The following is a 53,223-nucleotide window of genomic DNA, read 5'->3' as shown; positions in this document are numbered from 1 at the left end:
ACTTATATTTAGAATTTAAAATAATATTAGTAATTTTCGTGTACACTTTCCTGTTTATTCAATAACATTTATAATTAATTAATTTACTTTAACTCGCATCCTGCGAAAAATACTGTTTTTATTCTAAGGTACACATGCAGTAACAAGAAAAAATGGATATGAACATATTCAGTTTCCGGGATATATTGATTTTACATTATTTTCAATTATTATGAATAAATTTAAATAACAATTATTTATTCAGCTTATATAGTAAGTTAAAGCCTTTATCGTCAATAGTGTAATTTTCGCTATCTTTAGTCAAATTTGATTATGAATTTTTTATGCATTTATAAGACAAAGTCGAGTCTTCTAATATAACTTTTTCATTTAATATTTAGAATATTTCATTCTCCTTCCATTTACATGTACTACTATTACAAATATTATAATTTTAAATTAATAAAATATTATCTAATGAAAGACAATACTTTTTCAATATAGTAGATTATATTTTAATTATTTAGATAAAGGAAGAAGAGAAAAACGAAAATATTGATGCGTTAATATGAGGCTTTAGTTTATTTAAAGTATAAATTATAATTGTGAAACATATTTGATTACAATTAGAAAATTCATGTTTATTAAAAAATTACAAAATTTTTTATTATTTTTACGCATTGATTTATATTATGTGTAGATGGTTCAATGCATTTCTGTAAATATTATCGACAGTTTTTATTTTATTTTCCGTTTTAAATTATACATTATCAATATTGATTTACTTTAAAACGAATAACATTAATTACTATCTCTGCTCAATTTTGTTTGATCGTTTAAATATGGTAACAAACTTGTAATTGACATTCTAAATAAAGATAAACAAACACTATACGTTGCAAAAAGCAGAGTTTGCAACGCCTTTGAAACGTGCGTAATGCAGGTTTAAGCTTATTGAGTTATTTTAACGATATGTTAATTATAAAATTTAAGTTTTTAAATTAAAAAAATAGTAATTCTATTGGCTACTTGGCTTATAAAGGAGTAAAAATGTAACAGACTGTATTAAGTCTCTTGAATAAATTGCCTTTGATTATGTTGGAATTACTGCAGGATAAAAAATGTTGATTTAATAGTGTATGTGGTAGATAATAAGAGATCAATTTATCAATTAACTAACTGCATAAGTGCAATATATTTTGATATCTGACTAATCCAATAATAATTAAATATCTATTATACATAAATAATCTGAAGTCACTAATCCTTTGACGGGACGACATCTAGACGAAATTTACTTGGTCTCAGTTTAATGTTTTTGTTCCGTTGTACTGATATTTTATAATTCTATTTATAAATAAGATAAATTAGTACAAATTTAGTTAAAATTGCTTTTACAAGTAAAGTATTATTGGTATGTTACACGACTTAATTCATGTACTGAAAATATTTTATTTATTCGTATTATGATTAGCGATGTACAAGACTTACAAAACTAATTGAAACATAAGTGGTGTAGCAACGGTTCTTAAACAATGAATTTATTATGGCTTGGTTTGTCAATATAACTTAAAATGAAATTACTATATTGAACCCATAATTCCAATTCAAATACTAAATTTTTTTTAGTCATAGCATTACAAATTGAAAAATTTGATAATATAAAAACTAAAATGATCTATTAATATTTGTAAAATTTTGTGTTTAAAATGTTTTGAAAAATTAATTTTACTTGAATAAATGACTACAAAATTTCTAATAAAAATAATATTTAAAATATTTACAGTACACTCATTTATCTATTAACAATATATTCAGATAATTTACTTGTTTATATAAAATAGTAAATTGAAAAATTAATAAAAAAAGTAGACTAGTATACTTAAATCAAATTTATAGTTTATGGAGTTAAGAATTTTTCAAAAATAATAATGCTTATAATTTTTTGCAATTTTATTCATCTTTACCCTTTATAACTAATTGGCAATCCAATAGTATATATGTTTATACTAGGCGCAGCTGCAGTAAGTGCCTGTTATTATTATCTTTCATCACGACCCTCTTCAAAAGTTTCGATATTCCAGACTAATACTTCAAACAAGGTTAATGGAAAGTAAGAATATACAAATCAAAATAGATATTACTGCATTCCATTGCAATTAAAAGTCATTCAAATTTTATGTTTTATATATTTTTTTTATATTTCAAATAAATCATTCTATTCAATAATAAATATATAAAAATGATTATTGTTACTATTATTTAAAAATTTGGCACTATTTCATTTATTCACTCTAACTTGGTAGATAATATTATTTTTTTATACTTTGCCACTATTAATTAAACGTATAATTTTAAATTGTATCAAATCCTTATAAAATATAATATTTATTTTAAAATGTTAATTATATATTATGTTTTTTGTTATAATTAATTTAGTAATGCTTCAATGATCTGCATAATTTGTAATGCAATGCCACCTCGACAATCTTCAGTTACATTATTGTGTGGGCACAGTTTTTGTAGAAGATGTATAGTGGGTTGGATGACTGATAATATGGTAAATAACAATTATATATTTTATTTACATATATATTCGACAAATTTATAAAAAATATTAATATTTAATGAATATTTCTTACAGACAACTACTAGGATATGTCCAGTATGAAGAGGAAAGATCAGAAGATAGATTATTTATATGACGAATGATAATAATTTATAAAAATGATTAAAAAACCTTAAAAATCTAAGCATTTATATATATTATAAGAGAATAATTTTACAAGCAATAACAAAACGTTGTTTAAACAAATTAAAATTTTTATATTGTAAAAAAAGTATTATGTGATAAAGATATCTCGCAAAAGATAATTCATTCATTTAAATAAATAATTATTTGTAGAATATATTTATTTTTACTACTGTACAAAAGATTAGCCTCTGTCATTGGTTTGTAATAAAACTATTAACATTTAAAGTGTTCTCCAAGAATATTAATCATTATAGGTCCCAATAGAGATAGGAAAATGGAGAATAACAAAATGCGAATCCTTTGTCTTTGCATGCTTATCCTTCAAGCGTTGTTTGCAAATTTTAGTCAGTTGGGTTAGCATTGTCGATTAAAAGACAGATGATATATGTTTTATAATACTGTTTCAGTAATAATAAAATATCTATTCTAGATAAATAATGTGAAAAGTCACTGATCCTTTGACGGGACGACATCTAGACGAAGTTTATTTGCTAGCAGTTTTATGTTTTTGTTTCCATTTACTTTGTTTTATAATTATATTCATAAATTAGTAATTTATTAGTTATTTATAAATATTTGCTATTTTGAATAAACCAAATCGATATCTAATCTAAACCGATCGACAACCAATCCATTGTTTAATTGATCATAAGATGTGTTATTAAAACCAATAAAATGCAATGTTCCTTTCTTTCTGTAGCGTATTTGCTACTGTTAATATTTTGTTTATCATACAGACTAGTTATTATTCTATTTATTATCTAAATAATTATCTTATAAATTCAAGTTTGTAAAGAGAAAGTATACGCTAACAAAAATCGTGTTCGATAAATCAATAGGTACGTTATACATTTCTCTTGTGTCAAATGAACTGAAGTTGCGTGGAATGACTGATTCAATTGACTTACTTACTTTTTGATAATACATTTTGATAAAAGTCATATTTTTATTATTTAGGAATGACAAACACTAAGGAGTTGAAAATTAATTGATTATTGGTGTATTAAATTTATAAGACGAAGATGTATAATTTATTAAGAATGTGTTTATCCGATTTTCATTAATCAATTTGAAATCAATATACGACTGTCTAAAAATAGAGTACCGGGCTAGGAGGGTCAAATATCTAGAGTTTGGTGTAAACTCCCAGATGATGGAAGGGAGGATTGCGGGCAAGTGGACTGGATAGTGCACGTATCCAATAATAAATAGATTTGGTATTTGTTTTAGTTTATTGCGATAATTGCATTGGTTATATCATAATGATTTTTAGTTTATGTTTGAATGCCTTCGTTTCTTGAGTTTTGTATTGCTATTGCCACAGAGCGGTGATGTGCGTTGCATGTACAGGTAGAAGGGTGTAGTAACCTTCTGGTCCTCTATATGTAATGCACGTGGTGGTGGTGTTATATACGTAGAAGAACAAGGTCGTAAACCCCTGTGCTTCCTTGTGCAGTGGCACGTGGCAGTAGCTTGAGTTTGCCTTATTATTGTCTTATTGCTAACTTTGTAGGCTCTGCAGGAGTGCTCTTCGTGGCACTTCTTCTTAGTCTGCAGATATTGCTGCATACGGCGCCTCGTAAGTCTATCTTGTGGGAACTAAACTTGCCCCTTGTGTGTTTGCAGATTGTGTGAGCTTGGTCGATCTACAGTTCTCTACCTTGTGTAGCATATTGTGTATTATTATCGTTAATAAGGAATGGAACTTTTACCTCCTGATTTCTGCAGATTTTGTGCTCTTGATGGCAGCTAGTGATGTCTGCAGGTTGTGCCTCGTGCGGCAGCTTGTGGTTTATGTTTTGTGTTTTTCTGGCTATGCCTCGTATTGTTTGCTGACTTTGCCTCGAGCGGCTCCTTATAGGTTATGATTATGTTGTGCCTTGTGCACCACTGTTTACTTGCACTGCGGCGAGTGTATGATTTGATTTGCACTTATCTTGCACTTGTTGCGAGTTGGATATGACTAAACTTTGCCTCTTAATCGGCCTTTACTGTATATGTCTACATTCTTGTTATTTGGCGTTCCCTTGGAGAATCATCCTTGCCGGCTTCTCTGATGACAAGAGACTCCCCCCGTACGCCTTGCTGGCGTCTTTCTTGAAGGCATTCTCTCGGCCACCGTGTGGCCCTTATGAATTTTCTGCTTCTTGGCGTTTCCAATCAGAGCGCCTCTTTTTGGGTGTCTCCAATCGAATTGATCCTTTCATTATCGACGGCTCCGATTAGAGCGCTTCTTACTTTCATTCCCACCATGAGAGGGGAACTTCTTTGGCACGTTCTCGCTTCACTATCCGAGCCACATGTAGCTTTGGGTTGACAACAGCCTATGCGTGCAGTCTTGCCTTTAATATCCCTTTTTTCGGATGTCGAACGACGTGATTTTTTTTGCTTATTATATTTTTATGACTTGATTATGCCAGAAGTATTATGACTTGTTTTGCTGGACACTTGGACACACTTGTTCTCGCCAGATGTGTTTATGAATTGTATTTTCTTTAGATATTCAAAGTTTTACTGAATTGTTTAGATTTAGTTAATCCGAGGCGCGTTTTGAATGTTATTTCTCGAGTAGTTGAGAGTTCGCCTTTTCCAGATGCTTAATGAGCTGGGAGTTTTCTTACATTCTTGAACAATGACTATGTATAAATAGAGTTTTCAACATAATAAATGCATCGAAGAATGATTCTTTTCAAACATTGTAACCAACACTTTGAAAGTCATAAAAAGTATAAGTTTCAAAGCTAACAGTCATATATATCACACAAAACATTACATGAGGCATTTTTTGGCTTGCAAATTGAAATTAAAATCGGTGTTTTGTCTTAGACAGAAAGTATTACCATATATAGAAGCTATGATATCACAATGGAACAAATTATCAGCTGCAGTTGTTGAGGTATCATGCATTGCTGGACGTAAATGTACAGAATACTTGTATTTGTAAATAAATTTATTAGACTAATTTTTTTGAAATTATAATACATCATGATTGCAATAATTTATGGAAGTGGAAAAGTCAAACTTACTTTTTTTTAAATAATTAGATTTATTGATCGATTGATTACTTGTAATTAATTATCGATTATTTAATAGTTTTAAACTGCATTCTATCGGTATACATTACATTTATACATATATGTAAGTATTTTTTGTAAGATAAATTTACTAAATTTTTTATTATATGCACAAATTAAAATATTATTTAAGCTATTACTAAGCTTTATTTATTCGATAATGAAGTATGATCTTATAACTAATACACGATTGTTTTTGTTATTATTTTGCATGATTACTTCAATTTCATTTTGATGACAAATGTAATCTTGTGTCTAGTGTGGATCATTTTTGTACCTGCCGGCTGTCCATTTTCCTTGAACACTTTCATGAATTTCGTATCATAACCAGGACCGGTTTTCTCGGTTGGGAGAACTTCAAATGCCTCTTACCTTGAGTTATTCGCCAATTTGTACTTTAAACATATTTCATTAAATTTCTCATAAGTATATAATTAAAGATATATACTTAGTAAAATTTTAAAATTATTTTAAGAAAACTGAATGCAACTACAATATATAAATTTATTATAATTAATTATTATTATAATTAATATAATATAAATTTATTTTATTAAAACTATTTTTAGTTAATGCACTCTAATAATTTGTTCATAAATGTCCTTGTTTACTTGATTTTAATTTATCATTAATTGTATACTAATGATAAAAGCATTAAAATATCAATTTCACTTTTAAATGAGTTGATAGAAATTTGAAAAGACAGTTACATATAGAAAATTAGATTAAAGATAATCAATTTTTTAATTTTATAATTTTATATAATTTGATTTATACTATTGCATTTAAACAAACTTTTTAAAAACTTAGAGTTTATAAATTTAATTGATAAATTATTAGTAACCAATAAGGATTGCATAAAACATGAAGGATTATATAAAATTACAATAATTAATTTACTACTGTGATTTATCACTACTGCACTAATCACTACATACTTATTAATTCATTATATTATTTACATCTGATAATATCAGCTAATGCGAATAAGATTAGATAATACATATATGAATATGACTTGTTGCAAATAACGGTAAATTTGAAGGCAATGATAACTAATCGTTTCGTATTCCCCTTTGGTTATAATGATAAAAGTTTTCCGTTAATCGCATATTAATATGTTATTTTTTTAATACAATATGAAAGACATAAATATAAATAAATATATATATATATATATATATACGTATATAAAGATATTTACAACACTTCGTTTAATAACTTTAATATGTGAAATAAAGAATAAAACAAATAGGTAAATAACAACACAAACTTTTCATTTAGAATATAAGTTTATTGTTAAATATACTCTGAATAGAAATTTGAATTTTTCCGTAAATTATATAATTCAGAACATAATATATTTTGAACAAATAATTTTTACTATCTGATTCTAATATTCAAGACTTCGCGGTTTTAAATAATTAGTAAGATCAAGAAGGCATTATTTAACTTTAAACAAGGTAATTGTAGGAGCTATTTCAATTTATTTATTGACTCTTATTGAAAGATACCTCTTGATTGAATATTAAATTAAATAAATATTAGACTTTATCGGTGATCATTACATAATGATTGATAGATATAAGATTTTGAATCTTTATTATTCCAAGTAATATATATATATATACATAAGTAATACAATACTTCTGCTTTAAAATTTATATCAATTAAATGCAAATGTGTGTTTCTTCAATGTTGATCACTAATACAATTATCTCATTATTTTATACTATTATATTGTTACACTACATTATACTACTATATTATATATTTTTATTATATTAAATTATATTACTACAGTACATTATATTATTACAATATTTTCACGAATCATAGGCACAGCGGCTGAAAGGATTCGCATATTTCTTTCATTAGGTTTTATTTTTTTGCAATGGACTTGTATTTTTCTTTTTACCATTATTATTTGATATTATTGTTTCTATTTGATAACATTAATGTCTATAGATAATATGGTCTTTTTTTAATCTTAATATTGAGAATTATATTTTCATTATACATTATATTATTATTGTTATATGTTTTCAAGTTCTTTGTTCAAAAGGTATCTTCTATTATATTCTAATTGTAATCATACTATATCATATTATGATTCCTTAGGGCTAAAAATTAGAAAATTCATTTTAAAAAGCAATAAAATTTCATAAGTTATTATTATCATATCATGGATGAATATTAAATAATATTCTTTAAATGTTTATTAATGAAACAATTGATTTAATTCTTAATTACAATTTGAATGTTACGTAATATTATTACTATTAATAAATTATTATATAAAATAATTACCTAAATGCCATATCATATACAAATATACTATCTTCATTATTTTTTTTTAATATAGCGTTCATTATTTTAACGTTTGATTAGTTATTACAAAATCAAATTTTTATTAAATAAATTTTAAGTAAAAAATATATGATAATAGATTGTTCAAGCCAGTAAAATATCTTTTTACTTTGTGAATTTTCTAGTTTATATTTGAAGATAATAGTGGAATTAATTCGTTGTAAAGTTGTAAAAATAATTTAGATTGAACTTTTCAATTTTCAATTTAATCTGCTTATTTACATACTGATAATTTTTTTCAATATTGAAAATTGGATCCCTCTCGAGGGAATGGATTAAATGCTTTGGAATTATGAAAAATAAGATTTTTTCCATCTATATTTTTTATTTTTACTTATCTAATTCACAATGAACGAAATTTCATGGCTTATGGATTTAATAAAAATATTATATGTGTTTTAATAAAAATGTAATGTATTAATTTCATTATGATTAGTATATAATATATTTTTAATTTGCTATTTTGACCTTATTTTTAACTCTTCATTCATACTTTCACTTTAATATTACGTTCTCTTTTTCGTATCTTTTACATTTTCTTTTTTCATTCGCGTATTTTCATTCTTTTGTATTTCCTTTATCTTATCATCTCTAATTATTTATATTTTATCAAGTATTTCTCCAATTTCATTTTACAAACCAATCTTTAATATAAGTAAATAAAATAAGAAATAGTATTAAAACAAGAATACTGATATTTAACTAGTATAGGATGTTGCTGTATCTCTGTAATTATACAATAATAAGATATGATATCATTATTTGATTGTGATGCTCAAACATTGTACATTTAAACAGTACTGAGTCTGTTGAAAATTGAAGAAATAATATAAATGGTCAGTTTTTTGTTTCTTGCACATTCTTATGTTGGAGTAAAATGCATGGAAGCTACGCGACAAATTTTAAGCAAAACGGCGAGCGCGCGATTTCCCCCACTGTAGCGAAAGCTGATTCCAATATAATATTTAGGAAAGTGCTCATTTATTGCACAGAATCAGTGCCGGAGACATTGCTTTCCGTTCGTAGCTTTAATTCCGCAGATGTGCTTTAGAAATAATAAAATTTTGATTTCTGTACACGCTATTTGCATCATGCATTTTATTTTGTGTTCCGTATCGGGGAATCAACTAAAGTGAAAGTGTAATCAGATTCAACATTGAAAGCATTAAGTAAATAGCACTCGGCCTCCTATGTATTTATTAAATTAAACGGGAATATAAACAATTTGTATAAATTAAATACAGCTATGAAAGTTTTGTGGATATTTATTGTATGTTTTAGTTTTCATCTGTGGCAGCATGCAGTTTCTGCTGGTGCTCGTACGTAGTTTTCATGTTCTAATACAGATGAAAGCAAATCTTAAATGGAAATTTTTAAAAGAGAAAATATTTAATTCTAGTCATTTCAATTATACACATGTTATAAGTATCATTAACTTAATTTAATCAAATTTTGCATATCGAAAAAATCATCATTCTGTTTTTTTTAAATATTTAAAACTTAAAAATATTTAATTTATTAATTATTCTTTTTAAGAAATTCTATTTGTATTAAATGTATACAAAATAATTCTTCATTATTAAATGTACAGAATAAATATTTTATTTCTTAAGGTAATATTTAAATATAAATTCTTACATTCTATAAAAGTAATTAAATTGTTGTATTAAAAATATCGTTTAGTATTTTAAGTATGAAAAATACTTTATTCATGGAAACCTTTTTTAGGTTTATAAAATTTAAATAAATATTGTTTACAATTGCACTGAGCCCGTGTAATTATTTCTGTTTTTAACATTGTCGCTCTGACTTTAATTCGACATGTATCGAATCGCTCAACCATCATTTTCTAATAAAATTAATTTCAAAAAGAGTAAACTAATTTTGATAATCATGTTGATGTAAATATTTTAATATATTAAACGTAAGTTCAGGAAGAAAGTTACCATATAATGCGAAACACAGTAATAAATGTGTTATAATATAAATTGTTAGATAGTATTTTTTAATGAAATTTTGTTTTATTATTTTCAATTGAAGATACACATTAAATTAAAGTTAAAGAAAAATAAATTATTTGATACTTTGTTTATTCAGTATGATTATCGTAATTAGATAAAATTAATAATTATAAAAAAATATATTATTACTTTTGCTTAAATTATTAGAAAGTTTTAAATTTATGTCATATATATAAGATTTCATAAAAATTTGAAACGATACAATAAGATGTTAGATAATTTATGTAATAACTATGATTATCTTTTATATTTTCATACAGAATAATCTCAATAAATATATCAAATTATTGTCTTAATTTTGCTTTATTATAAAAGATATATTTTGCGATATAATATTGAATTTCCATTTGAATGAAAAAATTCGATTTAGAATTTAATAATCTATGTAATAAAATTATATTAAATTCATTATAATATAGTTAACAATATTTTTTATATTATCAGAATAATTTGCTTTTATTCATTAAAGACTATTGTAAACAAAGACACAAATAAAACATCTCTTTATCAATGGTAGATTAATTGTATTTTAATCTTTTTATGTATTGAAATCTGAAATATACCTTATAATAAAATAAATATTAAATAATCAAATGTTTCATTTTAAATCAATGCATTAAATATTTTTCTAAATTTAATACATTAATTTATTTAATACATTTCTTTAATAATTTAATACACTGGGTAAAATAATGAAATAAAAATAATAACATTTAAATATTATCGTTATTATTATATGTAAACGCAATAATAAAATTGAGAATGTTTCGATTTAAGAAATTGAGGGCAATCACAGTATTCAAGCGGATAATGATTAAAATATTAAGTTATTAAAGTTTGTTATACGAATCTAATGGAAATATATCCATAAAAATCTTAAACAGAATAAAAAAATTATCATTTGTTATCCTTAATTTATTTTTTATTTATAACTAAGTAAAAATTATTAAAAATATGAATCTTAATATACTATTTACTCGAATAGATTGTTATTATTATGTTTATCTCTTGTATAGGCTTCATACACTTGAAGCAAAAAAAGCAAAGAACATAAAATTTTTACGAAATTTAATATGTACTTATATTCATAAAAATAATTCCCTTATATAATAATTTTATATTATTTGTATATATATACAATTGTTGAAAATTTATTTAACATTTAAATGATTAAATATTTTGTCCATAATATTATGTATAATTATATGTCAGTTTTCATTCAACATAAATATTTAATAGTAAAATTTTGTACAACGACCAAAAGACAATCTAGAACCAATGATGTATTATTAAGAAAATGTAAAGAATTAAATGACAATTTTAATGAAATTGTGTGCCAAATTGCGATCGACCGGTAAATATATTTCATTTAATTGATATAATTTGCTATTTTATCTACAATTTTTTACTTTATAATTTATTAATTTAAATATAATTGCAGTCTTACATGCTTAAAGATGTTATCTGCAGGATTAGCAGATTTTACCATATTAGAACCTGAAGATTTATCTATTACAACTATGAGTATTATTGACAGCAGTAACATTTTAGTAACACATGAATTAAAAATGTTTTCTGAAAGTTAGTTTAATAATTTAATTCAGATTAAAATATAATAGTTTTTATTAAATCTTAATGTCAAGTGATATATATTTTTATTTAAACTTTTTATTACCGTTAATATTTAAAGAATTTTATTTTAGATAAGCCACAATATGATTTGGAAATGATCGCAATTGTTAAAAATAATTTTGACAATACGTGGGTCACCAAAGACAAAAAATTATGTTATATTGGTTTTGAAACTGGTTACAAGCCAAATTATCAATATCATTATACATCTGCAAGTATCATATTCGTTTAGGATTTATTTAATTGCATTTAAATATAATAAAAAATGCTCTTATTTTTAATTCTTTTAGTACTTTGAAAAATGGCTTATAAACAAAAACTGTGATCCAAAAAAAACATTAATTGAGAATCGAATTGCAGATATTTCTTATCACTTCGAATCGGCATGTATTGCTGGACCGTGGACACTCGATGCTGCATACGATGGCATTTTAAGTAAGTTCGAGTATTAATATTTAGATTAATAACAGATGCCGTAGTGAGTGAATGGCAAATATAAATACGAGTACAATATTTTTTTAGAGTCCAAGTATAAAAATCTGTGCGCACTTTGCGGTAGTCCATCTGGTTGTTACGAAGGCGATAGATTCTATGGGATGCAGGGTGCAATATCCTGTTTATTGGAAAATGTTGGTGAAATTGCATGGCTTAGTAGAAGTATCGCAGTGCCATATTTTGCGGTACGATGTAGAAATGTGTAAATTCACAATAATTTTATTTTAGAGTATTTTAGTGTAGACCATTTAAGAGGATAAACTTTATATCTAATTATAAACAGAAATATATTATTTTTTGAAGAAATAATCTGCTTGCATATACTTATTCAAATACTGTGTGTAATAATAATCAGCAATCGATATTTTTAGATGAACGCGAATGCATGATTTCAATTTTTAGAGATACTTTTTCAATATTCCGTAATAAATTAAGGTTGTTGTTTCTTATTTAATACCAGTGAGAAAATAAGTTTTTTTTTTTTTTGTTAAAATTTTACTGATAATACGTTATTTTTAAACTAATTTACAAAATTTTTTTTTAAAAATTATTAGCAATTGAAACTAATGATAGAAAGTTTCTTTTTAAATTTAAAATTTTTTATTTAATGAATTTTGGAATTTCTTGATTAACGAATATTTTCATTTTTGTTAAAGAAAGTATTACAATGCAAAATTTAAATTTAATTATTATTATACGAAAAGCCAATTTTAAAAAAATAACTCTTTTAAATTTGGCTATAGAATAAATACTGAATTATTTAGCAATTTTTGTTTAAAATTAAAAATAGTTAAATAGTACTTTCTTTTATAGAAAATATTTTTGAATGTATAATTTAATTTTGAAATTATTATAATAAAAAAACTATTTACGCTTAAATTAAATGCAAATCAATTTTATATAAATGTATTTATAGAATGTAAATATTTCTTGTTAAGAACTATCTTACAGAAAACTACATAGAATCTATGTACTACAATATATGATTTTAATATAAATTTCAATTTCAATTTTAATCTCTATAAATGGTAGAGAAAATAATAAACCATAATAGCTCGAAAAAGTTTATAAAACATAAATAAGTACATAAAAATAAAATTGTTACTATTTTTAAATATTTTAAAAAATTTTTGTTTTATCCGTGGTTTTTATGCTATTTTTTTTTTATCATTTGTATTATACATTTGTTATTTCGTAAACTGTTAATATTTTGTATTTAATTATTTAAAAATTGACCGTACTTTTAAAATACTGTTAGAAAAATTATTTTATAAATAATAAAATTATTTTAAAAATTTGTAGACGATAAAATTGTTAAGTCTTTTATTCGTGGTAAAGTAACCGTAGCGAATAATATTGAAGATATTTTCTCTTTCGCGTCTTAAATAATCATAAAAGATAATATTCTACCTTGAGAAAAGCTAAATTTTGCATATCACGACGTGTTTTCTTTTTCTTGTAGAGCTGCTCTTGGTTGAATTAACGTTGAACTTGAATTAACGTACTGTTTGTCTTTTTACATTTAGTAACTTCAATACCAGTCCGGCAACAACTTTTACTTTAGAAGTATGATTTTAAAGAAAATAATAATACATTTACATGTATATAATATTGATATATACAAATATTACCTCATTTATTTAAATTTGTATTTACTAATTAAATTTTTGAGTTAAATAAAAATTTACTTCTTTCCGTAATATAAATTACAATTTATTTTGTTCAAATTATTGTGTTTTTCTTTTAGGAAATGTCATCTTATGGTTTTAGTCTTCTTTGTCCCGATGGAATGTTTATTCCACTTTCTGTAAATAAAACTTGTACTTGGATTACTGAACCCCGACCAACCATAGTAGCAAGAAGGTAAAATAGTACTATTGTAATATTATCATAGAATAGTATTGTATAAATACATGTAAATATTATGTAAATATGTGTAGTAATTTTTAATTACTTTATGACTTTATATTACTTTATAGGTAAGTTAAATAGGTATATTTATAATATTAAAAATTAACAGTCATTGTTAGGAGAAAGGAACTTTATAATTGCCAATTACCTTATAATTTCTATATATCCGTATATAATTCTATATTTCTTGCGTTTTCAAATTTTATTGAAAAATTATACAAAGAATTAATATATATGAGCCATAAATATTAATTCATTAATTCTATAATTTGAAATACTTTTTATAATACATTTGCAATTATATTTTTAGTAAATTAATACATCGTCGTATATTTAAACAGTGCGTCAATTTTTATCGATTTATTTATTATAGTGAAGTCGCCGATCGTGTTTTAAAAAGTATAACAGATATGGAAAGAAGTGGCAAAGCATTTTATTCAATTGTTCATGCTTCGTACAAGTTTTCACATTTGAAAAATGTTGTACCAGCATTAATACCTGAAGAATATATGAGAAGTTGTAAGCATCATTTTACATATTTTTCATTCAGATTAAGAACATAATAAATTAAATATTGATCAATGCTTTACTTTATTCTTCGTTAATAATGATAATCTCTTGTTACTCACGTTATTATAAAAATTAAAAATAGCAGATAATACTTTGTTAATGTAATTAGTGAATTAAAATAATTTAATGTACTTTTCCTGATTTTACTATAAACAAGAGAGTTTATACAAAGGCATAAATTAATTAGACGTTTAGAAAATAAAATTTATATCAACGAATTAGTTATTTTTATATTATCATTAGATTTATTAGATTTTACAAGCGACTCGTATTATATATATATATATATATATATATATATAATCCTAATGAAATTATAATAATAGATAATTGATTATAAATCTATTTTACATCAAATAAGTTTAAAATTAAAATAAACTTATCTATAACGTTTTATAACACTTATGCTCTATACAAATTTTATAATTCTGTTCAAAGTCCAAGGTTACTTAAGCTCGAAAGTGCATTCGTACTGTCCACCAGATAGAACAGTTCGATGGTGTGTTTCCTCGAATATTGAGGCCAGTAAATGTGGTTGGATCCAGGCAGCAGCATTAGCAGTTGATATACAACCAAAAATTTCTTGCATTCAGCAAAAAGATAAAAAATCTGCAATTCAAGCAATCGTAGATGATCGATGCGATGTTTATATTGCTAAACCGGAGGAGGAATTAAATGCAAGAAGGTCTTTAAATTTTATTCTATTAGTCATCGTCTTTGTAATAATGGCATTTTTAGCTTACAAGAAATGAATTTGTAGAAAATTAAATTTTTTATTTTCTGTGTTAATTGGCAATATGTCAATGGTGAACAATATTTATATTTTTGTTTTAATCAATATGATAAATACTATTTGATTTAAAATTTTAACAGATATTATAATTTTATTTAATTATGAAAAATTTAATACATCTTTTCAATATTGCAGTATGAATTTAACTCCAATAGCTCACTTAATTTCGAATAAAGATTTGGAAGCGAATAGATTTGCTGCTATTGTAAAGAAAGATGCTAAATTTAAAAATTTAAATGATTTGAAGGGTTCAAACGCTTGCTTTACAGGATACAAAAGCGTAGGTAAGCATGAAAAATTTACACAAAATTGCTTTTATCTTTCTATTTCTTATTATCGATTTGCATCATCTTACATGCGTCATGGTCACTGGAATACATATAATTGATTCCAGAGTATATAATTTGTAATTGAACAAGTATTAGCATATTAATAATGTAAATTAATAAAAATTCATGTTTACATTAATATTTGTCTTATATTTATAAAATTGCATCTAATATTTAATAATAAAAATTGAATTAATTTTTTATCTTATGATGTCTAACTAAAATTTTTCTATGAATTTTCAGATTCTTATAAGCAAAAATAAAATTTTAAATTATATAAATAAAAATTAATTGTACTGTCATTTTATGTAATAGGTTGGAATTCTTTTTTCACTATATTAAGAAATAGTTCTTCTCGTTGGGATTGTTCGGATGCCAAAGCAATGTCGCAGTTTTTCAATAGAAGCTGCGTTTATGGTCTTAGTGAAATGAACACCACAATTCCGAAAAATTTGTATTCTCTGTGCAATTCCAGTTTTATAGATAAGAGTTTGGGACCTGAGGAAAATACTTTCAAGTGTTTAATGAATGGAGGCGATGTTGCTTTTGTCAATGTGAGCGCAGCAAAGAAGTATTACTCCGGTACAATACTAATAATACTTTAATATCATATCCTACTTTAATATCATTAATTACATTTTATAGTTTTATTTGCTTATATATTTATATTACACCAAAATTAATTAAAAGTATTTAATCATTGTTCGGTATTCAAATGCTTTTCTAATATTTTCGAATATTTCTAATGATATTATTATTAATTATTGTATTATAACAAGTAAACATTTTGTAATTTTAAAATGATAATTTAGTTAATTTAAATTTAATTTTAATTTGGTTATATGAATGTAACATGATGGCTTTGTTTTACAAAAACAAGAAAATAAATATAATTTCATAAATGATTCCATGTATGAAGTATTAAGGATGAAATATTAAATTCTATTTATATGCATGTAATATTATTTTTGATAACAACTGTTAAGAAAATATTGTTTAGTTTGTATAAAAAAAAAATACTTAAAAATACTAGTCTAAAAATATAAATACTTAACGAAATTACTTTTATAATAAATATATTTTGTATAGAATTTCTATATAAAATGTTTTCTTAAATTCAGTAAAGTTAAAAAAATTGGATGATTTTTTAAAACTAGAGACTTTCTTTTTGTTTGCCAAGGTCCTTTTTAAGAAATCGATTAATTTTAACTGATCTACATTATTTCAAAATTGAAAAAGTTTTTCACTATGACTTTCATTTTTATTTTCCCGTTTATTTTGCCTATTGAGCGTTATATAGTTATAGTTGTTATTAACTAAATCAATTAAATTATTAAATTTATAAACATTCAATACATCAACTAAATTGAAACCAGGGATATTAATTTTTAATATAGTTTCTTCAGTTTCTTTAGCATTACACTTTTTACATTACATAACATTTCTTTGACACTTACAAATAATATATTTTTCAAAGAATTTAATTTTAATTTAAAATATGATTTTTTATTTATTAAATTATCTATTATTTCACTATACATTTTTATGATACATTTTCACGAACTCAGCAGAATAACATTAATAACAGTAATTATAATTTCGTCGACGGTATTTTAGAAAATGTCAGAGGAAAATCATACAATAGCGTAAAATTAAAACTAATGAATATTTATTCAGCTAATATTCAATTATTAATTTTAATTATTTTAAATACTTATATCCTTAAAAAGATTTAGCAATTTTTTTTATTAAATGTTTAATGTTTTTCTACTAGAATTTTCAATTTTCTATATGAACTATAAAATTCTTTGTCAAGATGAAACGAATAAAAGTGAAGAGCCATGTTTTCTAGTTGAAACTACTTTAGGATCGGTAAAATATTGTTTAATATATTTATAAATTCTTTTAAATATTTTTATCTGATAAACACATCTAAAATAACTCAAATTATGTACAGATCTTAGCAAGTAAGAATATTACACAAGTAAGAAGAGAAGAAATTTACTTGTTGTTTTTGTCTCTTGATCGATTTTTTGGAAATATTTATGATCGTGAAACTGCTATGTTCACATTATATGGTCCTTACGAAGGGCATTCAGATATTATATTTCCAGTAAGTATGAACTACACATTATTATTATTTTTCTTTTTTTAAAAATTATTTTCATTTAGTAGTAGCTTCGATTGGCTATATAAAAAATATAGATTTTTTGTTGAAACTTGATCAAGTATTATTTTAATAATTATTAATTATGCATATTATAATAGTTATTTTTATATTCATTTAATAAATAAAATAAAAGAAAACGTTTATATTAATATATGTAGGATAAAACACAGCATCTTCAAAAACACGTTGACGATCGTCGTCGAGGTCAAACATATGAAGAAATCTTGGAAAACCTTCAGGATAAAGTTATTTGTGGTTTATCCAGTAATTCATCCTTGAAAAGCAGCATATCCTTCTTAACATTTATGATTTTTCATGCGATATGGACTTTATCTGCCTAGTCATCCAATGGTATTATAATGTTATTTATTGTTGATGTACTTTTCAAAGTTAGAAGAGTAAATAAAAATTAAAAACATGATAACACTAATGTTTAGGTAATCTATATTTTATCGTAAATATCGATTAAGATGGATAAATTTATATTTCAAACACATTTTTATTTATAAATTGTTTATTTTAATTTTTGTGATTTAAAAAGCTATTATTTACATACATATCAGTGCATTCCAATTATGATATTATTAAAATATTTCCTGTAATAAAAATAATAAATATTTCTTTTTATATTAAATACATTAAATTAAAATAAATACTTAGTCATATATTCATAACATAAAATAGAATTTACATCATACATTCTTAAATATAATAAAATATCTTTATTTTATATTAATACATAAAGATAATATCTACTATTATCTATATTAGAAGAAAATTATTGTTTGAATATATAAATGTGATTTATTTTGAATTTATTTCATAAATTCAAATGTTGCCGACATGAAAGTCCATTTTTAACACGTACTTATAATTAATTATTTTCTAAGTTTTTTCAAAATTAAATGATCTATATTATGTAAAAACCATGAACATATAACTAACTGCATCTTGATATTTTTGCTTATTTTTCAAAGGTTTTTGAAAAACAATAATAGTTTTATTTTCATAGGTTTCTTTAATTTAATTATCAATGTAATTTGTTTTATTAAATATTTTTTTATATAATTGTATGTAAATTTAAGGTACGAGTTTGGACGGATTGTTATTATAAGTTACTAGATTGTTATACTAGGTTTTGGTAACATTATATATTTTAAATGAAATTGTACTTTGGCCATTTGATAATTGTAATATGTTCCCTTTCGAGCTTAGTGATATTACTTCTTATTACCTTTTCTTTCAATACAAACCTAAACTGAAATATATTATATTTAAATTTAATACTAAAATGGAGTATTTAATAAAAAAAATTTTTTTTTTTAAACAATTCTTAAACATTATTATAGTTATATTTAAAGTTAATAAAATAAAAAGTTCTAACTATTCTATATTTATATATTATATCTTGTGTAAGATTATAAGTTTTTTTAATATGAAGTTAAATTAAAACTAAATTAAAAAAGATTGCCATTTAACTATCTATAATAAGGAACTATAAACTATAAACCGGAAGAAAAATGCAATTTAGAATTATAAAAATGAAACGTAATTTAAAAAGGTTTTCATTTCTTGAAGAAAATCATCTTGTTTTGAATAAAAATTTTTTTTGAGTTTATGAACCTCTACATTTCCTGTGTCAGTTCCGAGAGCCTGTAAATAAAATTTAGATACAATTATTATTATTTAAATCAAGAGTAGTTGAAATTTACCTTATAAAATTGTTATCAATGTTGCTTACCAAATATTGATTTAACATATCACGATTTGTATGACATGGTGATAGTTTCATGCACTTGACGTAACCCCAACTTTTAGTTGAAACTGTACGTGTTGGATAAATGTCGCTATTACTTAGATCCCACATAATAATTCTGAAAATTATTTTATTTTAATAATCAACATAGACCAAATATTACTGATAAATTTTATTAAAATGTACAAACCTTGAATAATTATCTAGAACATATATAGTCATTGGTTTGGATTTCGACCATTGAATGCATTTTATTCCTGCAGGACAATTGTCTTCTTTTAATTTCAAAATTGGTTTTTCTACATTTAAGGCATGTAGTCTAATACTACCATCTGTACATCCAGCCTATGTAAGAATTCAAAAGTATTTATATAAATTTCTTTGTAACAATATTTTTTATTTTATAAGAATTACGTATACGCACAAAGAAATAAGACTGTTTAAATGGACAAACTTCTATACATGTTGTGTTACCACAAGAATCTTTAAAAAAAAAAGAATATTATTGTTAAAATTCTAATAAGTATTATAATATTAAAAACATTTAAAATAAATTACCCATTTCATTTATTCCATAGTAGGGTATATTATTTTTTCCACCCATATAATTGGTGTATAAAATATTGATGTCATTAGTTGCTAAGTATAAATTATTACTATCTACGTTATCAACATTCATGTCGATAAATTCTTTTTCAATATTATTTGATTCATTTCTTTTTACAAACAAAGACAGTTCTTGACTTTTGATTAATTTCACTTTTCCCCATTGTGCTAAGCCATTATCATTGGAGTTGGCATTGAGATTGCGTAAGACACTCCAAATAATTAAATGTCCTTCCTCATCTAAACTGCAAATTTGAATCGAGACGAATTTCTCGTTTAAATTTTCTATCTCATCTTCTTCCATTTTAGATATAATTCGAATCGAAACTATAGGAGCCAAATGAGATCCAATTTCCCAATTTCCTGCTGTAGTATATGTTGGATTTCGAATAATCCAATTCAATTCATTAATTTTATCGAATATTTTTGGATGATGTATTTCTTCTTCTTGTAAATCCCAAAGACTAATCGAACTACAAGAATTTAAACTTAATTATTCAATACAATATCAATATAATAATGTTTTTTTTTATTTTTTTAAATTTTATTCATTTGTCGATATAATATTACTTTTATTATTAATTATATTACAAATAAAAATGTATAATGAATTGAGATTGAAAAATTTATAAGTTGTTTACAATTTAATCAAGTATGGAAATAATAAATATTTTAATCGTTACAATAATTGAAAATTTTCCATAGTTATTGATTATGTATTTTAATATCGCATAAAAATCTAATTTTATTTTTCTTAAAAATCGAAATTATTAGCTTTATTGGAAAATGAAAAAGAACAATAACTTACCCATCTTGAAGTCCTGCAAATACAATATTATTATTTGTATAATGAAAGCAACAAGCCGTTATTGGACTTTGCGAGTAAAAAAGTTTTGTAGGCCTTGATGGCTCATTTATATTCCATACACAACCAATGCAGCAGTTCATTATGTATTCATGTTTACTTAAAGGATCTATTGCCTGTTATTTTTAAAAAAAGTAAAATTAATTTTCATATATCATTAATTTAATATTTATACACTAAATACGAGTTTTTATTTTACTTCATTGACTGCAGCATGGACACTCATAAGAATTTTATTATTTATTTCTGAATAATGCAGCATCGTAACTTGCCTACCACATAGAAAAGATAATGAACTAACTGAAAGCTTAATAAATCCTTCACTGAAAGGAAATTCATGAGTTTCGCGTTGAAGAATATTTCCTCCCATTTCCCTTTCTTCCAAAAGAGCTAACATAAGTTTTCCTACTTTATTTAAAAATTCATTAAGACTTAATAAATCATACGATGTACTAATTAATGATATATTATTAGATTTATCTCCACCAACTCCAAAATGTTCCATTTTAAATAGTTTTACATCTTCAATTGTTTCTAATTTATTTCTACATTTAACTGGATATTGTGTCCATTTATTTTCCAATTCATTTTCATCAGTTTGAGTTTCTACATCAAGATTATCTTCATTTGTTTGTGTAGATATCTAAAATCATGTAAACATTTCAAAAATATTTTCAGGTATAATTGTTAAATTAAAACTAGAAAATTAAACCTGTCGAGTATTAAATTTGCCATAATTCTGGATAAATTCATCATACGATATTGGTTTTGATTCATATAATGACCATTCAACTGTATCTAATTTGATCATATTCATTAATACTTCACCTCTACTAAGGACTTTTTTTAATGGTTCCTAATTTAATTTTGAAGTAAAGTTAAAAAATTAAATCTTTAATAAATAAATACATCTAATAAAAAGAAATATATATATATATATATATATATATGAACATAAAATTATAGTATTTACAATGGAATTATAATTTAAATATTTAATTGTTATTTAATTTTAAAATAATCAGTAGTCACTGATTATTCATAATAATATATTATTATTATGTTCTATTATTATTATATTATATTATTCATAATAATGAATAATATAATAATGAATAATATAATCATAGATGATAGTAGTGTTATTTCTTATTATACCTTAACTACTTTTTCTTGATTGGAATTTTTAAGATTTTTATGATTAATTTGTGACATTGGTGGAGACTTTATGAAATCACCCGAGCGAGCATCCTCAAAACCTTCATCAGTTGATGATGGTAAAGATTTATTTCCTGACTGTTTTTCTTCCCTGATATATAAAAAAATAGATTTTAATGTTTTTTATATTTAGTGCTATTTATAACATACCTATAAGATTGATTAATTGTTTGTTTCAGTTCTGAACCAGATGGTGGACTTTTCAAATGATTTGCCATTAACATATCTACTATCGCAGCTCGTCGTTTTGCCTCAGCTAATTCATAATGGCCAGAATCTAACATATGTTCTTCTTCGCCTTTGCGTATATCTGCACTATTAATTGCTGTTTCCTAAAAATAAAGATTAATTTTGTATTGCTTATTATTTATTTAAAATAATAATTGATTTAACCTTTTTTTTACTATGCAATTCAATAGGTTCTAATTGAATAATAGAGGTACTGTTATCTGACGTTTCACTGATTTGGGAAGCACTGCAATATTCTTCAAAATCAGATTCATAATCCTAAATAATAAATACTCATTATAATATTTCATATTTAAAGTACAAAAGAAATATAAATACAATTTATTTATAACAATAAATTTTGTAAATTTATCCAATATACAATATTTAATTTTATAATTAATAAAATAAATGAATTTCTATTCTTCAATCTTCAGCTTATATTTAAGATTTACCTAATATAAAATAATTAACAGCTCTTTGATTAAATTTATTTTATATATCATCCTCATATTTATATATAAATTTATTATTTAATTATTATTTGACATTATTAATTATTATAATTTAATATATTATATACCTCAAAATCATCTTCATAATTATATCTACTATCGGGATCATCTTCATAATTATATTTATCATTAGGATCGTCTTCAATATGCTTTTTCTCTTCTTTTTCATTTTTAGTTGAATTTTTTGTCTCTAATGTGTCGTCTGTTATATGTAAAACTTTTACTTCGCTTGGACTTAAGACTCTAGATCTTTTTCGCTCTCTTGAAGAATGCCTTGGCAATGGTTTTTCAACATTTTGAAGAGTAGGTTTGTCTTTGGCTTGTTTAGAACTAGATGACTTAGATGTACGATTTAATTTATTAGTAATATTTTCTGGATTATAAATATAACTTGTTCCTCTCTTTTCATTATATTGTGATTCAATTTTTTCTTTAACACTTTTTTGAACATGAACTTTTTTAATATCATTAATAACCAATTTAGTATTACCATCAGTTTTTTTTCTAGATGTAAGTAACCTTTTTGTACTAGATGACGTATTTGAAGATACTTCAGAATTTGATTTTGCTTTTAACAGGACATTTTCCTTCTCTTGTTTTGATTTTGATGGATTTTTATTCAGCAAAATATTTTTGTCGACTAAAACACTTCTAGTTTTTAATTTATCTTTAGTAGTTTTTAAATCTATCATTTGTGGTACTTCTTTCTTTTCCCTTTTCAATGTTTTTTCATTCGACTGATCAATATTCTGATTTACGGTATGCGTTTTGGATTTTAGTGTAGTTTGACTTTTGAGTTGATTGCCACTTGCTATTGTCTTTTTTATTGCGCCCTAAACATTAAATAAAATGCGATTAATATTTAAAATTGAACATTTTTGGAAAATATATAGGAATGAGTGCCATTGACTTAATATAAACTAGGTTACTCGTGATTTAAATATTATAATTTAAATATTATTTTAACATAATTATCGCGAATTTAGGAATTTTAAAAATATCTTATTATAATTTATTTAAAAAATTATTTTTTGAATACCTTATTCGACATTATGTATTTAATCGATTTATTGTTTTAGCAGTTGTGAGGGACGCCATGACGTTAAAAAAAATAGAAAACACAACACAGCAGTTATATATTACACACAAATGCACATATATGCACTTGCGTATGTGAGCAAATGCGCTACCGCGACGCAATTAATCAAGCACTGCTATTGAAACTTTGTAATATTAACAATCACACAATGTAATTTAATGTAACAAATGCATAGCCTCATTATTAAAATCAATGAATTTCATTCACAATCATTTTATAAAAAATAATTACATCAATACATTTTTTAATCGAGATAATTAAACTTCTTATCCTATAATAAAAAGTGTATCCAAATGGAATGTATTTAATTTGTTTTACTACAAATATACGTATGTGTGTGTATATGTATGCAATTTTTAATATAAAATTTAATTAAATTTAAATCAATATATTTTATTAATCCAAAATTAAAGCTATATTTTTATGTTCTATTGCTACATTATTGTTTCATTATCTTATTTAAATATAATAGAATAAGTTCATTCGATAGAATTTATCTTCAATATAAAGCATTTTAAAATCTAAATTACGATTCAAAAACAAAATTTTGACATTCCATGTTGTGCTGTTTTATTTATGTATCAAGAAAACTTCACACTTGTTTTTGTATACGTTAAATCGTTACGTCAAAATTAATAAGTGATAAAGTTTATTTTTGAATAGGACATATTATTACGTATTTTAGTATAAAAAATTTAAATTGTACAGTGTATAGTGATCGATATAATGAAAACGACTTCGCATTATCGTGGTCCAAAACGTGTTCGAATTCAAACTGGTCATGAAGCAAGGTTTATTGAAAAACGAAATCCATATCAAAGTTGTGCGAAAAAATTCAAAGTAAATGTATTAAAAACAATTATAAACGATTTATATATTTTTTGCGTTAATTGCTTAAGACATACTTATTTTTAAGCAGAAGTATTTATTTTGAAAACTAATATCTCTGTTGTAATATCTCATTTAATTTTATATTCACTCACTAGTATTGTGTATAAAAGGTATTACAGTTAATGTATATAATATAAAATAATTTTACGTTTTTTTTTTCTTAATATGACTTACAGTTTTATATTCATAATTTGTATTCTCATTAGATAGGGTCTAATTAGACATATATTTCAATTGCAGTAAGTATAGATTTAGCTGTAATCATATATCTGATTGAAATATAAATATAAATATAAATAGTTTATAGATAAATTTCGAAATAGGAAATTGAATAAAATAAATTTTGAATTGAATAAATAAATTTTTCAAGCATCAGCTAAATATTGTTATTTATAATTATTAATATGAACTATAATTTGTATATATATATATATATATATATATATATATATAAATAATGTTATAAAGTAACACGTTAAATTCCCTTATAATTCGAAGAAAATACAAAAATTACTATTTTAATACATAAAATATTTCAACTCTTAATAATTTTTAATGAATATTTGATAAAATTTTAGGGAACGCATAAAATTCTTCAAAAAGACCGAGCGGGAAAGATCGCGTGGGATAAAACACACAGACCATCAATTTCTGAATTGGTATACCGATACCTAGAAAAAGAATCGAATCGTGAAGTCATTGATATGCAAAAGAATAATGCGACCAAACAATTTCGTAAATTTCATCGGCGTAAGTACCTCAAGAAATTAGCCTCAAATGTTCGTAAATCGCCACATAAAACAATGAAGAATGAATCATTTAATTCCATACCCTGGAAGCCAGAAATGTTTTCCCAATGGAAGAAATGGCCCAAAAAAGGTTAGTATATACGTAACATATTATTTACATTTACATTCCAAATTTACACAGTAAAATGATGATTTATTGGATAATTCTATGGATATATTTTATGTGAAAATACATAAATATGACTGCTATTATTAATATAATCATATTATAGTAAAATACTTGCAAAATCAAATTTATAAGTAATATTATATTTCTAAATGTTTTAAAAATATCTCCTAATTACTGGTGCAATTGTGTCAATAAATACTAAAAATCTGATTTTAAGTGCGGCAGTTATAAATTATTATAAGAAAATGAATAAACATTTGAAATAAAACACTTTTTCAATACATTATTTTAATATATAGTTCAGATTATTATTTTACAAATAAAATAACATGTTGACAATTAATTATATTATTACTTGTTATAATTCAATATAAATTGTAGTTTAATTTTAATTATACAATAGCTATGTAATCATATTGTTTTTGTATTACAAAATTGAGAAAGTTAAATATTTAAATAAAAATATTTTTATATTTTCAAATTTCTAATATTTTATTTTTTAGTTGTACCAATTTCAATAATATAGTATTTTATATTAAAATGGAAACACATTAAAACATGTTGTTATGCTGTATTAAATATATTTCAAATACTCATATTAAAATTATATTTTGATATATATATATATGTATATCTTATTTTAAAATATTCGAATTCAAATGTTAGAATTTATTTGATGTCAAATATGTTTAAATCATAAACAATGTGTTAATAATATTTTTAAAATGCATTTTCTGAATAAAGTATTTTAAAAAATTTTGTATAGAGAATCGTTTTATATATTCATTAAAATAAGTTTAAATAACACAAACTAATATAAAATTCTCCAAAAAATTTATAATTTATACAGGTCATGATAAGATAACATCATGTATCTTAGAGTTTTTGTATTTTGCAACTGTTTTCGGACTCTTAGAACCAAAGGATGAAAAAGGAGTTATATTTCGTATCAATTCAAATATTAATCTTTCTAACAAAAAATAAAATGAAAGGTGAGTAACAGAATACCTGAGTATTGTCAATAAAATACAATAAATTTTTAAGTTAATTTTATAAGCATATAAAGTATTTTGCTATTACTTTCTTCTAGTAATCTGTGAAATATGTTTCGATTATGTAAAACATATTTGGATGATACGTCTTCAATAAGAAATTTTTACGCGTAAGACTTGATTATTAATCAAAAATTTAATTAAATCCTATTAAATATATAATAACCGATATAACTTTATAATTTACATATATTTTTTTATAATTCTCTGTTTAGCATTAAATGTATTAAAATTACATGTTCATCAAATAATTTATATCGCTAATCTGCATAAGCATAGTCAATCGAATACTACATAAAAATAATTATAAAGTATAGTTTAGCGTGGAAAAAATTTATAAGCAATACAGTAATGCTTTTAAATTGGGAGACAGTAGGATCAATGTTTTATTTGAAGATATAGTCAAATATAATAAATAAGTTATGTTTTGGTATTTAAAATTAAAAAAATGTTTATTATTGTATGTATAATTATTATTTTAGCGACATTGATATTTTTTAAAAGTAACTTTCTTCAAAATAAATAGATTATTATATTTAAAAGAAATAATGTAAAAAAATCAATATTATTGTATGTGTAATTAATTTTTATAATATTTCCATATATAAGTTTTTAAACATATATTTTAAAGACACGTCACTCATGTATAAGTAATTTTTCAATATCCTGCCGCAAATTACTCTTGATTATAATGACGTCACAATAATGCTTTCGAAAAACTGTGAAAGTTAATTTAAGCTACAAGTTGAAACAATCACTTTTGACTATTTTTCTCAGCAGTATTGCAAGTTTGTTGTGCATATTCGCGCCTACAGTGACGAATCCATTTTTTGAGATCACGATCACGCGTTTGGTCATTAGGACGTTGAGATTTCTTCTTCATTTCCTGTAAGATACTGTCGTCAGAGGTGTCAATTATTTCTTGATTTGATTCTGTGCATAAATCGGCTTTAATACTGTCGTCGCAGAGTTCAATCGTTTCCGGTCTGTGGATGTCTGTTTCTATTTCTGACGTAGGATTATTAATATAACCCACGATATCGCTATCTTCCTTTGCCGAACTGTGTGAAATTGGTATATCGTTTAATGTATTTCAAAAAACTATTAGGGATTAAAATTAAAAAATTTTTTTTTTCATAAACTACGATAGTAATTCAATTTAGAATAAATTTATATATAAAGCGAATAGATGATTAATTAAGCCGTTCGCGCATTTTCAATTTTTAATCGTCTTTCATAATTCAATTATTGCATAGTTTTGTCAAAATTAATTTTTATATAATAATACAAGAAAATTTGCTATAACAATATACAAAATAATTAGTCTTAAAACTAAGATGTATTTCAAAAATTATAATGGTTTAATTGATTGTAATTTTTAATCTATCAGATATTTTTTTAGTGACAATATTTTTTTTCTGTATACCTATATTTCCTTGGACTACTACAACTTCGGTATTTATTTTTCTGTCCCAAACTTTGCTTATGTTTGTCGAGATTCAAATTCATTGTTTGTTTCATATTATTATCGCATGGACGTATAGTGTGGTTTATATTTTTAATTTTACTATTAATATCATGGCAGAATGAATCTTCTTCAAAACTTGATATTGCTGAAAGATTGGCTTCGATACTTTCCTAATTAGAATTAATTTAATTAGAAAAAAACTTTGTAATTTAATAATGTATCTTATGAATCTTATGAATGATTTTATGTAATTTTATCAAATGTTATCTTTTTTTCATACTACAATAAAATAATAGAATTATATAAAAATGTATGTTAACTGAAATTTTTATATAATATAATATACAAGATATTAACATTATTTTATTGATTTTATTTATGCTATAATATATAACGTGATTGTATGTTTAAAAGTAAATTATGAAATAAATTACAAAATTTTGTTAGAATCAAAAGTCAAAATTCAAAATACTTATTATAATATTAATGTATACATTAAGATATTAATTTTCTATTCTAAGGTAAAAATTAATTGATAATACGAATAATTATTAATATTAATAATTGAGTGTACACAATATTGTTTTTTTTCATTGTATATTGTTTTATCATAATATTAATTTTTTGAAATTTCATTTTATAATTATGATTAAAAATTCTACTGAAAGTTACAATTGGTTAAACATTTTGATATACGAATACTACTAATTTATACGAAATTACTAACCTGTGTTGTGTTCGGTGTGTTTATATTGCAGTGGCATTTTTCATTTACTAATGCACATGGTGATTTGACAAAATTAGCATTTTTATCATTGTGTAGCTGATCAGCAACCGGACCTATCAAGCAATATTTATTTTTCCCTTGATTTTTTACGAAACTGAAATAACAATATAGAAAATATATTCTTTTTTATTATTCATAATATCAGATATAAGCTTCATATTAATGTTAGAATTAGCAACGAGCAGATACAAAGATACTAGCGATTCATAAAATTTTTTTTAAAGAAAATCCAACATCAATAATCTAAGTAGCATAAAAAGAATTACTGACCCTTGCCAGCATATTTGTTTGAGTGCAGTGCGAACCTGCGCGTCGATGTCACCGTCGCAAGGAAAATTTGTTTGTATATAACCGATGATTTCACAGATTGTCGAGGACTTGGATAAGCTACTTTGCTTTGTTTTCTTTTGTCGTTGAAGAGCTCTCATCGCTTCCATCACATGCAGCGAAAATCTCTTCGATTTAATAACTCCCGCGTGTTGTTTTTTGAGCTCTTTTTCATGATCGTTTGTTTTACAAAACTCTATAAAAAAAGGAAGAAGAACTTTTTGTCTTTCAATCGAAACAGACTGTATTTACAGCCGCATTATTTAAAATTCTAGAGTAAAATTTTTATTTAATTTAATTTAATTCCAGTCATGAAAAAGAAATTTGTACAGCTTATGATAAAAACAAATTGCTATTTAAATTAAAATTTATAACCATTGCCGTTATATAATTCAAAATGTATTATGTAAAATCATATTTTGTATAGTTTTAAGCATTTAAAATATTGTATTTTTAAATTATATTAAAAGAATTTTTTTCACTTATTAATTTAATATAATACAATATATTTTACATTTACTGTAATAAGCAACTTACATAACATCATTTATTAGAACTATATACGAATTGATATACTTTACAATTATTAATATTCTGCTACTTTAATAAATACAAAAGGAAGAATTTTTAATATATATAATTAATAAAAAATAAAAAATTTCACTGATAATACGTCACGTTCTTCGGATTGTTTATAAGAATCTTCATTTTTATGTAATTTTTCACGTTGATCTTCCGCTAACATGTTATCAATTATCATATTTATTTCTTCATCCGATGTATTTTCTTGCTCATAGCATTGCATTTTTTTAACTGAAGATTTTTTATATGAAGTAAATACGTTTTGATAGTTTATTTAAGTAAATGTAAGAAAAGATTTCTTATCGATACGTATATTATGGTACAAATAAAAAATACAAGTAAACATGAAGTTGGCTCTTGAAAAAGCCTTTTAAATTGAAACGTTTATTTTTTATTTTCTATGATGACAAGAGTTCAAACAGCTCTTTTTTATTTTATACTAATAGAATCTTCCTTAGCTATATCTTTTTTTTTTCAATATTCAAATTATTATGTAAGCATAAAAATGAAAAGTATCGGTATGAATTTATCTGTCGCGCAGAAACATTAGAATTAATAAATCGTTGTACTATCGACTTTTATAGATTGTATTTTTTATTAAAATGAAAATGTCAAAATAAATTCAATTTATTAATATTTGAATGAAAAGAGGTGTATGGTTATTGATTTTACTCCATATTTAATTATTTACTAAACGATAATGTGTTAAATTACAGAGAATGTTTCTATTATATTTCATATTGTTTTTTACATTATTATCTATTATAATTTGAAGTTATAAATACATAAAATAATAAATGTCGATGAATTATTTATGTAAATAAAAATTAGCAGATAAGAATTTTTAGCAGAATTTTTATTTCATTAGGATTAAAAAGAAGAAAGAAAGAAAAAAAAGGAAGTTATTTAAATACATTCACCATCGCCACCATCGTACTTAATCCTATTTTCCATTTAACAAAGCTATTTATATTTTTTTGAAACGTATACTCATATAAGCTTCTCGACAACTTATCTGATTGGCGCATAATCATCAGTTTCCCATTTAAAAACTAGCCATTTTACCACTGCAGCAAAGAAAAATCGTTCTTGTACGAGTACCTAATGTATGATTACAGATAATGTGTATACACATATATCTTCATATTATATTTACGCGCAGTGCATATTGATTTGCAATATCAGTGTAGAAATAATACACGTGTGTCCGCAATCCCAGAAATTGGTCAATGAAGTTAACGATATTTTACTTTAAATAATTTTTCACGCGATCTAGTATTTTCAACATTAATTTTTATTGATTATTTCGTTTAAATATATTTAAAATAACTTTGTATATCTTATTACAAAATAAATTAAATTATTTTAGAAATACGATTGTGCATAAGAAGATCTAATGACATATTATGAATATTGTTCACTTACAAACAGTATATAATGTATTTATCAATCGAATGAGTTAATTTTATAAGTTTTAATTTTCATTTCAAATTTTACAATCAATAACAAATCAAAATTATTTATCTTAACTTTTAACTTTCAACTGTACAAAAAATTATACAAAAAAAATTGATGTAATTCTTATTATTAAATATAAGTAATGTCAAATTTATTAATGATTAATGCTTAGATACACGGAAAAATAATCATTTAAAAAATAATCATTTAATTGTTACTTTTTGAAAGAATTAAAAAATAATTTTATGTACTTTATAATTTTAAATTTACTAATTTAATATTGTTATAAAAATTTTATAAAAAGTGGTAATATCGAGTTTGGAGAAAACTTAAAATTTATTTTAATTAAAATCTCTTTTATATATCCATCACTAGTTGAAGTCATCAACTCATTAAATCTTGTTTTTTCTTTTGACGCGAGACTCAATCGGTAGAAGATTCTAAGATATCCAGTCGAGGTGCGAAATTCCATTGCACACAAGCAAACACGCACACATTTATGTAATTGGACTCTGTGCATTGTTTCAGTATGTATAACTTGTACATGCGAATGTCGCGTGCATTCATATTTCGTGTTTCAGTAAACATAGGCATATGTGAAACCTGGTTCAAAGTTATCTCATCAACTTGTCACGAGGACGATACAAAAGTTTCTTCATTCCGTTGTAACTTAACTCGGAAGCAGTTAGCGAATACTTCGAAACTGTATTTCATATGGTAAAGATAAAAGTGATCTTCGCGTTTCAGATACTTTTTTATTTATTACTCTTGTTATTCTTGTCGGTAATTACGAATTTAAGAAATGAAATTTTACGTTTGTTAATTATAATGATTATACAAATTGTAATAATTTTTCTTTCCACATAATCACTATGAATGTTAAATGGTTTAGAGTATCTTTATAATCGTATTAAACGATATAATCTTAAAGAAAAAATTAGTACATTTTCAGGTTTTACTTGCTTATGAAAATAATATGAAACAATCAACGCCAATAAATATCATTTCTATTATTTGTTTCATATAATCTTAAGACAAAAACACGAGATATTTTTAAAAAAATATTTACAGTTTAATAAAAATGTAAATTTGATTTTCATTGCATCATGAATATTGTAATAGATTGAAAATTTTATTACAAAATATTTATATAATTTTTACTAATAGTTTAATTTTTTAAATAATATTTCAATGCATACATTAAAATTTTTAATAAATTTAAAAACACAATTTAATAATCTAACAATGATGAATTCTGATATGATTACTAATTATAAATTAAATCTTTACACTATATTGAAATATATTTTTATTTATGGTTTACAATTTAATAATAAATTATTTCACTGTAGAATATATTTTTTTCTTAAAATAATTAAAAGATTTTCTTTCAATTTTATATTCTATTTAGATACAACGTGATATTTTAAATATTTTCGATAAACATTAGGAGTCAAGAAAATAAAAAGTTCTTAAAATATAAAGTAATAACTAATCAAATTTTAGTTATTGCATGATTAAAATACAATTTATTTATTGACTGTGATATATAAAAGATATCTAAGATGTCTAAGATGTATTAGATGTATAAGAGAATTACAAAATTTATGAAATATTACGTATTTATTAAATATATTATACATATAAGCGTATAATCTACCTAAAATTATATTATCTCAATAAATTATCTGTCTTTTATTTTACTTTAGATAAAATAATAATCTTTTTTGGAATCATAAATTGTATTACCTCAGTATTTTAACATTTTATTTATCTTTCTATTATTAATAATAGATTATATTTAAATAATTTTGTTATCAAATGTAAAATAGTATTAAAATAATATTTATGTGTTTTAATACACATAATATAAAATAATCTATTATTTTATTCTATTTCACATTATGAATTTATATATACATATATAATTTAATGAAGACTTGAAAGTTAATTAAACGATGAGAGAGATGTTCATATGACTAATAATAATGGATTTTTATAATACTTTTTAACGTTTTTCTAATTGTATATTTATTTTATAAAGTCTTGTTAATCAGATTTTCGAATTTTATTTATTCCATTATTGCTTTTGATTACGAAGTTAATTTTATTCACATGAATTGTTATTTAGAATTAGACTATGGCCACCAGTTGGCCGGTGGGGGAAAAGTGGGGGCAAGTGGAAGGGGTAACGCTTCAATTTAGTATTCAACGCATCTGCTTTTCGTGCTTGCTATTGCGTTTTATTTTACAACTACAATATAATGATTCTACGTTGACCATGAGAATTGGTGAGATCTTGTCGTTTTTTGGTTGTTGCCACGTGGTATCAGCATACACTACATGTAGAGGTAGGAGGTTGTAAATCTCGGGATCATTTTGATGCAGTATCCTTGGTGATGAAATACTACACTGAAAAGTAAGAGATCGTAAAGCTCTTGACACTTCTTCGTGTAATGACACATGGTGGTAACTTGATTGCTGGTCTGCTCCAAGCTGTCTTGTGGTGTGGAAGGATGAGAAAGGCCATCCGTAACGGCTCTGATGAAAGTGTGTGCGATTGCACCTAGTATGAGAAAGGCCTGCAACAGCTTCGTGCTCGGGGCACTAGTATGAGTGAGAAGCTGCTCAATATGAAGCTGGTCAATGCATCTACCGTAGCGGTTCTGCTGAGAGTGTGTGCAATGACTCGAGTGACTCGTTTTGGCTGACTAGCGCCTTGGTCGACTGGCTCATGACTGAGTAGCTCTTATCTCATGGTAGGCTTGTCTTAAATATTTACGCGGTGCTTTCTTAGCTGCCAATAATGAAGCGGTTGTGGTGCTTGAAACAATGGGTGCGAATGGAGGTGATTGTGCACTTGTATCATTTCGGACTACCGGCTTTTCCGAACTTCCAACAATCAATGAATCATTTCCACGAAATTATAACCGTTGCCGCTTTTCCTCCAAATGATAGCTATTGGGTATTGGATAGCTATCCCCCAAATGATTACATTCGAGAGATTCTCTGAATCTCGAACAATTGATTACTGAAAAAATAGTTACTTTTTAAAAGAAATTAATTATCACTAATCATCAGTTAAATAATAAAAAATAATATTAGGATTAGCATTTTTTCTCATTTATTATTAAAATATAGAAATCGTTGCATACGTAAGATGTAATTAAAATTATTACAACTTAAAGTAAAATTAAAATATGTTTAGACATATTAACATCTTATTAGATTTCATAAATATTATTTCTTTCAAAACACATATTTAGAAAGGGATAAAAAATACACACTTTATAAATATATCTATATATGTATATAAACATAATTGAATAATAAAGTACAAAATAAAAGGCAAAATTGATATATTTAAATGGTTATCAGAATTTCTTAATTCTGATAGCTTAAAATTGAAATATTTAAAGATTTCTTAATATTGAAATATTAATTTCTAGTATTTCTTGAAAATATTTTATGTAGCATGAAAATTGAATGTATATTATAGAATTAATATTCGCAGAGGAGCATTAAAATTCCAGTTGAAATACAGTTTCACAATTTATATTATATTATTTAAAAAATTATTAATGCAGTTTATATACTTTTTATCACGGTGTGATTTAAAAATAAAAATAAACTGTATGAAATTAATGCATCATATATTATTCTTTTTATACTATTTCATTTTTTCACTAAAATGTGTAAAGTTATTTAGTAAATGTAATCAGAATTATTTTCAAGTATAGATTTAATCAGATTTTTTATTAATATATTATTAATTATATTATATGAAAAGAATAAATGATTTTAATTATGAATAAATTTTCTATTGTAGATTAATTTGTAGTTGAATAAATTTAGGTATTAGATAAAGATAATTATAAATTATTATGAATTTTCTCATTTTTTCAAAAATATTTCGATACTGTTACAAAGATTTGTTATAACTAATATTTCTTATTACAAATTATATTATTTTTTATGTTATACTATGTATTATATATATATATATAACAAGATTAGTAACAATTAGAGTAATAAATGAATTATTTGTTTATAGACAAGAAATATATTTTGAATTCTACAAAATATTTTTATAATCCTATCAATTTAATAAAAAATTTTTTTATCATCATTTCATTACATTAATTATTGAATTTATAAATTCAGTTCTTCAACAAAGAAATACTTGTATATATATATATATATATATATATATATATAATTCAAACATTTTCGTTTCATTTATAAAGGCTTTAACGCGAAGAACTTTTCATTTGAATAATTCCTTGAAACTTCAATAATTATTCAATTTAAAATTTTAAACTTATTAAATAGTATTTTTTTATAATAATAAATATATTTTAAATGTTTTTGTTTTTTTTCCAATATTTAAAAAAATGAATAATAATTGTTAAACAACGAATACGATTGATTCTTAAATTTATATTTAAATTATATAATTTCTTCTTTCAAATTCTCGATGTTTCTATTAGTTTAAACCATAAATAAACTTATAATAAAAAATGCAATTTTATTAATTTTCCAATATAAATTAGTTATGATAAAATAAAATTGTTCATTGAAATAATCATATTGTGCTTATTTGCTATATTATTATTTATTATTTAGAATCTTTTTTATTTAATTATATATAAACTAAAAAATTACTCATTTAATACGCATTTACATAATTATAAATGAAATAATAAACGAAAATTAAAATTAAAATTTATTATTTTCATTATAATAAATGAAAACCATTTTAACTTCGTTACATTCTCACGAGAATCAATGTCGTCGAAATTGAAATGAGAATTAACATTGTTTCCTAATGATCGTCATATTAACTTTATTTAAAATTTAATTACGATAATCAAATATTTCGTGGTTTAATAAGTATTATGTTAGTAATATTATCTTTAAAATTTAATATATTTCTATAAAACTCATCATTAATAAAAGTTGTGCGATTAATTAGGAATGATATTTACATTTATAAATGTTTGTAAAAGTAAGGTTTGTTTCAGATTGATTGCTTTAAATATCATTTTATGTTGAAAAAAGTTCCCACAATATCAAATATCTTGTCCGTCTTTGTCTACATTATAAATATAAAATTACTTTAATAGATTAACTTAAAAATTGTTAAGGTTTTAAGTTTAAAGTTAATTTAAAAATTATTCTCTTATTACAAAATTAATACTATTATAAATTTTCATAAAAATTAGTGATTATATTTTTAGTAAGTTTACCTTATTAAAAGAATTTAATTTAATCTAAATATTAAACTCAATGATATTTATTTCCAAATTTGTAGTAAATTATTTTCTAAGACCTCTTATAAATAATAATTAGTTAAAAAATTCTTCCTTGTAATGCTAAATTAATTAAATTAATTAAAATTATAAAGCATTTAAACTTTTTTCAGATTTATTAGTTAAAGTAGAATATAATAATAAATGTCTTTTTAAATAAGGTAATTTAATGAAAAATAATTTTTAATAACACGATGCCTCAATAGGCACGGAAACTTTTTACTCGTAATAGAATACTTTAAAGTAAAAATAAATGACAGAGAGAAGAATTAGGTTTGTTCTTTGTATTTGTATATGTATGCATTTGTGGTTATTGTGTATATATACATATATCCATATATATTTCTTGACATATAACTCTATACCCTTTATTTATGTGTGTGTATTTGTGTGTGTGTGCGTGCGTGCGTGCGTGCGCGTGTGCATGTGTGTGTGTGTGTGTGTGCAGAAAGAGAAACAGAGAGAGACAGAAAGATAATAAAAATGAGAGGACCAGAGAGTGGCAAAAAGTGAGTGAAAGAGTGAGGGAAGAGAGAAAGAATGAGGTTTTGTTTGTTAAGCACTTATTATCGTGCTTTATCACGGGCACTTTAGAGGGTTTAAAAGAGTTCACTTTCAGGTCAACACTATAATTTATCAATTGCAAAACATTAAGCCACCGATTATGTCGATTATATATAAAGCTGCCAGGGGATTGCGGACCGTCATTGACTTTGCTAAACGTGTACATTAAAGTCGCCAAAATCTTAAACACGTGCATACCATAATGAGGACCTTCGTTGTCATTCTTGCATTTTGTCTCGTCGGAGTCTTTGCGGTATGTATTTTTTTATTATTTTCTGATTAATTGTGAAAAATAAATTTTTATAATAATTGAAAGAAAAATTAATATTAATCAGTTTATGTATATATATATATATATATATATATATATATATATATATATATATATAAGTAGCCTTCAAGCATTATAAAATATAATTTACTTTAAACGCTGTATAATCTTATAATTAAAATAGTGTTCCTTTTTTAACATAATTATGTATATAAATATTATATTAATACTTAAAAATGTATTAAAATATAATTCTCGGTATATTTGAAATATAACATTATTTTATTTGTATTCAAATATTGAAAATGAATTAGTTTTTATTGGGTTTTGTAATGTTCGATTAGAAAACACTATAAATGTGTAATTTATTTTAAATAAATAAATTTATTATTTTAATTTTATTATTTCGTTTATTATATGCATATACTATTTTGTGATGGTACGTTACATATCAAAGTAGAAAATCTTATTTTAAAATTTATTTATTTATTTTAAAATATTGTTATTTTAAAGTTAAATAATGTAGTTTATTTTTAAATATAATTGTTTAATAAATCTTAAAATTTTCATTAAATAATAACGTTTAATCAATATCAACAACATTTTGAATAAATTTCACAATAATTTTTATAAATAAGATGCTGATTATGAAATATTAAAACGATGAGAAGAAATTTTCATTTGTTTATTCGTTTTTGTAATAATAAAACAATGTAATTATTATTTATTAGATCTTAATAGATACTGCATAAAGTCACAATATGTAGTGATTTGATTTTTGTATTCAATATATTAATATTTATAGTAAATTATTGAATTATTGACTTATTCAAATATACTTACATTTAATTAGAATAAATTTACATACGAAACATTTATATATTGATTATTGAATAAAAATATTTATATAATAGTTGTTAATATAACGAAGTTGAGAAACTATTAAACATTTAAATGAAAACGATATTCAGTTTGTAACTAATTTTTCAAAATATATTATTAATTTATACTATACATTTATCTTTATCTTTAATATAAATTTCATTTAAAATACTATTTTAATCTATAATAGGAAGATCCTATTAATGACGTCAACAAAGACTTTATCAAAGCATGTCTGATTGAACATGGATTTGACCCACGTAAGCACGAGAAATAAATTAATTTATTAAAACTATTAAATATGATTATTTACCGATATTAATTATAATTTTAAACTTAAATTTTTTAGAACAATACGCCAATGGTTTAAAAAATGAGAAGATTCCTGAGAAGGAAGAACAAAACAGAAACTGTTATTATGCATGCATGATGAAGAAAATGAATCTTGTAAGTAGGATATAATGTTTAAAATATATCACGTATTATGTAAAATATGTAAAATAATTATTATAACTTATTTGTTTTAAAATGTAGATGAATACTGATGGAACTCTCAACGAATCTAATCTTTTTATTAAATTCAGTGTCAACGTGGACAAATTAGGCAAGGCCCTTGATACATGCAAATCACAAAGTAAATATTAATTATTAATGTTATTAATGTAATAAATATTATTTCATAAATTCAAAAATAATCCTGAAAAAGATAATTAACCAAAAAAAAATATATACAATTTTTTCTTAATTGAATTCTTCCTCTAATACAGCAAATTTAGAATAATCTTTATTTAAGTAATCAATATTTTTTGTAATTCATTTTGTTCATAATTGCTAATTGTTTCTATAAAAATTGAAGTTCATAGTAGTTTACGTAAAGTGAAAGAAAAATAACAAAATGTGATGAATAAAATGGGAACAAATATCCATGATGATAATACTAAAAATAATAAAATAAAGAAAATACAATATTGTCGATCATTAAATAAATTATTATTTTTTTTAATTTTCAGATAAGAATGACAGCTGCAAACTGGCTTCCTGTTTGATGGCAAACCGAGGTGTTTAAATAGGCTGATTTTACTATTCAGAATTATTCATTTCAAATGCAAAATCTATCGTTTAAGGATTAAGAAATTCATGTACTATCATCAACAAACAGAATAAAATTAAATTTAATGTCACAAAATATCATATGCCTATCGTTATTAATGTGTATTCCCTGATTTCAGTATTGGGAATAAAGTTTACAATATTCCGATGAACATTATAGAAATAATATTTTTATACACAAATAGTAATTTTTTTTTATAATTGCATTTTATAAAAGTTTTTGGCCGTTTATTATTGCATTATTATATTACAAATTAATCTATTTATTTAATAGATGATAAATAAATTAATATAACTATAAATTAGCATTATTATATTTTAACTTGCAATTTTTCAATGTTTCATGCGTTTGAAACACGTTGATTTATATCATGAATCATAAATTTGACTATTATTTTTAATTCCAAAATTGTGAAATTCATTGACTGCGAATTAAGTGAATCCTATTCTTATGCATTATCGTGACTAACTTATGATATCATATATATTCTAAGTACAATATTTACAGATACATCATACTGAAAATTGAAGGTATGGTAATATATAGAGATTACCGGCGAATTTATAAAATGGTTAGGTCATAATAAGTGCTATTCTTTTTTTTCTATTTTACGGTCATCACATATCAACAACTACAGTTGAAACGTGTAATCAATTTTCTTTCGATATTATAATAAAGAGAAGCTTTCACGCAATTTTGTTACTTTGATATTTTGCGCGATCGAAAAGAAAGTAAAAAGACGGCAAATTGTTCTATTTATATTATTTAATTTATATTAAACAAATATAAAAAATGACCCCAGTGATTTCTTAAATTAAGTATTGCAAAAAGAACAGCAAATCATTTTTTCGAAATCGTTATCGTTTTGAAATAGAAATATTTTTCAATACAAAACGCTCATTTTAATTCAAATAAAAATGAGCACTATCCAAATGGTTAATAATATTGTATTGATTAAAGCTTATACTCAAATTATTTTGATATTTAATATCAGCATATATTCAATATAATTTTTGTAAACTCTTTATCTCATTAAAAATTGATTGTAACAATTATTATAGATATTATTTTATTATAATTCACAGGCAACTTTATCATTATTTGAGGGATAATACATATAGTCACGTATTATACAAAGTAAACAGCTTACCATATGATCATATTATATAGGCTAATGGAAGTATATGATTAAATAATTTGTAATCAATGTGCGTGAGTGTTTTTGTGATTATAGTTTAAGTTAGGCTTAATGTAAGTATTTCTTTATGCATTTAATATTTATTCCGTTGAGCTTATTAGTTGATAAGGATAATTTTTTAATAAAAGTAGATTAATAATAAGTTTCCAGTATAAAGATGAATGGAAATTTTTTATTTCTAATGTCATAATGATTTTAATGCTCGTTGATAATGTGTACATAATTTCTTACAGTCGTACGTATTAATCACGAATATCTTTAATTTACCAATTCATTGTAAAATTTAAATAATATTTTTTTATATATTTTATGTTAATTTAAAAAATTAATAATTATTATTCTTTTACTAATATGATTATTATAAATATTACTTGAAATTTTAATATTTAATACTACTAATTTAAATATTTAGAAAAGATTTTTAATAAAATTGTTAAATTATATAACTACTTAAACGAAATGTATTAAAAAAATAATTTAATTTGTATTTAAATTTAATTTTTAATTATTATTACAAACTAAAAGGATTTTTATTATTTTTTTTATATATTATTAAAATATAAAAATTTTATAAAATTTTATTGTATTAAATTAAATTTTAATAAATTGAATATTCTTTTATTTCATTATTATTCTAAATATTTTCATTACCGTTTATGGTATTTATTGAAATATTGGTTTAAACAAATTGTACCTTTTTCATTACTTTTGATGAAGAATCCTTTATTTTATTTGATTTTACTGTTCGAATTGAAAATATCTAAATAAAAGAAACAAAAAGCAAGTAGTGCCGAACTTCATTTTTACTCATTTACATTTATTGAATTTATTGAAAAATTTACTTCCGCAGATGTCGTTTTTTGTTAACTTTTTAATAAGTACAATAAATATTTAATTAAAAAAATTTATTGCTATATTTGTATCTACAGATATTGAGAAAATATGTAACATTAGACTAAATTTAGAATTAGATGGAATTTAAAAAATAGCAAATATACAACGTATATACTCGTTGATAATACAATATAAAGCTAAATATATTGAATATCGGCGACTTACACAAAGATCGAATTTATACCGTTTGAGTCTACATTTGCTTCAATATTTGACAGAATTTTTAAACAACAACAAAGTACTGCATTAAATAGTTATAAAGTTTTTAAAATACATGTTACTCTATTACTAAAACTGCTTACGATAAAAAATTTTAATTTCTAAATGAAGCACTAATTGCAAAGACATTACTCTACATTACTTCTTTTATTATTAATGCATTTATTACCAAGGCACGTGCAATAGGGAAGCCGGATGTGTAAAACGACGTTTGCCGTTGACGAGGACAAGTGAACAGTTGCCTGTTGTCGATATCGTCAGATAATATGTAATGAGGGCTCGACGCGTCAATTCACACGCACCGACGTTTTCCTGATGACCTAAAAGTCAAAAACGTACGCGAAATATTGGCATATTTGCTAATAAAAGCCACGCCGTTTAGTTAGAGCAACTTCTATACTATATTAAGATGTATGTGTATTTTGTATCTGCATCACTCGTCATGTATTATCACTAATTATATAATAGGTCCCAACCAAATTTCTTAGTCATTTGATGTATTAAATAATACTATGTCAATTGATAATTTTGTTTATGAAAATAGGCTTATAATTAATACTATACATATAATACACATATATTAATTGATAAATTGATATTTCCATAAAAGTTTGAAAGAATACTAATTTCAATAGATAATAAATGAATTAAGTAGGATTCTTAACCAGATTAATTTATGTAAACCAACGATAAATTTATTGAGAAAATTTTCATGAATTGTATAATAAATTTTAAATATCTGCTCGGTACATCGAACATTTTATTTCAATATTATTAACACAAGCGATAAAATTCGTCAAATATATGTAATAAATAACATATTAATATACCATCTACAAATGACTGCCATTTTAATTATAATTGATATTTTAAAGAAATTTTAAGTGAATTATTATTTATATTCTTAAAAATTTATTGCAATATTAACTAAAGAATAATTATTAATATAAACTAAAGAATTAGTTTAATTGTTAAGCATTGAATAAATTAAATAGTATATAAGAATTTAACAAAATAATGTTTTCTTAAATATGGTATGGAAACTTAACGAACATAACGACATTCTATTCAGATTATACAATAAAATACAATATATAATTGTAATACAAATGTACATATATTTATATATATATATATATATATATATATATATATGTATCAAAAGCATTTGATAAGTGTAAATAAAATTAAAACATTGCCCTTCTAGCTTCACTTACATAAATAAATATGTACATTCACTTCAAAATATCCTTTATTAAATTTCATTCTTATTCAATCTACTATTGATATAAATATATTATGTACATATACAATTGTATAGCAATTCTCTTATTTGTAATTTTATAATGTATTCAATAAATATATATAAAAAATGTGTGCGCGTATATAATACATATATGAAAGAATCTTTATTTTAATTATTTCATATTTTGCATATTTAAATTAATTTTTTTTAAGTCATTACATTTCCGTATGTACATATAAATGCCTTTATAATAATGAATCCGATATATTTGTGGAACAAACAAAAATAATGTCAATAGTAACTTTTCAGAATTAACTATAATTATGTGATATTAGAAAGACATATTTTATTTCTTCTTTAAATTGTGATCCCTTTAAATGTCAGGCTTATAATAATGTTATTCTATTTTTTTTTTTTTTTTTTAAAGATATAGTTGAATTTGTTAATCATTTAAAATGTATATTTAATAAATAATATATTAATATATATTATGATTACTTAAAAAAAAATCTTTTTTTCATGGTATATATTGTCAAACGTGACTTTAAAAATAATTTATAATTTCTTTAATCCTACAGAATCATTTATAATATTTTAAAAATTTTTAAAAATTACTTAATTATTAATTCTTAATTATATGATGAAACAAGTAAATATTTTATAAAAAAAATTTTACGAATGATTTACATGTATTAGGATATTGTTAATTAAATGAATATAAGTTGTACCGTATTCTTTATATCCATAGGCTAATTACACGTAGTTAAGGATATTTCCGCATTTTCTGAAAATTATAGGATTGTTACAGAGGGTAACCCGCTCCTTAGACTAACGATTACTTTTACTATTATAATTAAATATTGAATTATTTAATTAGATACTGCATCGTATTATATGTAGTTGGTAATTATTCCTTTTTACCCCTTTTTGATATCTCTTAACCGATTCTCCTTGTACCATTATTCACAAGGCTATTTTATGTAATTAAATTAATTAAATTTTAATCGTATATTCGAGGCATTCATATTTATTGGTTAAAAATTTAAAAAGGCATCGTGTAAGAATAATAACAAATTAAAATTCTTACTATTCATTGTTAAAATTAATCATCAAAATTTTCAATAAAATTATTACAAACATTTATCAATAGTTTTTTATATTTACTTTGATGGGATATATGTGCGACGGTTAAGTGATGCCTCAGGATATTGCGTACTCAATTCGTAAAACGAGCAAATAATAAACATAGGTGCCGTATCCAGGCCACGACTCACCTTAATTTTTCGCACCCGGTTGTGTGTTCAGCAAGTGGCCGTTACCGAGACACCCTTGCTTAACCTTCCAGACTCGTCGGCTTTACGATCACAGGAAATTATTTATACATCCGCAACCCTCACTTTAGCACGAAAGCGACACGCAAACCCCTGAGGAGGGCTAATTTGGAGCTAGATGAGCATTTTGTTTCCTCGTTTAGTTATCGATGTAATTGTCAATGCAGATAGATGTTGCGAGGCGGAGTGTCATCATATTTACTTTTAACATGCTCCTGGCGATGATTCTCAAGTATCTTCAGTGCATTTTATTAGATTACCGTATGTTTCCTTAGATTTTAAAAGTGATTCTACTAAAAATGATTATTGCATTGTGTCTGTTCAACGAATAATATATAGATTATTTATGTTAAATTATTCTTAATAAATATATAGATAAAATATAAATATAAATACGAAGTACAAATTTTATTAATAGCCAATACCATATTTGTAACAAATTATAAATAATTTAAATTTATTATCAAATTTATGCGAGATAAAATCTGTTTCTCCTTTTATTATAGTTTTACAGACATTTTTCATTTAATTTATTGTGTAAAATGAATATACATATATTTTATACGATACATTAAATGTCTAAAGTAATTTATCGCCTCAAGACAAAATCTCATCTAACGGGAAAAATTAACAGTATTTTTTCAACATAATCAGACAATAAATACTATTAAGATCATAACACATGTACAAATAAGTGGTTAAATACAATTGAATAATCGTTGTAAAAGAAACTAGGATTCGAAAGATGCACGACACGTATTACTACAAGAAGGGTGTATGAATTTGAATCGTTTTATAGATCTTACACCCAATTCAGGTTGTAATTATAGTTGGATTATAAAGGGGAATACATACGCACGTATTCGATATTCTTGCAGTATTTATGAGGTCGATTTACATAGATCAGTTGTAACAACACGCGACTAAGTAATTCGCTTCATAGTGATGATTCGGCACTTCTTTGGATACAATATAATATGTATTATATATCTGATTGCTTTTTATGTGTATCTATACTTACATGTATATCAATAACAATATAAAAATTTTATTATGTATTAAAATGAATTAAGTAAATAAATAAATATGTGCAACGTTTATGCTGTTTAAACAAATATATTGATTTTTTGTGGATTTCATTCATCTTTCTTGGTGGTATCTTTCTTAATAATGATTATATTACCTATTTGGATTACTTATATGTATTACACTTAAATTACTTATACGGATATTTTATTAGTTTTGTTTATTTATCTTTTTATTGTTACATTGAATGCTAATGGCATCAAGTATCCAATTTTTTTTTTTTTTATTACTATGACATTAATTTACCCAGATGACTATAATATTATTAATCATAAATTACAATTATGACATAATATTAAAAAAAAAAAAAAAAAAAACAATTATAATTATATTTTTTCATTGTTTTACTTAATGATCATAATGAGAAAGTCATAAATTCATTATCTTATGCTATTAAATGTATTGGAAATTTATTTTAAAAATGTATGAAACATAATAATTTTGTTTTTTTTTATGCTTATTTTCAATTAAATAATTAAATATCATTGACCACATTAAAAGATATCTACAGCTTTATGTACGAATATTTCAAAATATAGATTCTCTTAAAGTTTTTATCAAGCAACACGGAATATCGTTCGGTCTTAAAGATAACTAACAGTGTGCTGAATGTTGAGTGATGTTACAGTATAGTAGTCAATTCGAATTAAATATCTTATCAACCTGCATTAAATATATATATATATATATATATATATATACATTTATAATATGATATCACGTAGTTTTTTAATGCACGGAAGTTTTGAAAAAATATTTTTTATTCCAATATTACAATGTAAGACAAGGTCATAAGGCCACTGATAATCGAGCATCACTTATTCAATAGTTACAAATAAACTTGTGCTCGTCTGCCCGTAAGTGTGACAATTAAGTTGGACCGATTGCGTGCTTAAGGCAGCTTATGTTTAAGTTTTCTAATGATGAGTAAGGTAGACAGACGTCAGAGTGCTGTCGTCATCGAGCACTCCGCGACAGGTGTACGTAGAACATTATACATACGATGTTACTAAAGGGGCGGTTTTGATCACCTCACCGGAATTATTAGACCACATAGCTTATTATTTCACCCTCGCAGCGTAAATATTTAAAAGATAAAGGGGAGTGGAAGATGGGGACGAGCTCGGCATATTCTACGTAGTTTTTATTGCTGGTGGACTTGTGTGATTTATTTACAGAAATTAATAGGGTAAAAATTTATGTACGTAGCAGATTATCGCATTTATGTATTGTATTCTCAATATTATCCCTTCGTTTAATGTAACTAATAGCATGGATAAAGATCGAATTTAAATACAGGTAGTGAACTATTTGAATTGAAGAATGTTATTTGTGCAAATGAAATCATATTACCGAAGGATTGTAAATATTTAGAAATTCGAAATAATTTAACTTTCAAAAATAACATCTTGTTAAAATATAATTAATATGAAATATAGAATACAAAATAATTAATTTACATTTCAAGTCAATTATTCTAATAATTATTGAGAAATAGAATTTTTAATCAATGTACACCACTTCATAAAACTATTTACTTTATCATTTGAAAATTCTGAAATTATTATTTACAATCTCTTAGCCTCTTATTTTGATGCTTATTTGATGTAATTTTATGAATATTGAAAACGAAAACCAAATGAAATTCTTAGCCATTCATTAATATTTTTAAATAGACAATATGCGTGTTGTCTTTAAACAATGCTAATTTTCTTATTGAAATTTTTTATTTTACAAATATTAAAAACTTCTTAATATGATTTCAATGTTTATGGATGCATAATTGACGATTAGTGAAACTTTTTTTTTAATTTTTTTTTGTTTCATAATTTCTTTGGTTAAAATTATTTATAAATTTTTATATTTATTACATGACAATTGTATTCAAATTTTAATAATTTTAGGTATAATTATTTCATAAATTCTATACTTTAATTAATTTGAAAGAATATTAGAAATCGTAGAAAATACAAAATACGAACTAATTATAGGTTTATATTTACAATATTTTATTATTTAATTTGATTTTAATTAATCGTCAATATCGAAGGAACTACGATGATTTAGTTTTGATGAGAGGAAATATTTTTGAGAATATTACTATTTTATGAATCTATATAAATTATAAAATTATAAATAAATTGATATATATATATATATATATATATATATATATATATATATATGAAATAAATAAATTAGTATGCATCATATTAATCATATTCAATCATATAAATATAATATCATTACAGAACTTAAAAAAATATCTACTTCAAGATTTGTTGCAAAAAATTTCAATAAAAATGCAAAAAGAAGGACATCTCGAAACTGCGCAAAAAAGCTTTTCATAAAGCAATTGGAGAATTAATCTTGTTAAAATATTTATTCATTCTAACCTAATAAAATTTTAATGATAAATATATTGGAGATATGGATTCATAAATTATTAGAATTATTTACTAACATAATGGATTATCTAAAATTTAAAAAAATATTTTTAAAACAATTGGAACAGTTGAATCTTGTAACATTTAAATATAATAATGAGTTTTATTATACAATTTATAATCAATTTTAATAAAAACGTTACGCTTCAAATATTACTTTTAAAATTTAAATTTACATTTTAAATTAACAAAATTTTTTAATAAAAAAAGCTATGTTCATTACATTTTGATTAAATGTAAATATAAGCATAAGGTGATTACAATAATTGTATTATTTTCTTTTATTACACGTAAACAAGATTTATATATAATTTAAATTATGTATTAATATGATAACCTGTGATTCAAAATTTGCATTGTGATATATTAATGAAAAATAGTATTATCATTTATTATCTTAAATTTTTAACATTAAATCGAATTATAATCTAATTCTTCGCGACTTAATTATATTATTAGAATTACTTTTCCCATGAAATTTGAAATAACAAGCAATTTAATTTAAATAAGAAAATAATTTGTTGAATTTCATTAATTTAGAAAATATTTTAAAATAAAAATAAAAGTATATCCTTGCCACGTTAATTTGATAAAAGCATTAGAATTATTTTCCTATTGAAACTCTGTTTAATAAAATTGTGAAAATGTTATTTATATCGATATTTTTTTTTAGGTTAATTAAAGTAATTAAAAAAAAAAAAAAAAAAAAACGTTATTGAGAAATAAATAGAATTCTTCTAAGTTTAGAGTTTAGAATTATTGCATAGTTCAATTCCCTAAGTGGCAAAACAAGCAAAACAAATTACTATTTTTATAGCTTTGTATAACCTTTTTTAATAACTTAGAATGCATTTGCAGTGGTATAAACCCTTACTGTCAATTTGTCTAATTCTTAAATAGACCAATCGTTTGAGCTACTATTATTTATGCTTATTTGTTTCGTTTAATGCAGAATTGTCTTCTTAATGCGACCACATTATTCGATTATATCCCTCTATGGCCCGAAGTGTCAGACTCACCATTGCTTTTACAAGTAACATTGACAAGAACACCCCTTTTTACTTTAATTGCGCGTCCAGTAGCGACGCGACCATTAACTGGAGGGGATGGCTTAAATCCCATATCCTACTATGAGTATTTTCCTTAAGGGGCGGAACTTCAATTATCTGACAATGCGCATGTCCAAGAAGGCGGGAGCGTGAGTAGAGCCGAAAGGATTCCGAGATGGACGATTTGAAGCAGTGTTTTTGTTTTGTGCGCGGGTGGCGTTCATAAAAGGATTCATATTTATATTTATTTTTCGAGCACATGCGCGATTACACGTTTAAATCAGTCAATTAATATGATCAGCAAAGAAGAATTTTGTACAGTTGAACTAGTTTATAATAATGTATTGATAATAGCTATTTAATTATTAAACAGATACAAAGAATTTAATTAAAATAATATAATTTTGATATAGTTTTTTGTTAATAATTTATAACTATCATGAAAATTTGGTCGAAATATTGTGTCGTTGAATTCGAATGATGAATATATAAAATATTATAATTCTAATCGATGAATTTATTAAGTCCCAAGAATTTTTTCTATTACATATTGAATTTATTCGGTTCAGTAAGTTTTCGTAAATATATTTTTCACCATTGGTTCAACATTTAATAGAATGTTTAGTTTAATAGTGTAATAACAAATCCTAGCCAAAATATTAAAATTATGTTTCCATTGTTTTTATATTCTAAAGACAATAAAATTATAAAAATTTAATAATTATTGCATGATTTTATTTTACTTTTAAAGAATGTTATTACATTTTTCAAAATAATATTTATTTTAAATTAATTTAAAGAATTCTATTTAGATTTAATTAACAATATAAGGAATTTTACTTTAGAATGTGCAATGAATATAAATTATATTTCTATTATAATATTTTATTAAATGTAAAGAATGAAATTGTATTAATTAATATTACTATTTTATTAGATTATAAAGCAGCTGTATTTAATACAAATATTTATCTCCTTATAAAAACTTTGCTTATTTAACAATTCATTGATTTACCAATGGCTATCAAACGTTGTGAAACCAATATATTTTAAGCAAATTAGAACCTGAATTTACTTTGTCATTTTTAAGAGTTTTTAAAGAGTTCTATCAATTTTATTAAATAAACTTATGATTAATTAAAAATGTATACGTTAAACAATTTTCATATAATTTCTCTTCATTTAGTTATTGTTATACAAATTTTTTATAAGTCAATAGTAAAACGTGATTTGTATACATTCAATTTTATGTTAAGTTAATAATAAAGTCGTTTGTAAAAATCATTACATCATCAATATTTTCTTAGAATATTACTAAATACATAAACACTATTAAATACTTATAAATATTGTTACAAAAAGATATTTAAAAACTAATTCAAATTGGTAAAAATTTAAATAGTACATAATATACTACATTAATGTTTTATATATGAATATAATATAAATAAGTGTAAGTTTCTCTCCGATTTATCTTGATCTGCTTAGCATTTATTAAACTGAATAATAGAATATGTAAAATATTATTGTTTCCATTATAAACCTAAATATGTATTTATTTTGACAATAAATACATACCTTTGTTATTTTTCACTTGTGCTAATAACACAAAATATGTTAAAATAAACTACCCAATCACTAGTTTTTCCTAAGCTAAAATAGAAAATGAAATTATCTTTTACAATGCCTACAAAAACTATTTTACAATAATGTGAGCATAGTTTATAATCTTTAAATTCGTTAATAATGAAAGACAGTGCATGAAAATAAAAAGAAAACGTTCTTTCGATGTTTTCGCGCGGTTGCGGTAAAAAATCGGTACCTGTCATGCATGGATTAATAAGTCGAGCACAATCTGGATTGTTCCTTGCCATTTGCACTTTAAATATTATATCCTCCGATAGCCGTGATCGTCTAGTGGTTAGGACCCTACGTTGTGGCCGTAGTAACCCAGGTTCGAATCCTGGTCACGGCAATGTCATTAAAAAAAGTTCGCGTAATGTTGTTATAATGGAGAGTTTTTTTATTTTATTCTAAATACCGAAAATTTTTAATTTTATTTTATATATTTGAATGTTTTAAAAGATTTACTTTTTATTAATATCTTAAAATGTTCATGAAAGACAAAACAGACGTTTACAGCCAATTGATAAAGAAAATTGGAAAAGTAACATTTTCAGTCTTTTAAAAAATTATTAGCATTTGAAAAAAACTTTAAATGCAAAAAGCCATTTTTCATTCTTTTATGATATATAGTATAATTGAAAGAAATCATTTACGAAAAAAGCAGTAATTTCTCAGTATTTTCGTAAGGCATGATTTTACTAAATTGGGTATAAATAAAATAAATGAATATATACCTAAAACAATTTATGTGTATTTTGAACAAATTAAAACTTTATAATTTCATTACTTTTTTTAAAATAAATGTAGACTTTTATAAAGTCCTTAAATGAAAAGGGACTTTTCAAAAGGGAAATTTTTTTTAATTAAATTTAAATTTAAAATAAAATTTAATTTAATTTAATTTGCACACTCTCTTAGTACAAACTTGATTTTACAATCTTAGAGCTTGAAAAATAAAAGAAAAATTGTAATTTTTCTTAAAAATCCAATTTTGCATGTGACTAAATAAAAAAAACTTTTTTTTTAATATACATTATAAATATTTATCACAATAATTTAAATATTAATTGAAGATATTCAATCAAGGTATTATTGTGTAGCTAATTTCAATATAACCATTTGAAAATATATTTTATGCCATTATAACATTAAAGAAATTAAATTCAAACTTAAATTAAAAAATTATTATTTAATGTTTAATTACAAATTGATGTTTTATTTGATTCATTAAAAGATTTTATCAATGTTAAACACAAAATTAATAATTTTTAATTATTTAATTACTGTTATTATATGCATACAATATGTTTTGTCTTATATATTTAATTATTTGATTATTAAATATAAATTATTGAAATTATTTTATAAATTTATTAAGTAATTTTATGAATTCACGAAGAATAGAACTTCGCTATTATTATTATCGATTTGTCAAGTGTAATATAGAACAAAATTTATCCGCGGAAAAAAAAAGTTATTATTAACTTATAATTTGCCGTTCATAAAACAAAAAATTACAATGCACGCTTAGGTGTTATTTTCAGCATTTGAGAGGTGAAATAGAACAAAAGACAGTGAGAAAATAAGGACGCAAATGACTGCGGAAATTACCATTATACAAGTAAATCGTTACAAGTTTGCTTGTTAAATTTCTTGATGTAAACTGCTGCTTTCTAATTTATTGAGTGACGGGTGCTACATGTCGTATTATGAGGCAAAATTTACACGTAAAGTCTTTGGGAGTGTCGTTGCAAATTAGACATTATTCGTTACTTTATTCGTTATCAAATGTTAATTTATGTTTTTTAACGAATCGATGGTAATTAACATGATCGTAAAACAAATTTGGTTTTTTCATATTGAACATACTATTGTATTGTATTAATCTACTTACAATTTTAAATTGACTTAATAATTGAAAAAATAATAAGTGTTTTTTCTAATAAAAGAATGTAAATACCGATAATTAAATTAATTTAACATAAATGGTTTTAATTGTGCAATGCTTGGAATATTCGGGATATCTTTGAATAAACGATCATTTGATTTGAAATATATTTCTTTTCGTGAAAACATTATATAATTTTTTAATTATAAATTTTATTTTATAATTTTATA

General features: G+C 23.3%; 5 protein-coding genes and 1 non-coding gene across 7 annotated transcripts; 4 read left to right on the top strand and 2 right to left on the bottom strand.

Moving 5' to 3' along the window:
• Positions 1–9,160: 9,160 nt before the first annotated feature.
• Tsf3 (Transferrin 3) lies at positions 9,161–22,794 on the top strand. 2 transcript variants are annotated; one of them, XM_011506887.1, is made up of 15 exons: positions 9,161–9,497; positions 11,439–11,553; positions 11,641–11,780; positions 11,903–12,042; positions 12,122–12,266; positions 12,354–12,511; positions 14,074–14,189; positions 14,611–14,756; positions 15,246–15,492; positions 15,736–15,884; positions 16,245–16,511; positions 17,704–17,801; positions 17,887–18,042; positions 18,258–18,450; positions 22,724–22,794. In XM_011506887.1, the coding sequence occupies exons 1-14, from the start codon at positions 9,425–9,427 to the stop codon at positions 18,438–18,440; spliced, it is 2,133 nt and encodes a 710-aa protein (XP_011505189.1). In that variant the 5' UTR covers positions 9,161–9,424; the 3' UTR covers positions 18,441–18,450; positions 22,724–22,794. The 2 variants fall into 2 exon arrangements, with proteins under 2 accessions (XP_011505189.1, XP_011505188.1); XM_011506886.1 differs by lacking the exons at positions 9,161–9,497; positions 11,439–11,553; positions 11,641–11,780 and having other exon boundaries at positions 11,909–12,042; positions 17,746–17,801.
• LOC105368416 (WD repeat-containing protein 60) lies at positions 19,566–24,442 on the bottom strand. Its single transcript, XM_011507425.1, has 13 exons — positions 24,327–24,442; positions 23,356–24,120; positions 22,938–23,051; positions 22,695–22,876; positions 22,485–22,635; positions 22,039–22,182; positions 21,526–21,969; positions 21,270–21,442; positions 20,414–20,934; positions 20,280–20,338; positions 20,046–20,200; positions 19,841–19,973; positions 19,566–19,752 (listed from the first exon to the last, which is right to left on the bottom strand). Exons 1-13 carry the CDS (start codon positions 24,336–24,338, stop codon positions 19,633–19,635), a joined length of 2,973 nt encoding a protein of 990 aa, XP_011505727.1. The 5' UTR covers positions 24,339–24,442; the 3' UTR covers positions 19,566–19,632.
• A 670-nt stretch (positions 24,443–25,112) lies between these two features.
• On the top strand, positions 25,113–26,161 carry LOC105368415 (uncharacterized). The gene is made up of 2 exons (XM_011507424.1): positions 25,113–25,226; positions 25,856–26,161. Exons 1-2 carry the CDS (start codon positions 25,113–25,115, stop codon positions 26,159–26,161), a joined length of 420 nt encoding a protein of 139 aa, XP_011505726.1.
• Positions 26,162–27,918: 1,757 nt separating this feature from the next.
• On the bottom strand, positions 27,919–29,541 carry LOC105368003 (uncharacterized). The gene is made up of 3 exons (XM_011506885.1): positions 29,443–29,541; positions 28,674–28,885; positions 27,919–28,308 (listed from the first exon to the last, which is right to left on the bottom strand). Exons 2-3 carry the CDS (start codon positions 28,766–28,768, stop codon positions 28,002–28,004), a joined length of 402 nt encoding a protein of 133 aa, XP_011505187.1. The 5' UTR covers positions 28,769–28,885; positions 29,443–29,541; the 3' UTR covers positions 27,919–28,001.
• Positions 29,542–37,864: 8,323 nt separating this feature from the next.
• LOC105368002 (uncharacterized) lies at positions 37,865–40,089 on the top strand. Its single transcript, XM_011506884.1, has 5 exons — positions 37,865–37,998; positions 39,089–39,158; positions 39,248–39,345; positions 39,433–39,532; positions 39,909–40,089. Exons 1-5 carry the CDS (start codon positions 37,948–37,950, stop codon positions 39,962–39,964), a joined length of 375 nt encoding a protein of 124 aa, XP_011505186.1. The 5' UTR covers positions 37,865–37,947; the 3' UTR covers positions 39,965–40,089.
• An 11,293-nt stretch (positions 40,090–51,382) lies between these two features.
• Positions 51,383–51,454, top strand: TRNAH-GUG (transfer RNA histidine(anticodon GUG)). Its single transcript has one exon. It is a non-coding gene; the product is annotated as a tRNA-His (tRNA).
• Positions 51,455–53,223: the final 1,769 nt, after the last annotated feature.

The sequence above is a fragment of the Ceratosolen solmsi genome, unplaced genomic scaffold, assembly GCF_000503995.2.
Source record: "Ceratosolen solmsi marchali unplaced genomic scaffold, CerSol_1.0 scaffold6, whole genome shotgun sequence".
Classification (NCBI taxonomy): domain Eukaryota; kingdom Metazoa; phylum Arthropoda; class Insecta; order Hymenoptera; family Agaonidae; genus Ceratosolen; species Ceratosolen solmsi.
The sequence above is the reverse complement of the archived record's forward strand: the minus strand, read 5'-3'. Positions and strand labels throughout refer to the sequence as shown.

Bases quoted from the DNA above. Each gene is read 5' to 3' on its own strand.
- Tsf3 (XM_011506887.1), top strand. From the start codon at position 9,425: ATGAAAGTTTTGTGGATATTTATTGTATGTTTTAGTTTTCATCTGTGG. The intron at 12,512-14,073 runs GTACGATGTAGA...TTTTTCTTTTAG, and splicing joins TCGCAGTGCCATATTTTGCG to GAAATGTCATCTTATGGTTT. The intron at 17,802-17,886 runs GTAAAATATTGT...AATTATGTACAG, and splicing joins TTGAAACTACTTTAGGATCG to ATCTTAGCAAGTAAGAATAT.
- LOC105368416 (XM_011507425.1), bottom strand. The intron at 22,183-22,484 runs GTATAATAAGAA...AAATTAAATTAG, and splicing joins ATCAAGAAAAAGTAGTTAAG to GAACCATTAAAAAAAGTCCT. The intron at 21,970-22,038 runs GTTTAATTTTCT...ACATGATTTTAG, and splicing joins GCAAATTTAATACTCGACAG to ATATCTACACAAACAAATGA.
- LOC105368415 (XM_011507424.1), top strand. From the start codon at position 25,113: ATGAAAACGACTTCGCATTATCGTGGTCCAAAACGTGTTCGAATTCAA. The intron at 25,227-25,855 runs GTAAATGTATTA...ATAAAATTTTAG, and splicing joins GTTGTGCGAAAAAATTCAAA to GGAACGCATAAAATTCTTCA.
- LOC105368003 (XM_011506885.1), bottom strand. From the start codon at position 28,768: ATGAAACAAACAATGAATTTGAATCTCGACAAACATAAGCAAAGTTTG. The intron at 28,309-28,673 runs GTATACAGAAAA...AATTTCACACAG, and splicing joins AGTAGTCCAAGGAAATATAG to TTCGGCAAAGGAAGATAGCG.
- LOC105368002 (XM_011506884.1), top strand. From the start codon at position 37,948: ATGAGGACCTTCGTTGTCATTCTTGCATTTTGTCTCGTCGGAGTCTTT. The intron at 37,999-39,088 runs GTATGTATTTTT...AATCTATAATAG, and splicing joins GTCTCGTCGGAGTCTTTGCG to GAAGATCCTATTAATGACGT. The intron at 39,346-39,432 runs GTAAGTAGGATA...TTTAAAATGTAG, and splicing joins TGATGAAGAAAATGAATCTT to ATGAATACTGATGGAACTCT.